We start from the raw sequence: 54,896 nt of genomic DNA, 5'->3' as shown, positions 1-54,896 counted from the left end.
GGGCTCAAAACCTCCATCCGAACCAAACCGCGGGTTCAGTTTGTAGACCCAAAGCCGTCCATTTTTTGCTTCGGTTTCTTTCGGTGTCGGATCTGTCGGTTTACGGTTTCATCGGTGCGGTTTTCTCGGTTCATGTTTCACATGTTTTTTATTCGAAAAATAAGTGAATAATAAATCCAAGCAAGAGAAATGAAGATGGATAGAAAAAGTTTAAAGTATGGTGTAGACAACAGCGATCTCTAACAAGAAAGTTGATAGAATAGAGAAAAAGAAATTGACGAAAGATGAAGATTTTGATGTGTAGATCTCGTTTTTTGTCTTGAACTCGTTGGTGCAACAAAAATGGCATCTGAAAGTGGCTAACAATGGCATGGAGCGGTGACTTTCTTTGAGTTTGTTTAACCCACTGTTAGTGAAGCTCGTAAGAGATGAATGGTGAGAGAAGCATTTGATAAAAAGAATTATCTTATATCTTGTATATTAGCTGTATCCTGTAAAGCATTTGATAGAAAATATAATAATTAAGATTTAAGAGAGAGAAATAACATTAGTAGCTATCTAGTAGTACTCTAGACTTTTAATTTTCCAGGTCTCTGCTCTGCACTGCAGTTTGTTTTTACCAATAAAGTAGAACACGTATGTACTATGTACTGAATAAACAGGTTTGGGTACGGACGGTTCAATTATTTGCACCCGTATCCGTCCGTTTTTACCCGTGAAAACCGATTTTTTAACTATATTTAAACCCGTTGACCAAACCGGCCCGCCCGTTTGCATCTCGGTTTCTACGGATTGTTCGGTTTCCGGGCGGGTCGGGAAATCTTGTCCAGCCCTAAAAAAATCAAAGAAATGGGATTTATACTTTTATTAGATGCTAGAAAGAGTAGCTTCTAACAAAAAGCTCTATAATGTTGGGTCCAGCCAACAGTAGCACACAATGCTACACTATGTAGAGATGCTGAATTTTCTTATCCTACATGCACATAGGATCATAGCATGCGATGCTTAATTTCTACATGTGTCAGGATAAATGGAAAATGGGTGCAACAATGTTTGAAAGTGAGAACCAAGCATTTAATGCTTGTGGTTCATATCTCTCTATAAATAGAGAAGAACTTCAGCTAAGCAAACACACCACAACACAACAACAATCCTCACTCACAAGCAGTGGCGGAGCCACGTTAGGACATGGGAAGGCCATGGACACCCCATTATTTCTGGGAAATTACCAAAATACCCCTGTGTTAATATGAGATTTACAACCATGCCATCCCACCTTTTTCTGAAACGCTTTCCTCTCTTGTCTGTGGTGACAGATTGTAGAACAAAGTTGGTCAGCTTTAGCCAATCAACACTGTAATATCCCCGCATGTTAATATTTGGAATATTATCGGATTAACGTGTTAAGAGGACTAATGTTCATGGAAAAATAAATATGACTGGAAAAGTTTGTTTAATTAATTTTTGGACAAGCCCAAGTTACGTTTAAGAGATAGAATAAACACGTTTAAGACAAAGAAGAAACTGGATAGCAGTCACGGGCTGTAACGAAGCAATAATTATTTTATGTTACTATGCAAGGCACTTTTACTGTTTGGACATAATTATATTCTGCTCTTTCCTTTCTATCTCTCGCGTCCTCTTTCTTTTCTTTTTTCTCTTCTTTTTCTCAATCTTCTTCTCCTTAGTCCTTCCTCCTCTAGTCTCTCACGCCTCTTCCCATATCCATTCCACCAAGCTTTCCCTCAAACCTTCACAATTCGTTCAAGAGGTAAGCAAAAAAAAAAATTTAGCGGCCACCCCAAAAAAATTTGTCTGGCTCCGCCGCTGCTCACAAGAGAGTTGAGAGAAAAATAGAGAGTTCTTCGTCAGAGTGTGAGACAAAAATATAGAGAGCCTCGGTTAGTGTTCTGAGAGAAAAATATAGTAAGCTAATTTGTGAGAGTTGTATCTACAAATTGAGATACATAGTTAGGTCCACTTGAGGGTGAAGATTTAACTTGTATTCCTATTATTATTATTATTATTATTATTATTATTATTATTATTATTATTATTATTATTACAGTGGAGATTTAAGAGGCTTACAGGTCCCGTGATTTTTCCTTACACACATTGAGAAGGTTTTCCATGCTAAAATTTTGTTGTGTGTCATTTTACGTTTCCGCTAAAGTGCCTATTTTGAGTTCACGGAGAAGGGAAATTATGCAAGCATTTCCGAACATATAAAACCTTAATCATAAAAGTGCTCTTTTTCAAAGCTTGTCCAAAGTGCAGTAGTGTCAACAGTTAGGAGCCAGCTATCTTAGATACTTAGGAGTATATATCTCCCAAAACCAATTAGGAGCAATATCACAAACCGTGCAATCATGCATTTTAAAATTATTGTTTACTTAATATTTAATTTTTCAAATAAGATGATAGGATATAATTGAGAGAAAAATCATAAGATATATGCTTTAAACTAAAAGCTATTAAAAATAAGCTATAAACTTGTGGGGGAAAAATGATATCAAAAAAATTTGTCATGTTAGGTACTTGTGATAAAATCACACTGCATAGAAATTAACATATCAATGCAATTTACTCCAACCTCTGAATGCTTGTATTTAACATTAAGATGAAGATAAGGTATTACTGAAGATGATAATACTGCTACTGAAGATGCAGTTTGATGACAGTCAGTCATACATTATTTTTAGAGTCTTTTTAATTAAGTTTTAATTCTATTTTTATTAGTTTAGTATTTTAATTTAGAGTCATTTTAAATAAATTGTCGTTTCTGATTTATTGAGTCAAATAGTAACATTATTAGTGGTAGTATTATTGAGTTCTGGTATGCTCCATTTAGGCAATGCTCCATTTAGTCCATTTAAGTTATGGATGCATGACATGTGGCAAAATAATATTCAAGGGTTAAGATTTAAAATAAAATAAAAATTCAATTCACAAATCATGTACCATATTCATATCTTTCAGTCTACGTCTTCACACATCTTCCTCTCATCACGGTCCCTTCAACCTTCACCCCATCGTTGCCCCGCTCTCCCTTCTCTGTTCCTTTCATCACTTATTGATAACAATTAAATTCAATATTTATGATTTTATTTTATTCATCAAATCAATTCAATACAATTAAGTTGGGGATTTTATCAATCAATCTATAAATGATGTATTGTCTCGAGTTTACGTTCAGTCTTTTTAAATTGCATCGACATGCCATTAACATCAATTAATTGCCATAACCTAGAAAAGGAAGAAGCCAATGGGGAAGAGAAACGTGAATTGGGATGAAAGGTAGATGGGGTGTAATCTGGGAGAAAACAATAGTTATTTTTTATTTTAAATCGTAACCCTTGAATATTATTTTGCCACATGTCATGTATCATGATTTAAATGGACTAAATGGAGCATTGCTTAAATGGAGCATACCCGAACTCAGTATTATTAGTGTGAATTGTCATATGAATAAAAAAGCAACATGTATGGCCATGAGAAGAATTTGAATGTGCCATAGAAAGAACAAGCTGAGGCACGTGATTGGCTGAAAAGAAAAAAAATCAATTTGATTTACAATATTATAAAAAAAAAAAAAGGAACATGTGGCACTCTACAAGTGGTGGAAGACAAAGCCATGACACACACAAGGTTTTTAAGATCACTTTTGGAAAGAGAAAGAATTCATTCACGATTTGGCAGAACAGGAGCTAGGTTTTGGATTCACGTTTTTTTGGAGAGAGAGCACGGAATAGAAGGAAAGCCAGAAGCAAAAACGCACGCACGCATATAGAAGAGTAGCGTCACGGATTGAAGAAATTTGATGAGTAAAACATCTCTCTTTGTAATTTCTTTTAACCTTGTTGTTTAAATTCTTTTATCATGAGTGGCTAATTTCCATTGATTAGATTTGTTCTAGCTCATAACTATGTAATCTGTAACTCTGAATTACCATGAATGTTGTTCCAGTTTATTCAGTATAAATTGTGCGTAATGCTTTTATGATTCTGACCCAATATAGTTGATCTTAGAGATTATATGACTGCGGACACCAGCTTATAACTCAGACATATTTATGCTGTTCAATTTAACAGACAATCTGGGGATGGAAAGTTGTTAGGTTGTGATTCTAAAATTAACGCATTTAAAACATTTGATGATTATAGGTTCACCTAAGGAATTAGGGAATTATAATTAGAAAAGAGGGCTCTGGGTCAAGGGATTGACCTGAACTATTTTGTTAATTGTCGTAAACTGAATAGCAATCATATGATTTAGATGCAGATTACTAATGAGTGATGGATAGATGTATCGAAAGACTTAATCCTTTCTCTAAACATATTTCAAAACCGATTTTATTCTTCAGTCATTTATTTACTTTTTATGCAAACAAACCAATTGCCTAGGGCAACCCCCCATTTTACAAACATCCTTAATAATAATGACATTCCTGAGTAGAAGATGAAACAGTCCCTGTGGATACGAATCTTATAAATTTTATTACTTCGATATAAGTTAGTACACTTTCTAATTATGTATCACAGTTTCTTTACATATTTATCTGAGACCAATAATGCTTGCAAAGACTTGCACTATCCGCAAATCAAAGTATATACCTAAGCATTTTCAGGTCGGATATATACTTAATTAATAAATAGTATTCTTAATATTCAAATTTTTAAAGGATATTTTTTTTATTATAAAACATTTTATAAAAGGATATTTCTAAATTATTTCAAGAGTAATGCTATATATATAGCGAACCACTTTCTAACAAACAATAAATTAGGGTTGAACATGGGTTGGGTTGAGTCTACTTTGACATAACCCCTTATCCAATCCGATGAGAATACTATGGGTTGAGTTTAACATGAAACCCGTGTTTACATAGACAAAACCGTGTGTGTGTGTTGAAATCTCGGTATCTTGTTCAAATATCCACTAAATTTACAATTTCTTTAATAAATATATATTATTAATATCTGCCACCAAAATATAATCAATGGTAAAAATAAGAAGAAGAAAAAAACACAGTCAAACTATTGGTGAAAAAATGTGAGCAAATAAAAAAAGGGATGCAATATCTGTCATTTTCTTGTTACAAAAACACAGTCAAATAGTACTTTCTTAAAAAACAAAAAACTGAGAAGCAGTGCTGATATAAAAGAAGGGATACAATATCTGTCATTTTCTTGTTACAACAACACAGCCAAATAGTAGTTTCTTGGAAACAGAAACCTGACATACAATAATGATATAATTGTTATTCAACTATCTCATGTGAGTCTGACAAAAGAAAGTGACGTTGCAGCTTAACTGTATCAAACTTATCTCATGTGAGTCACACAAATGAAAGTGACCTTGCAAACCTTCAAAACCAAAACAATGGCGAACAACAACCGCAACAGAGAGCAAAACAACAACAACAACAACAAATCACATGAAGGATTTCACAACCAAAGAAACCCAATCATCAATCAGTTTAGAATCGAAGATAAGAGCCAACAATTTGAACAAAATCAAAAGTCACGATCTGAAAAACGAGCAAACCACACCTAGAAATTGCGATCTGGAACCAGATTGCGAGCCAATAAAATGGCAACAGAGACGGTCGTGAGACAGAACAGTGCAAGCACGGAACAGGGACAATTCAAAAGCTCATATTGGAACCCATATCATTTTTGGAATTTTAATAATTTATTTTAAAGTTGTTATTAACACTGGCGTCCAGACGAACACTCACGGTATAACTATAGGTTTAAAATGCACATCGGTACAACGAGTGACCAACCTGAAGGCATCTATGTGGTAGAGCCGGCCGTAAAAAGTTAAACTAAAAATTAGAAATTTTCTCTCTTAATTTAATGATCAAGAGCCGGTTGATTAGTAATGTCATGAATTTAGATAAATTTGTGTAAGGTCAAATTTAATGATCAAGATCCGGCTGATTAGTAATATCATAAATTTAGATAAATTTGTGTAAGGTCAAATTCAATTAAATACAAATTTAAGTAATTTATTAAAAGGAAAATCTTATTTAGAATTCTAGAAGGTCACAACCCAATTGTCCATAACAACTTTTTTTTAAAAGAATTGTCCATAATAACATGAAGCAAAGAGAAAGACGAGTCATTCTTTCCCTTTTTATATACAAAAAGGTTGGACTAAATCGAGTTTTAATCATGTCTAGAAACTTCGATTCTAATTAGTCGGCTCTTGATCATTAGATTAAAAGAGAAATTTTTTAATTTTAAGTTTAATTTTCTTCGGTCGTCCATTTGTTGTACCAAGGTGCGTTTTAAACATGTAGTTATATCGAGAGTGTCCGTCTGGACGCTAGTAATAATAACAACTTTGAAATAAATTATTAAAATTCCAACAATGATGAGTTCCAATTTGAGCTTTTGAATCATCCTTGTTTCGCGCTTGCTATGTTCTGTCTCACTACAGTCTCTGTTGCCATTTTGGTGGTTCACAATCTGGTTTCAGATCGCAATTTCTAGGTGTGGTTCGCTCATTCACCAGATCGTGGCTTTTAATTCTGTTCAAATCGTAGGCTCTTATCTTCAATTTTAAACTGATTGTTGATTGGGTTTCTTTTGGTTGTGAAATCATTCATGTGGTTTGTTGTTATTGTTGTTGTTTTGCTCTCTGTTGTGGTTGTTGTTCGTCGTTGTTTTGATTTTGAAGGTTTGCAAGGTCACTTTCATTTGTTGACTCACATGGGATAAAATTTGGTACAATTAAGCTGCAAGGTCACTTTCTTTTTTGTCGAACTCACATGGGATAGTTGAATAACAATTATATCACTATTGTATGTCAGGTTTCCAAGAAACTACTATTTGGCTGTGTTGTTGTATTACGAAAATGGCAGATATTTTATCTCTTCTTTTATTTGCTCATATTTTTTCACCAATAGTTTGTCTGCGTTATTAATTTTTTTTTTGTTTTTTCTCATTATTGTCATTAATTATATTTTTTTGGAAGATATTTTTTGGTGTACATATTTTTTTTTGGAAGATATTAATAATATATATTTATTAAAGAAATTGTGAATTTGTGTTAAAAAAAAATTGTGAATTTAGTGAATATTTGAAAAGGATACCGCGCTTTCAACACACACACGTATGTTTGTCAGTATGAGTTAGTAGTGTCAACCTAATTGAGAAATCCGATCCGCTACTTACTTTTCTTTTGCCAAAAAAAAATCGTGGAAACTACATGTTATTAAAATAAAAATTCAATTTGGCAACATCTTATGAAAGACTATAAGTAAAAAAAAACATACTAGTATGGTTTAAGCAATAAATTAAGCAGAGAGTATTATAGCGGATAACTAATAAGTTTGGTTAACAGAAAACTGAATGGAAAACGTTTATAAACTTAAAAGGATTATGTGTGATCAAAATAACTTAAATTATCAATTTATTACAAACCTCATTCATAAAGGACCCTGGTGTAATTTAGCCTAAATATAACTTGTAACTTGTGTCCCTCTTAATTTGTTAATCCTCTGGCACACAAGTTATTTACTCTGGTGTACATGATAACCTTTAAAAACCACATTACTCTATTTGTTGAATACGCACGTTTTTAAAGGGACAAACATGTGTCTGTTTCACATGTTCACATTTTTTGTTACAACACTGTCAAATAGTACTGACATAATTGTTGTTGTTTGGCTTAACTGTACCAAACTCATGAATTTTGATAAATTTGTGTAAGGTCAAATTCAATTAAATACAAATTTAAGTAATTTATTAAAAGAAAAATCTTATTTAGAATTCCAGAAGGCCACGACCCAATTGTCCATAATAACTTTTTTTTTGTTGTTGTTGAAGAATTGTCCATGATAACATGAAACAAAGAGAAAGGCGAGTCATTCTTTTCCTTCGGACTAAATTGAATTTTAAATCATGTCTAGGAACTTTGATTATAATCATCCTGCTATTGATCGTTAAACTAAGAGAGAAATTTTTTAATTTTTAGCTTAACTGTCTACGATCGACTCTAATTTTTAGTTTAATATATGTTGTAAAATTTAGGCATAAATTATCTCTATAAATAATAATCAATATAATATAAATAAAAGAATCAATAAAATATAAATAAAAAGAGAGATCAATAAACTTATCTCTTTTGAGATTGTTGTTGAAGTAGATCACCGGCCACAACTCTATCAACGTCTCTGACAATCAAATCATACCTGCTACCGAATCAACTATCAAGATCTGTCGAACAAACAAGCAGTGGGGCAGTGTGAGACGTGCTGATCGAACTGTCCTTAAGGATTTTCCGCGTAATTATACACTAATCCCCCAGAATTTAACAGACCCTTCTTGATTTAAAACCAAGTATGCATAACTGGTAAGAAGAAATATTTTCAAGATGTAACCCAAGATTTTGTATTAGACTCGTAAAAGAGAGGATTTTGTATAGGTTGTGCATGAGTTTTCATGTAAAAGAAAAATGGTGTTATTGATATTGAAAGGAAAAGGAACGTAACCATAGATGAAAATAGGCGGTTAGTTTATTAGAAAAAGTAGGTACTAGCTCCTCAAATATAATACTTACTCAAAACATAACATTATGTGCCTTTTAATTTTGTCTCGGTTACAAAATAAAAAAAATCAATGCATAAATTACCGTTTTAAATGATAGCAAAAATGCTTAAACTTAATCACGTCAAAATGATGTGGCCTAAAGAATTAGACCAAGTTAAATATTAATATTGATCATAAATAAAATAATAATAATTTTTTATTAATATATTATAGAACTTTTTAAATATATTTAAAATTTACAACAATATGTAGCAAAAATTATAAGAAATTTTAAAGATTTAAACAAGTCACTTTTAGTGTGATAAGACTAAAGAAGATTTTTGAATAATAAAGAAAGAAAACATGAATGAAAAAAAAATGTAAAGGTAAGCGGATAAACTCAAGATAAAATCACGAGCACTAAACCATTGGTGTGAGAGTGAGTAAATAACACTACATGCAATAAATAACTTTTTTTGAGTGAAATTGCAACAAAGAATCATAAATTGATATTCGTTAAGGATTAATATCTTTTGTCAATTGCAAACAAACCTTAATTTACGTTTCATTGTTATATATGCAATAATAGTTAGTGTAATTAAGTTTAGAAACTTGAGTGTTCAAGGCTAAATAAATTGAGCCAAAAAAAAATTCATACCATATAAAGTTTACAGAAAATAATTATAGTGACAAAAAATACCCTCAATTTTCAATACAAATAATACATGATAAAAATTCATTCAAATGATTATACATAATTTTGATAAATTACAAAACTGTATGTTCATATATTGGTTCGCTAAGATGAGTATTCTTAAGACTCACTTTCCTAAGATGAGTGTAATATCCTCTTATACTCAGCGAAGGTGCCATGGAATGGTGCCACTCTACCCTCGGATACAATCCATAGCTCCTCCACACTTCCAGAGATGAGATGCTCATCGTGACTCACCTGACAAAAAGCATAGGTCAATTTAGACATAAAATTGTTACGAGCATTCCAATCAAATAGTAATTAAAAAATAAATAAACATGGTGTCATCAGAACTGAGAATTCAGCATACCATGAGAATGCCTCCTTGGAATAACACAAGACCTTGAATCAGCGCCTCAACAGCATCCAAGTCCTACAACATAAAGATATCAATCAATGTTGCTTTTATATTTTAGCCACTTGATCTATATGTTACAATATTACATGCTACATGTATTGCAACCACTAAAACTAAAATGATCAACTTTGATCATCAAATGAGAAAAATTCACTTTAACCAGAAGGATTTTACTGTGCCGCTGCCATTAGCTGAGTTATGATACCATCACAAATCACAATGAATGCTATATAATACAAGTTCATGGGTTAAGTATGTTACCAGTACCAAACCAAAACTCATATATTACAAGGACAAAAGCATATTTAACATTATGTTCTTATATATATACATGTTCAGTCTAAACTCAACAGATCATGCATTAAGCAGTGCCTGCCTTGCATTCAGGAGGGGGATCACACCCCTACCCCATTGGGTCCATGTCCTTGATATAATTACAATAAAACTCTCATAAAAGTGTTTGTGTGTGTGTGTGTTAAAAGTCTATTAAGTATTTTCAAATGAGAAATGCTACCGTCACACTCTCTAACACACTCCTATAACACACTCCAATAGCATATAGCCACGTCATCCACTTTCTTCACTCTTTTACCTGGCAACGGTTCTACAGGTGGAAGAAAGATAACATTATTTTTTTTTCTTTTTTATGAATTCTGCTGGTTCGTCATCTCCAAGGGGAAGCTGCAACCACAACCCATTTCTCTGGCCAACATGTTTCTTTGGCGTAAGCTTTCCAGTCGACGGGGGATTTAAATTGATTTTTATATATGGGTACCATTCCTTTCATAAAATAGATCTGGGTTATGGGTTATGATTACATGAGAGTTTAATTCATCTCATAAAATAGAAGTGTGAAGGATCCATATCAAGACATAGGTTTAATTTCTTCTTCAAGCTTTCCTGTGAATGAATCGATTTCATATTCAAGCCAATCTGCAAATTTATAATTTATTTTCTTTTGGTCTAAGGGCAAATATTAAATTGGCTAGTCGTGTTTATGGTTTTTTTATTGTTTCATGTCTTGTGGTTGAACACTTTGATTTGTTGTGCCAAGGGAGTTAAGCAGAAGAGTGCCGTGAATCTGCAGAGATGAATTTATTGAGGGTGGGTGTGGAGAAGATGAGTGGTTTAAGTCCAGATAAATAATAAATAAAAAAATAAATAAAAAATAATGTCTCTCAAATTGTATCCAGTAACCAAGTTAAGGAATTAAGTAAAAGGGTGAGAAGGCTTGATGTCATTGGAGTATGTTATAGGAGTGTGTTAGAGGGTGTGTCCCTAGCATTTCTCTTTTCAAATATGTATTATTTTATTAAGTCCAAAAAATAACAATATTTATGAATGGAAACTTAAAGTCGTGATTTTTAATATCATTTTTTTCAGTTTATTAAATTTTAGTTTTACTATTTTCTACTTTTTTATGAATTACGAACTCTTCACATGGATAAAGACTGGGGAGAGAAACTCCCCATGGGGGGTCGAAGAGGAGCAGGGGAGTGCTACTCACCCCCATCCAGTCAACATCCCTACTCGCATGCACGGCTCTAGAACTAGGTAGAATTCAAAAAATCCTCCTAAAGTTAAATTTTCTACCTACACCTAATTTGTTTGCAAAAAGTTTAGTTTAAGACAAATAGTATGAATAGTTTACATGGCCCCCCAAAACGGAACAGTTATCAAGCTTTGTACGGGGCACGGAGTCTATCTCCTCAAAATAACTAAGGCCAGGTTAGAAGCTTATGACTTATGAGAAGTTCCAAATCCCTAAAAGGAAATCCAACTATTTTCTCAACATGGAAGTTGTTCAAATACCATATTCAGAAGAGAAGAGATAATAATAAACATGACGCAGAAAACACAAAAGGAAAAGAAAAAAAAAAACTCAACAGATTCAGCATACTTCTCCGCAACAAAATAAGATAGTAAACAACCAATAAGAAGTAATAAACAATGTTGGAGAGACTGGAAAACTTACAAGATGATTGGATGGCTCATCAAGCAATATTATATGTGGCTTCTTAAAAGTTATCTTCGCAAAGGCAACTCTACTTTTCTGACCACCTAGTAAAGCATTTATCAAAGTCAATATATTACAATGCAAAACGATTAAGTAGACACACACGCACGAATTCACAACATGGACTACAAATACTATACCTGACAAAGTGTACATGGGTTGAAGTGCAAGATTTCCAGTTACACCAAAAGAACCCAAGTGACCTCGAAGTTTTTGTTCGGGAACTCCCTGCAGAAAATTCAAATAAGTAAATATAATTGCATGTTATGGCCTAACATCCACAGTTTTGATCTTATTCCTCCTATCAGAAAAAGTAAACTATCTCTTTGGAAACAAATAATTAAAATATGCAACAAAAACAAGAAATCGTGCATTTTTCAATGAAAAGAGAAAGAAAGGAGAGAGAAATCATCAATTTTCACGTATGCACAATTTTAACTAATATTCAGTTCATCTTTGCATTCTTTCCGAAGTTTCTAATCTCAGTCTGCATCACAACATGCAAACGCGATATGTAGGTTGTGTCAGTCAGACATAACTGCCTTAACAGTCAATTGCAAATACCATTGGTTCACATCATGATTGTAAGTCAGCAAACACAGTAACCATATTTTTTTATAAAGGCAAACAGTGATTATGAAGGAAATTCCGGTTATAGTCGGCCAAGAATATGTCAATTAAAGAAAACTCCTCAGAAAAACGGTTAATTATCTCTAAGCACAAGGAACTTACAGGATAGCAACGCATCATATAAAGAAGAGGATTTGAGGATAAGTCAAGTCCATCAACATGGTGCTGACTGAATACTGCTATACGAACCTGTAAACAATGAGAATGTATGAACAATTATTGAAAATAACATGAAAGCATGAAAAGACATCATTAAGACGAAATAAGTCTTCATTCTGAACTTGCAAAAAAAGATAAAAATAATCCATTCTGATCATTTCTTACTCCTAAATGTCATGTAGTAAAATAAAGCACTACCATTTACATATAAATCGTTTTAAACATATATCTGATTGGCAAAAAGCAAAACAAAGACTAAGATTGAGGCTTCACCTGTTGACCTTGTCATGGATTAGAAGAAAAATAAGCACATTCAAAAAATTAAATACGAAGTCATCAAGGAAGCAGAAAATGAAGTACAAAACATTAAAAAGTATGTGATGGGCAAGAAGTGAAAAGAAGTAGCTAGTAGTAGTAAAGTTTTAGGACAATATTACCGATGTAATATAAATTACCTTGGCAGAACGGAAGACAGTCCCAGAACTTGGCTGTAGTTCCCCAGCAATTAACTTAAGTATAGTAGATTTACCGATACCATTTGGTCCAACCACTGCAAACATATAGCATATAATCTTAATCACATCAATATGGCAGGGTCATGTCATAATTTAACAGTCTCCGACGTGCATAGGCTTATATAATAACTAGGTTGCCAATAATTGCAAACCTAGGAATGACATACCCACCACATGTTGAAAAACAAGGCCATGACATCATAAAAATGAATACTAGAAAATGCTAATAAAATTTGAAACAAAAGGTAAGAGAGAAAAATCATTCTTAGGACTAGGATAAGCATTCTTACTTGCAATACGACTGTCAAGATCAATCCCAAAGTTCAAATTCCTAAATAGAATGGGCCCTCCAGGATAACCAAATGATGCATCACTGCACAGACGATCAAACATTTCCAAATTAGATAAGGGATAAGGTCTAAACTGTGTGCATGACAAACTTTATATTTTTGTATTCATTAGTATTTATAAACCTATTTTGTTTCCAAAGCAAACCAAAGAAGAGAGAAGTGTTCTACCTGAAACTTATAATTGGTGCGCCTGGTCTATCATCTGGAGTGGGGAACTCAAACTTGTAGCTACATCCCACCATAAAAACAGAGTTAAACACTTGAACATAAATAAACACATTTTGAACTTCTGATGCAATAAATGACAGAGAAAAATAACAGTTCATACTCAGGATCATTAATAATTGCATCAACATGGCCCAGTCGATCCAGAGCCTGAAACATTTTTCAACGAAATAAAAAGGTTTTAGACGTACTTCAATGATTAAAACAAAAGATGCAAAAAAATTAAACCAGCGAGCAAATATACAACACAAAAAAAGCATGCTATAACTTGCAGGCGAAATTTTGAGCCTTTAATTTATAAGGTAAAGTGGCAATAACAAGTACCTTGATTCTAGATTGAACAAGGGACGCCCTCTTGGCATTATATCGGAACTTGTCAATGAAGGACTGGTAGAAAAGAAAAACATCACATGTCAGAATTCAAAGAGAATCTTGAATACAATACTACCACAAGTTCTATGAATTGCAGCACATAGAAATTTTCTGATGGTAGCATAAACGGAAAACTGTTATAATATCTTGCTATAGTAGCATACTAGCATATCTTATGACAGAGGGCATGTTTGTTAACACATTTTTATTAAAATAAGCAGTTAAATTAAAAATGTCCAAAAATTATGGTAATTGGATCAGTTATTGAAAAAAGCAAAGAAATGGGATTTATACTTTTATTGGATGCTAGAAAGAGTAGCTTCTAACAAAAAGCTCTATAAAACCTTAATCATAAAAGTGCTCATTTTCAAAGCTTAGGAGCCAGCTATCTTAGGTACTTAGGAGTATATATCTATAGTTAGGATTTGATCATTGAAACTAATACTTTTTCAAAGTTAAACCAAGTTCTCCCAAAACCAATTAGGAGCAATATCACAAACCAATCATGCATTTTGAAAAGAAAAAAAAACTAAGCATGTTGAATTTTTTTGCTATTTTGGTCAAGAAAAACTTCAATCTGTGGTCACAAAAGCATTTGTGAACTTTAATGACCGGTTGCAAAAAAAAAAAAAATAATAATAACCAAGGCTCTTAACGGTGCGTGTGATACACACAGACCAACTTGAAGGGAAAAGTTATAATATCCTAGATATTTGAGGCAACATATCATATTTATATTATGGAATCAATTAGAAGGTATATTATGGAATCAATTAGAAGCAGTCTTCGGAACAAGTTTAGGAGTGTACATGCACGTAGGTAGGACTGCATGTTTGCCATTAATACTAAACTAATAGTAATACACATAAAGACCTTGTGTGGACTGTCTAGTCATGTCCATGAGGTGTCGATTCAGTAGTAAGAGCTTAATTTATAACCTCAAGGGGCGGGGTTCAAATCTTGTATGGGAAAGTTGTAAAATGATCAATAGTGTCGCCTTTACTAATAATAATTTCCTCTTTCCCAATTTATTTAACAAAAAAAATGTCCAGATACAGTTCAGTCTTAACCAGGTCGTTCATAGTATTCTTGAGTCAAATAAAATTCTTGTTTCTCTAATGCTGCATTGGTACAAACTCGAGTATTTAATATATTATGATATACAATTACAAAATATTTTCGTTTAAAATAAAAGATATGGGTATAACAGCATATATTCAATCAATATGTATTTTTATAACTTTATATTTGTAAAATAAACAAAATTTATCTTTTATCTATATGTGATGATCTCATCTCATCCAATTTCCAAGTGTCCTCCCTCTCCTAACTCCTTGTGTAATAATTTTAGGTTGGCAAGTACTTTGAAGGTAGCAATATCCGAAAAAAGAAAGATATACCAAACATATGAAATGATTAATGAATGCAGACAGTGATATGACCATATAGGTATCGTATCAAACCCCCCCTTAGTGAGATAATTTGGTGGTTCTCGTTGAGTAGATTCACAAGTTAATGAAAAATGTTCTAAATAGAAAGCCAGTAAGCTAATCTTACTGACCCATAGCTCCTACAAGCACAATAACCTAAAGAAAAATAAGTCGAATGCAATGGGCTAAACTCAATAATTATGATAAAACCAAGAGTTAAAGCCCCGGCCACTATTGAAGTGACCATACTGCCTTAGTAATATAGCACAATGGGAAAACAAACTTCAGAATTAGGTAGAAAAAAATATAAAAAATATCGATATAAAAAAGGATATTTTTTAAAGTGAAAAGTATACCTGCATATGAGCTCTTGAACGCTCGTGTGCCTCTACTGCTTTTTGTTGGTTTTTAATTTGTTCTTCCCTAGTCCTCTCAAAAGTATCATAATTCCCTTTATATGTAGTTAGTTTTTGGTTTTGTAAGTGAATTATATCAGTAACCACCTGGAGATACAGTTGAAAAGAATGATTAAAAAAATGTGTCGGGAACCCATTTAAACAATGCAGTTGATCAGCAAAACACCTGGTCAAGCAAGAACAGCCAATATATTACCGTGTTTAAAAATTCTCTAGCATGAGAAACAACAATAAATGTTTTCGGCCATTTAACCAAGTATGATTCAAGCCATAAGACGGCATGGAGATCAAGATGGTTCTGCAACAAAATAAAACAAAATAATGTTCCATAATTCTATAAATTAAGGGATAAATGAATCATGCAAGAAACTTATAATGATGACGAGTTACCGTAGGCTCATCAAGAAGCAACATATCAGGTTCTATGAACAATGCACGAGCAAGAGCTATTCGCATCCTCCACCCTCCAGAAAATGTTTTTGTTGCCTTCTTCTGCATCTCAGGAGAGAAACTCAGACCCTGAAAACACCAATGATCAGTACGATAATGATTTGGAAAACTGTTTATCTAATGAATAATAAGAATTCAACTAACTCCAAGTAGATAATATAAAATAATAAGACCTTTCCATTAGCAGATCTAATAAACTTGATGCAACAAACACTAAAAAACCCACCGCAAGTATGGACGCTGCTCGTGACTCTGCAGAATCAGCGTCAATCAACTCAAGCCTCTTGTATATTTGCTCAAGCCTTTGTGAAATAGCATCTCCTTTCACTGCCCCGTTCGCATCAGTGCCCTTGTCAGTACTGTCCTCAGATTCCCTCTAACAGACAACCACAACAACATTGTTAGTAATTAACAACTTCATAATTTGTTATACATATAAATTCATGTATTTTATGCACAATCCAAAACATTGATCTCCTACTGCAACCCCACACTTCATCCATAATAGTGCCACCCCACTCCACACTTTTAAAGAACAGCACACGAACCTGTTTGGCTATTAAATGAGCTTCTTCCTCCAGAAGCTGGGCTCTCTCAATGTCAGTATTAAGAACACACTGCAAGGCAGATGTATCATCACCAACGACTTCTTGCTCAACGTGTAATATTTGACAATTCCTGGGAATGCCGTCTATGGCATGCATGGCCATGTGCCTCAAGAAGGTTGTTTTTCCCGTCCCGTTTCTACCAACAAGCCCTGCGTTGAGATTAATTCAAACTAATTTAGTTTTGTTAGTCTTGTTGTAAATCAAGTGAAGCACTACAAAGTGTGCTTATTTACAAGTAAATTCAATAAAAAAATTCTCTGATTGAATATCATAGTGCTCTCCTTTTCTCTCTTATTAACCAAGTGTGTGAGTGTACTAATTGTATCCCCAACACACTGCACACCCATTACACACAACAAACATGACAAAGATTCATTTTTTATTGTTTCAAGTCCAAGTACACACTGCAAAGGCTCTGTTTGGATGGACAACTTAATTAAGTTCTGCTCTCAGCATAAGCGCGTATCATACAAGTGTTGATGTATAAGCTATTTCTATGACAAAAGATAAAATAAAGTATAATTGTTTTCATATAAGTTATAACTTGTTTTCATAAGCTATCCTGGAGAGTTTATAGAAATAAGATGAAAACAGCTGATGGACATTCCATAAGTGGTTTCCATAAGCTCTCCCAAATAGTCTTACAAATGCCTATATCAATAGATATGTTTAAATAAGCCAATCCAAACAAGCCCAAAGAAAATAGAGAAAGAAGACGAGAAACTTCACCATAGTGTCTTCCAAAAGAGAGCGTAACAGAACCATCAAGAATGAGATCATGACCACCAACAGAGATAGTGAAATTATCCATATGGATATCCTTCACAGTGTGACCACCACCAGCCTCGTGCTTCACACACGCAACAGGCATCCCTGCTCTCACCGCTTCCATCTCCGCCAAATGCAATTGGTACTTCGCCTGTTCATAATCACTTTCAAATCAATACTACCCTGCTTGGATAAACAACTTAATTTGCAGCTCATAGCATAAGCGTCTATCATGATAATTGCTTATATATAAGTTATTTCTATAACAAAAGATAAGTTAAATTGTTTTGGCTAAAATGCACTTTTGGCCCCCTATGTTTTGCCCCGTAGCAATTTTGGCCCCCTATTAAAAAAAACCACTTTTCAGCCCCCCAACTTTACCCCCTTTTGCAACTCATAGGCCCCCTCTGATTTTGACTTGGTCAAAGCACAGGTGGCCAATAGATGGACGCCACGCGGAAATTGTTTGAATTAAAAATTAAAAAAATGCCACATATTTTTTATTGAATTTAAATAATTAAAATAAATTTTAAAAAAAAAAAAACCAAAAATTAAACGAAAAAAGCAAAAATTAAAAGAAAAAACCCAGTTTCTCCCTAACCTTCAATCTCTCTCTCTAACCTTCAACCACCACCACCATAATCTACACTCTTCTCTCTCCCGCCGCGACGAACCACCCTATCTCGTTCCTCCTCCGCCTCTGTCCAATACCACCAACACCAACAACCATTTGAGCAAACTGTTCATCAATCCCCAAAACCTTCTGATCTTGTTGCGCCGCCAACGAAGGAGAAGCGGCGGCACCGGCTATGATTACAGGAAGATGTATCATGAATGGCGGTTGTTGACGGGACAATGAGTGTAAGCCGACGGTGACTGTGGTTGGAAGTAGACGCAGCCGTCGGAGGAGATCGAGAGGGATGAATCGCGGCGGTTGTTTATGGAGAGAGGGATGAAAGAGATCAGACCACACCCAAGATGGTATACAAGCACCCCAACACACACTTAAACCTCAAAAGCAGCCACCAAAAACACCACAGCTGTTTCCCCCGCCTCACTCCCAAGCCGCTAAAACAGGCGAAGCTGCTGCCAACAACTAGCAGAACACGCAAACAGCAGGAGAACAAACAGCAGAAGCACACCAGCACACCATCACCCGCTCATGTTATTTCCTTTTTTCTATTTTTTTTTCTGATAATAATTTAGCATCTTTTTTTATCTTTGTTAGGTTTTTCAGAGACTATGCTTCTGAGTTTATATTTCTTGATTTGAAGCTCTTGGTGAATGAATAGTTTGAAATAATTGCTGCACAATTTGGAATTCTGGGTTCTATTTAGAATTTAATTTTTTTCAATAAAGTTTGAATTTTTAATAACAATTTCTGTGGTTTTATGATGATGGATAATGAATATGAAATTGAAAGAATATGAACATATGAACAATGATGAATATGATGGTGAACATATGAACAATTCCTTTTTAATTCTTTTTTTTTGACCAAAATTCCTTTTTAATTCTTTTTAAATTCTTTTTTGTTTTTTTATTTTTTTAATTAATTAATTTCCACGTGGCGTCCATCTATTGGCCACCTGTGCTTTGACCAAGTCAAAATCAGAGGGGGCCTATGAGTTGCAAAAGGGGGTGAAGTTGGGGGGCTGGAAAGTGGTTTTTTTTAATAGGGGGCCAAAATTGCTACGGGGCAAAACATAGGGGGTCAAAAGTGCATTTTAGCCAATTGTTTTATATATGCTGTGAACCGTTTCCATTAGCTATCTTGGAGATCTTATGAAAATAAGTTATGCATATGCTATAAGGCATTTTCATAAGTTTCAATTTCAAACAATCTCACAACCTATGAAGCACATACAGATACGAACACCAGACACAATACTGATGCGTCGAAATCGATAATAATGTGAGAAAATGACAGAGTTCAATGTAATCACATGTGTCGGAGTCAGACGCTGCCACGTATCAGACACTGGGACAAGCCTTTGATTAAAAGTGTCAATGCTACATAGCTCACATATGCTTATGGCAATAGATAACCTCAAATAAACCAGCGTATAAAAATACACTAAAAAACAGCTTATGAAAATAAGCTATAAAAAACAGCTTATGAACATGTGATAAGCCATTTTCATAAGTTCTTTCAAACAGTGTCGCAGGTGCTTATAACGATAGATATGCTCAAATAAACCAATTTAAACAGAACCTAATACTAATAAAAAAATAAAAAAAAAAATAAAAAACTGTGAATGGAGTTGAATTGAATTGAGATTTAGAACCTCTCTTTGGCGTTCATCTTTCCTCTTCCTCCTTTCAATCTTCAACTTATCGCGTTCAGACAAAAGCGGACCATCCACCGGCTCCGGTTTCTTCTTCGGAGCTTCACCGTCATCCAAACCCTCATTCATCCGAAACGGTGCTGCAAGGCTTCTTACCGTTGGTTTCGCCTTCACCAAACCATGCTTCCCAAACTTATCCGAAAGTTTGCTGCAAACGGAGCGGCATTCAGGGAAATCGGGAACGCATCCGGCGGCGACGAGGAGATCTCCGAGGGCATCGAAAGCACCTTCGCCGTCGAGGCCGAAGTCGAAATCCTCGTCGGCGAGGACGTTAACGATGTAACTTACTATTGGTTCATCGACGTCGATGATTTTATCGCCTATAACCTCGTGAACTACTGATCTCGCCACCTCTGTCATCTTCAGCTTCAACTCTAGTGCAACCTACTGGTTTTGCTTTATTTTCGAAGGGTTAGATGTTTCAGCATAATTGCTGAGATAGAGGGACCAAAATTATCAAACTTTAAAACAAGGGATTAAATCTGCAAAATTGTAAAAATAAAGGGATAGAATTGCAATTTAGTCTTAAAAATGCGTTTAATATTTTTTTATTTTTTTGAAGGAAAAAAAATGCGTTTAATTCTAAATATGATGAACTAGCGAGCTACGTAGTAAAAGACACGACAAAATAATACAACACTAAATTGGAGAAAGATATTTCCCAAAAAAAAAAAAATTAGAGAAAGATATCATTCTTTTCAAAAGCTAAAGAGTATTTGATATTTTTTTTAGGGAAGTATTTGGTATATTTGATGGTATGTACTTTGAATAAAAATTTGTCTTATGATTTAAAGAGAACAAAAATCCATGTGTTTGTTCGGGCTTTTGGTACATGTTTTATCCGGTCTCATTAAAAGTTTTTATATCAAATGGAATAAAAAAAAGTTGTCAAGTTCAATCTCATATTTTTTATCTGTCAAAAAAAATCTCATATTTTTTTTGTAAATCAAACGCATCCAAAGTATCACTCTCTTTTCAATTTAATCACTAAACTATAAAAATATAATAAGCAATCCCTTTTTTAGATAATATAATAAGTAATCCTTAAACTATATGAAATATGTCAATTGAATCCCTAAGTATATGAAAATCTATCAATTTAGTCCCTATTCCTTAATATCTTAATCGGGAACGCATCAGGGAAATCCCTTTTCTTTTCAATTGTTTTTTTTAATTACCTTTTTAAAACAAAATATTCATTATTTATTTTATATTTTTTAAAACTAATTTGTCTTTTGGACTAAATTGAGTATTCATAAATAATCCAAAAAATTATTTTTTATTATATTTTTTAAATCTCTAAATTATTGAATATAAAACCTTTTTTTTATAATCCGTAAAAAAACATCTCATAATAAATAATCACTAAACGAGTAGTTATTAAAATGAAAAGAAAATAAATCAAGTGTTGATATTGTTATCACCTTTTTTTATAGAAACGCTTTTTTTTGCCATACTTGCATATAATATCAACGACAAATTTGTTTATGAATTGTTAGTATTTCTCATTTTACTTTCTAAAGTGCAACAACTCTTTGTTGAGCATTAGGAGTTGTGGTTTCATGTAATATCAACCATCGATTTAGGGATTGAGTTAGAAGGGGACAAACAAAGGCTACGGTTTCCTCTAAATTTTTATAAAGTTTTTTCATATTAATATGTTATTATATTTCTTTGTCACTATATTTATTTTCTGTAAGCTTTATATAGTAGTGTATAATGAATTTTTTTACTCAATTTATTCAACCTTGAACACTCAAGTTTCTAAGCTTAATTCCATTAACTATTGTTTAGAATGTATATATAACAATGAAAAATAAATTAAATTTTGTTTGCAATTGACAAAAGACATTAATCCTTAACGAATATCGCATTATGATTCCTTGTTGCAATTTCACTCAAAAAAATTATTTATTGCATGTGGTATTATTTACACATTCTCACACCAATGATTTAGTGCTCGTGATTTTATTGAGTTTATCCTCTTACCTTTACATTTTTATATTCATGTTTTCTTTCTTTATTATTCAAAAATCTTCTTTAGTTTTGTCACACTAAAGGTGACTTTTTTAAATCTTTAAAATTACTTACTATAATTTTGGATACATTTACTACGTAATTTCTGGCTCCATCTCTGCATCAACCGATATGCATATTGTTCGACATGAGGAGCAGTGGTTTCAGCAGCTCTTCTTGTGTGCAACTTGTCCCTAAACATCGGTTCAGTTGTTCCACTTGCTGGAGGAGTGAGTTGTGAAGTGGATGGTGCAACCTATTGTTATGTCATATTTGCTTGCACATTCTACACGTGACCTAGAACCCCTTCTTCTTCATTTCAACTCATTCAATTTCACCTTGTTCTAAATTTATTTGCTTTGTTTGGCCTTCATGGCATCTGATTAATAGGGCGTTATACAATAGCATATAATTGTATCCCATCCCATAAGCTTGAGTCATCTCATGGATACCCCAGAGGTAGGCTAACTGATTCATAGCATGCCTTCTTGTAGTATATATGTTGGTGTAAAATCTTCAATTTTTCTTTTCCTGCTTTTGATAACATGCATTGTGTGGCAACAAGGTAGTTCAATCAATTAACAAGATATGCTTGCCAAGTCTTTTCCACTCAGTAGGTTCGAATTTTAAGGAAAAAGCTAGGGATTTACAGCCTCTACGGCAAGGAGGAGTGTTGAAACTTGAAACCTATTTTGGGTATTTTCATGAGATTTATCTATTTTTTAATTAATAATTTATAATTTAAATATTATTGTAAAAATGATAAAATAGTGAATAAAATACTTAAAATAAAGGGTAAAATTGGAAAGGAAAAAGTCAGCACAAACTCATGTGTTTTCTTTATATATGTAAGGTAAGATATAATATTTATACTATATATAAAGAGAATACATGATTTTGAGCTGATTTTTTCACTTTCAGTTATACCCCTTAAACAAATATAACTATAAAAATGTTATTTTGCTGATGTCATTCAAAAAGATAAAGATTTATATTATATTTGTTATATTATTGATATCATTAAAAAAGATAAACATATTTGTTACAATACAAAAGTGCAAAATATATATTATTTACACCTATAATTTCTATAAAAATTAAAATTATTTTAATCAAAATTTTATAAGAAACTAGCAACAGACTCGTGCTACGCACGGGCTGAGCGTTGAAGTGCAAGTTATGCGTCGAAGCACATTTGCAATGTTATATGCATTGAGAAATAAGAAACAAATTAACGATAAATTTGACGTTAGTGATAAAAACATTGAAATAATTTTTATTAAATATTATAGCGTAGTAGAATAAAAATATGTCAAAATATTAAATATAGTAAAGATCTCATGTTTTTTATTATATCACTACCAACTAACCCGTGTTAAGCACGGGCCCGTGCTCCACACGGGCTAATTCGAAGCGGAGGTGTGCATCAAAGCACATTGCAATGTTATATGAATTGAGAGGATAAGAAAAAATTAATGATAAAGCCGACGTTAATGATAAAAGGGAAAATTATGTTGACTTCCCTTAAAATTTTCTTAAATAACACAGACACCCCTCCTAATTTTTGAAACACATCAATCTCCCTTCATTTTATCCATTTCAATCACTTTGTAAACAATTTAATCAGTCATTTTGGTTTGTTTGTATCAGCTTTCTCTTTTCACAAATAAGTTAAATGAAGTGTTTTTCTCGCAATGGAGAAACAATAACAACATTTGTTTTTACCACCAAATAGAATCTAACATCGACAATTACAGAAGAGATCAAAAGAGAATATAGAAATGAGAAATGTTTTGGTGGATGGACATTGTGGTTGATCAATAAAAAGGAAATAATCTTCGATATATCCGTTTTATTACATTAGAGTTTAAAAATTAAACCACCTTGACCCAGGAACAATAAGTTGGGGAAAATTACCTACATGAAAAATGGAAAGAAAAATGGTCGAAAATTAAATGATTTTCATACTTGTATGAAGAAGTTAATTGCTCAAAATAACTGAAGATTAGTATTTAGTTAAAAAATAGTGCGGGTGTTTGTGTTATTTAAGAAGATCTTAAGGGATGTTAGTATAATTATATGTAAAAATATTTAAAATAGTAAAGATTTCATTATTGATAAAGATGTCGTTATGAGTCCTGTTTATAAATTGTAAAATTGTATTATTTACTGCGTTTATGGTTGATCCATTAATTGTTTTTTGTAGAGGTTCACTTTTCATATTTTTTTGTAAGCTGGTTTCGCGCCCGTATATGGGTTTGCTAGGTTGCGCCCGTGATTAGTGAATTTTTGTTAGGATAGATTTGGGTCTATCAACTTGGTCTGATTTATTATGTTGTATCCCCATTTTGGGTTGTACCTGAGTCAGGTCTAATGTCCTCAGACTCTTTATCTATTTCTTTTTATTTAATATCATTTTTCTTTTGACTAAGTATTTTTGGAAAAGAAGCAATCTTGAAAATGTCTAGTTTTTTGAAAAATAGATATATGCCTTGTAATAAATATTTTGTAACTTTCTTGAAGTTATGTTATTTTTTTTTTTTAAGAATGAAGTTCTGTTATTTTGTGATTATCAATCAGAAATTATTGAATGTTTTTTTTTTATTTTCTTAATGAAAATATTTTTCCAATGTTTTGTTAGTATCGAAGTTAACTGTCTCAACCATATTTTGTTATTTTATTGATAAGTGAAATGTATTTATTAATATTTTTTATTAAAATTTATATTTATGAATATTTTTTTAGTCTAAATATGTAAACAATTGTTATTTTTTCATTGGATTACCTACAAAAGAAAAACTCATAGGAAGGCAGTCCTATTGCATCCTAAAAACTATAAAATCATAGGAAGTTAGTTATGTTGCATCGAATAAACTCAATGCCAGATAAAAGCACATGAACATCATAAAAAAAATTGGTACAGTCACAAAACTTATTTTTAGTAAATGTAAATTGAATATACGTTTCGTGTTTAATAAAATAAAAATATATTTTGATATTGAATAAAAAGTTATATTTATATATATATATATATATATATTGATAATCAATCATTTAGAGGTTATTTTTGAAAAAGTGGAATCAGTTTTGTGTTTGTTTATCATAATAACAATCACTTCTTTGAAAAAAAAAATTGTTTAGATACAACTATATAAAATGGATTTTGTGTTACAAAATTATCTTCTTGTTTAAAGTTTTTTTTAAGATTCATAACAAACCCCTTAGGGCTTATTTGTTACGAATTAAAATAAAAATAATATTGACATTCAATAATTTGGTAATTTTTTTAAATTTTAATAAAAATATCATAATTTATTTTGTGTTTGTTTATGGTAATATAAAATCATTTAAAAAAAATAATATACTGTAGTTTGTTTAGATACATCAATATAAGTCCTCGTGAACTTAGCTTGTAGGGACAATGCATAATATATGCAAGGTGTGAGGTTCAAACCCCGGCCACCACCAAAAAAAGATTCAATATAAAAGAAATTTTTTGTTGTAAAATCACATCAATTTTTTGAAATTTATGTTCTCTCTCAGCTAAATAGGTTCTTTTGTTACAAAAGACACAAAAAGATAAATATAAGTTGAGATGTCAAAATATTAAGATGTGGCAAAATTGTGTTTTTACTGATCATTAACTTTCATAATTAAAGACAGATAATAGATTGTATCTGTTTTTTTAACTCTTTAGATATTTAAAAGTTGAATTATAAGAAAATTTGTTTTGATTGGGATTAAGATTAAGTTTGTTTGTTGATTAAGTTAGTGTGTTTTATTGAGTTGTTTTAATTTGTTTTTAAAAGAGAAAAAATAGGGGGAAGTTGAAGTAAAAGACACAAAAAGATATAATTTTGATGACGTGTCAAAAAATTAAGAAGGGGTAAGATTGTATTTTTGGTAGACATTAAGTTTTATAATTAGAGAATAGAATAGATAAAAAAATCAAAATTTTATAAAAAGTATTATTCGTAATTTATACGAATTAATACAATAAAAAGAACGGACAGACGAGCATCCAATGCCCGTCTAGATGTTGGTATAATATAAAAAGAATCAAATAATAAGGAGAAGAATTCAAGAGGAAATAAATTGTCTCTTTTTTTTGTAAAATATAGAGAAATAGTTTTAGGCTTGGAAGTGATAAACAAAACAAAAAAATAACATAAGGAATTAGTTAGGTTTGGAAGTGATAAACCTACGAATTGACTATATAAGAAATTAGTTAGGCTGGTAATTAATAAATCTGCAAAATGACGACATGTAGGAAATTAGTTAGGGTTGGAAGATAAACTAAAAAATATAAATTTCAAAAGTTGGATAAATTAGTTTTTATTTTATTTTGTAATATGACGATTAAGCCCGTAAAATTAATAAGATTATGAGTTTTCATAAACTGTGTGTGTTTAATTTATTAAAAAAATTAAAGGAAATTTATTTAGTAAAAACATAAAAAATTAAATTCAACAAAAAGATTGTAACAGAATATTTTCATAATTAATTCATTAATTTTTGCCTTGACGACATAATTTAATATTTACAGTTTATAACTAACAGTTATATTAATGAAGATTTATCTCCCTTTATGACAAATGTGACATTATTAAAGGAATGAATTCAATAATCAATCATTGTCCGCAACGTCGTTTACGGCGTCGGCATTGTCGATGGCACCGTTGATCGAAGCACATTAACTGCGGTCAAACTAGGATGAACTATATGTGGTCGCTTATGCCATGTCAAAAAATGTTGTTGGTGGATGGTGTTCAGATTACCACATGTGGTAGTTTGAGATTGTTCCATTCAACATTATGAATATTGTGTATTTTACGTTCTCAATTTTTCTTTTCTTGCTTGCTCCCACCCAAAACTACAACTATAAAATATCGAGCATTCTCTTTTGTGTTTAATTGAGTTCAGTTTCGATCTATATATCTATCATTTTCAATTCAGTGTCGAAACCCTATAGTGAGTCTCTTTCTTTATCTAATTATTAGTTATCGTAAAGTGAAACGAGGTCGAGCATGTTTTGGTGTTTGTTTGTTTTTGTTTGATTTGTTTTCAGGGTAATTTTTTTATATTATTAGTAAAAGATAAACATGGTTTGCTACTAGTTAAAAGTCACAAACATTTATACATATGATTTTAATCAAAAAAATGCTTTAATCAAAAAAATTCATAAAAAAATGCTTAGTATTTATATAGGAAGAACAACTTTTTTTACTCGCGTGTTCGTAAAAACATCTTTTTTATTTTATACGTTTGTGCAAAAAGAATAAAGAAAGGAAAAAGAAGAACATACAGGTACACGAAAACAAATGAAATATAACTTTGTTGATGTTCCTCGTGTAATTTGAAAATGTTTAATGAAATAATTTATAATTAGTCCATAAAATTATAGAATGTCACAAAGTTATATTCATATACTTATAAACAGTGGCGGAGCCAGGATTATTCCAAAGTCCGGGCAAAAAAAATTTGCAACACATTTATAGGTGTTTACATAAGAAATTGCAAGCAAATAATCAAAAGTTCTAAAGAAATTGTCCAATTTATAGGAGTTCATATATGAAATTCAAAGGAATTTACATAAGAAATTGCAAAAAATTTGGGCCGGAGCACTGGCGTGTGCCCGGGGTCGCCGGGCGGTGAAACCGCCACTGCTTATAAAAGATAAGCTATTTGATAAATAATAAATACATAATACATAAATGCAATAGGCGTTAAAATTTACGATCGCTTTGTATTTCTCTTGTATATAATATTTATTCTCATATGACATTTATGACGCAAATAATCATATTTAATAGGTGAAAAATGAAGAAAATAAGTATTTCATGCAAAATATATTGGTGATTCATGCATGTTGTTGGCGGTTGTGTTAGATATTGAAATTCATGACTCCGTGAGTCATATTTGCAAGATATATTATTGGTCTGTGCATATAGTTGACAATGTTTTTTGTGATTAAAACGTATAACTCATGAATTGCGTTAAATCCGTGAGAACTAGAGAAAATCAATTGCGTATAATTTATCTAATATTCAAAATAATTTTTATATTTAAAAATAATTAATAATTATTCATCAATTGTTTCATTATCTTTTATTTGATGAATAAATCATGCGTTTGTCAAGGTTTGGTAGACTTCTAAAAGACTTCATTTTGTTAATTTATACAAGGGTATGTTTGGATTATGTTTATTTTGAGCTTATGCAAATAAATAAACTTTTATTTATTTGTAAACTTGTCAATGTAGTTTGTGAAAAAACAATTTATAAATATATAATTTTCGTCATTGAAAACTTATAAATTAACCTAAAAACTCATTTATTTGCATAAACTATTTTTCACAAGCTAAAAAATAAGTTAATCCAAACATACTTTAAGTTGTAAATTCATTCACAACAACATTAAATATCGTAGGCAAAATTACTCTAAGGGGGGTGTATTGGATTAGAATTTTAAAGGACAATTTTTGCTTAAAAAAGTCTCAAAGATTCTAAAAGATTTTGTAGGATTTTAATGACTTTCATGATAAAGACTATCGGGATTTTCAATTTGGATTTCAATGTATTTGCATCATAAGATTTTAAATGATTTTATGGATTTATAAGATTTCAAAATTTTTTATAAATTTTAAGGACTCATTGAAAAGAAATGATTACTACATACTCTCTATCATAATATTTTCAATTCATACTCTTACTTTTTTATTTTATTTTTATGAGAGATAGAGGGGGGGGGGGGGGGGGGGGGAAGAGAGGAGGGAGAGAAGGGGGAAAAGAGAGGAGAGAGAGAGGGAGAAGAGAGAGAGACGAAGAGTGAAGGGGGGGAGAGAGAGAGAGAGGAATAGAGAAGGGAGAAGAGAGAAGGAAGAAACGATAAGAAAGAGATAGTAAATTTTTAAAGAAAAACAATCCCAAAAAATCTTATGTCTTCATGAAAGACTTTTTCTTGTTAAAATATCACAAGAAAATCTCACAAAATCCATCAAAATCTAATTTATTAAACAATCCTTTGAAATTTGAATGATTTTGAATACCATGAGACTTTTTTTAAGTGATGAAAAATCTTAATTGAATATCTCAAGACTTTTTTAAAATGACAAAATTTTTTGATTGAATACCACAAGACTTTTTTTAAATTGCAAAAAGTCTTGATTGAATACGAGAAGACAATTTCATAATTAAAAAGTCTTTTAAAATATCTTAGAATCCTAATCCAATACACCCCCTAAGGCTTTGTTTGAGAGTCTGGAGGGAACGAGAAGGAATAGGTTTGGGAGGAGAGAAATATAAGGGAAAGTTGACAAATCTTTCACATTTTTTGAAAGAGTATTTATTTAGAGAGTGATAAATTAATGTTTATGATTAATATATTTTTAATTGAGTCATGCTAATCGATGACCCCGGGGTACTAATTAAGTATACCAAAAAAGAAGTTATTACCGTAAAAAGATTTTTTTTTACTTTTTATAAATTAATTATACAATTTTAATGTATTAAATACTATATTTTTTTCCATATTATTTTTTAGAGTCTAACAGCGATAAGTCGACGGTTCAAAATAATTTTGCTCATACAATCAATTAAAAATAGTTGTATGTGCAAAGTTATTTTGAACTCTTTATCTTTATTTTAAAGAAACTTAATTAACTTTTTTTAATTTAAAATTTAAAAAATAAATTGCGGATAAATTTGGAAGAGTGAAAACTTAATTTTATAAAAAGATTCGGTCGTTCTCATAGCATAGCACAGTATAAAAAGATAAAATGAAACTACCAGGCTATTAATCAGCGTAACAACCCCTTAACCCCAATATAAAAGAGATCAAACACCTCTTAATAATAATCCACTTCTTTTCATTTCAAACTAACACCCAGAGAGAGAACTATTTTGAACCTTTCTCTATCGCTTTCGTTTTCAATTAGGGTTAGGGTTAGGGTTTGTGTCATCGTTGTTTCAAATTCGTTGAAGAAGATGCAGATAAGTGAGATATGGAATTACGTTCGATTCAATTCTCCTTAACCAATCCAATTCAATCGCGTCGTTCTTTTCAAAACCCTAATTTCACCATGCAATCTTCCAGTATGTCTTCCGTCGGATGTCGATTCCGTCTCCGATTTCGTTCGGCATTCGATCCTTATTCAGCTGCTTCCGAAGCTTTTTCTGAAAACCACCTCGCTCTTCGTATTCTCACTCTATAGTGTTAACCTCAATAATCGTTCGATTCCTCTCTTTGGTTTTTGTGAGGGGGATTTTCTTGTTTTTCGCGTTCATATGGATTCTGAAATTGATGATGTTGGTGTTGTAGAGAAAGATCCAACTTTGCGTTACGCACGGGTATGATATTGTTAATTAGTTAATATTTCTTCATTAATTTCTAATTTTTGTTTATGGATTATGATCGATTTTCGTTTTTTTTCTTTCTACAGTATGATGAAATGTTAGGGAAAGGAGCTTTCAAGACTGTGTATGTTTCTCTCTTTATCAACTTTATTATAATTTTATTTGAATAAACCAACATCAATTTAGTACCTAAACTATGTAATTTTAATAATTAGTTCCCAAATATAAGAAATCCGTCAAATTAGTTCATAAAGTATATGAAAATCTGTCAGTTTTGCATCTGATATCTTAATGGAGGGGACGAATTTGATGAATTTTATATAATTTAGGGATTCGTATTATATTTATATAGTTTAGCGACCAAGGAAGTGTTTGGATAAACAACTTATTTGTAGATAATAGCACAAGTGCTTATTATGATAAGCTTATCATGATAAGCGCTATTGCTTATGTATAAACTTTCGTAAGCTAGTTCTATAGCAAAGGATAAAATAAAATTAACTTGTATTTGTAAATGCTGTATGTTGTTTTCGTAAGCTATATTGGAGAACTTATGAAAATAAGCAGAAAAAATCTTTTGAAAATTGTCATAAGCTGGTTTCATAAGTTCCCCCAAATAGTCTCACAAAACTTATGCCAGTTATAAGCTCAAATAAGTCAATCCAAACAGGCCATAAATTGAGAATGGCATGATAGTTTAGGAACTAAATTATTATTATTTTTGTATTTTGTTTATTTATTTGGTTTATTTATTACATTATTGTAGATATAAAGCTTTTGATGAAGTAGATGGAATAGAAGTTGCTTGGAATCAAATTAGCATAGAGGATGTTATGCAGTCACCACAGAATTTGGAAAAGTTGTATTCTGAGGTTCACTTGCTCAAGTCACTGAAACACGAAAATATCATTAAGATGTATAGCTCTTGGGTGGACGAAAAGAGCAGCAATATCAACATGATAACTGAATTGTTCACCTCTGGGAGTTTGAGGCAGTATGTTTTGTTGAATTGAGTTTGCTCTGTGATTTCTACTTTTATTTTGAGTGATCGATCATTTATTTTGTTTTTGCTCTGTATTGTAGGTATCGTAAGAAGCATAAGAATGTGGATATGAAGGCTATCAAGAACTGGGCTAGGCAGATTCTTCGTGGGTTGTGCTTTCTGCACAGTCACAACCCACCTGTTATTCACAGGGATCTAAAATGTGATAATATTTTCGTTAACGGGAACAATGGACAAGTTAAGATTGGAGATCTAGGATTGGCAATTGTCATGCAGCAACCTACTGCCCGGAGTGTCATTGGTATGATGCTTTAGCCTCTCTAGAGCTTTCCACTTGATTAAATTTTTCAAGTTAACTAAGTGTTTTTTTTATTTTTTTTATTTTAACTTTTGATGGGTACAGGTACTCCAGAATTCATGGCCCCGGAGCTTTATGAGGAAGAATACAATGAACTTGTTGACGTATATTCCTTTGGCATGTGTATCTTGGAAATGATCACCTGCGAGTACCCGTATAGTGAATGCAAAAATCCGGCGCAGATATATAAGAAAGTTACCTCTGTAAGTTTGCAGGCTCTGGAGTTCATTGAATTTTTCATATTGTTTCTGTTTTCCTCCTCTATAAAAATACTTGTTTGTGCTGATTTTATGTTCTTAGATTTTGCTCATCAGCTTTTTGCTTCATTCAGGGTATAAAGCCGGCTTCTCTTGCTAAAGTGAATGATCCTGAAGTGAAGCAATTTATAGAGAAGTGTTTAGTTCCAGCATCTATGAGATTACCTGCATCTGAACTGCTGAAAGATCCATTCCTTGCCACTGGAAATACGAAGGAGATCTATCATGGTAACCTGCTGCTGCCAAATCCCCTCAGCAAATCAATGAATCCACCAACTTGTGAGCCCCATCCCATGGAGATAGATTCAAACGTCAAGCATACATCACCTAGCTCCTCTGTGGAAAATAAAGAAACCTCTCAAGTTTCATCAAATCATGATATCCTGAGGAAGACGGAGAACAATGAATTTAGGTTAAGAGGGGAGAAGAATGCTGATAGGACAATTTCACTGACACTGCGAATTGCTGATGCTAATGGTGAGTATGATTCAGGTTTTTTTAAAATTTTACTTTGTGCTAAATTTTTTATTAATTTATGTTTCTGTAGGTGGAGCGAGGAATATCCATTTTCCATTCTATATCGATTCCGACACAACAATTTCAATTGCGGAGGAGATGGTGGAACATCTGGAACTCAAGGATGAGGATGTAGCTGTCATTGCTGAGCTAATACACAACATGATTTTTAAGCTTGTGCCTGACTGGAAACCCTTGTGCGAGAACTCATCTGGAACAGATAATTTGTACAGGCCTTTGGAAGCTCAGAATGAACAGTTAAACTGCCATTGGACATTGGGGTCAAATAATTTTGATATGAAGTCAATGTATGAGGATTTAGGTCACTCACAACTTGATGGGGAAGATCAGGACAAACAAGAATCTGTTTCGTCAGATATTTCAGCTGAGTATGGGACTGTAATTGCCACTGATGCTAAAGGTGTAGAGCAAGATTGTTTTATTCTTCATGAATGTTGCAAGGGGAACGGCTTAAACACCAATCCAGATGTCAGAATTTGTGGTCAAGAAGATGGAAACAGTAATCAATCAGAGAACTCAGCAGTCTCATGTTGCAGTCCATCCAAAAACCTTGACATGTCAAGCAAATGTTCTCTTACTGCATTTGACCAAGATCATTTAGACGAGCTTCAGTTGGAGATTGAAGCAATTGAAATCCAGTATCAGCAAAGTTTTCGCGAGCTTATGAAGATGAGGGAGGAAGCCATAGAAAATGTCAAAAAGAGATGGACTTCAAGGAAGAATATATCAGTTATGTAATGCACGAGGGTGATTTTCTGATAGTTTTGGTTGATTTAATTTGTTGATTTTTTTGGTTGATCATTTTGTTATTGGTTCATTTGAATTGATTTCTGTCTGCTTTATACATTGCTTTAGAATTATCTTGATGAGTTATATTGATGATGATGAAGAATTTTTATTTTGACATACTTAAAGTGTGAAACTGTAAATACTTGATCAAATGCATTTTTTTTGGATGACTTTATTCCAAATTTGATGATTACTTTTGGCCAAATAGCAATTGTGGCCCCTTGTTTCTAATTGCATGATTTTGATCCCCATTTAAAAGAACTTCGACCAATGATCTTTTGACCATTCAATTATCACATAATGTGGTAATAAATTATGTGGCCTATTTTTAGTGGCATGCTTTTCACTTGCCCTGTTTATATTGTTAGATCACCTAATTTTTTGCTACGTTATAATCAAAATAATGAATTGGTCAAAGTTTTTAATTGGAGGATCAAATGGAGAGACCAAAACTGTGACTATAGTATATGAATTGGTCAAAATTTTTAACAGTATATGTAATTATGTATGGATTCATATTTAGTTTAGGATTTTTTTTAAGGAATGTTGATTAGGATTTTGGTGTCAAGTTTTTTTTTCCTTTTTTTTGCTGAGATTTAGTGTTAAGTGTTTTTTTTGACAAAAGTGTTACGTGTTAAAACTGAAACACTTGCGCATTATCGTATAATTTCATTCTTATACAGAATAAAATATTCAAAATATCGAGGTTGAAATATTTTTTTCCTTCAAAAAAAAAAAGGTTGAAATATCTTTTTAATCCTTATAAAATATCCTCAATCAAATTTAGTTTTTACTTATTTTTATTTTTATAAAAAGGGATTCCATTAACTAGTTAAACGGGGTGGAGTCCTTGTGAGCTTAGCTCAGTTGGTAAAGACAGTGCATAAAATATGCAAGGTTTGAGGTTCGAAACCCGGCCACCACAAAAAAAAGTTAAACGGGGTGGACTGGCCCCTACAATCCAACAAAAGGAGTCCATGAGAAAATTACAATCAAAATTAAACAAGACAGGATGAAAAGGAGGATCGTGGCCATGCTTAGCTAACATACTAACACAAAGATTAACACTTGGGAAACAGTGATATGTCACAGAATTTAGGAGATTACTTTGGCCAAGTTTTTACATATATTTTCATGAAAAAATTATTAAACATGAAAAGTCTTGTAGAGACTAAATTTCACAATAAAGTTAGAGATTAAACATGAAAAAAATTCACGAAAACCACTAATGATTGTTAAGATGAAATCCATGAAAAGTCTTGTAGAGACTAAATTTGAAAACAAAGAAGTTTTTTTTTGAAGGACATTTAAAAATGAATATACTTTATTATAGAAATAATGATTGCACTTTTTTTAACTAAAAAAATTATATTCATCCATTTAAATTGATAGAGTACATTAGTAATAAAAAAATCATAGAATATATCATATAGAAACACAAATTCTATATCGCTAAAAATGAAAATGATGAATCTGCGAACAACTCACAACATCCAAGTTAATAACATAAAAAAGAAAATACCTACAAATAATGTGTCAAATTTAAAATGATTGAAATATCTATGTCATCGGTTAGGCAATGTTGATGTCCTAATCATTAGTTGAATTACTAATTAATCGAAGTTGATTTGTTAATCTAAACCAAATGACCGCCACAACAAGACATGAAATCAAACGAACACCACACTAAGAGGGGAAATAAAATAAGACTGCATTGAGGCGAAAAAATCACAAGAAACATTTGATCTATGTAAAAACCACTTGTTTAGAATAAAAGAGGGGGAAAAGATATACAAGGTGATTCCAAGTTAAAAAAATAACACAAAAATGAATGTACTATTAAGTGACATTTCTATTAATATATAAATTATTTTTGGACTTTCCCTGGAAAAAAAAAACTATTTGGACTTTTGTTGTAAAAAAACTATTTGGAGTTTTGTATAAACGATCGTCAAGATAATGTAATAAGATTTAAGGGTTAGATTTGTTAAATTCACATTCTACAAATGCATGAAATTTTGGCACATTGTTATAATCCTGAATTAAATTGACTTCTCCGGTTCTCCATTTGGGTGATGTATTTCGTCTCAGAATTAATTTTAAAGTTTTCTGAACATATTCTAAAAAGGAGTTTGCTGACCATTTGCGCATATTGAGTGATAAAACTCTCTGCACGCAACTACATAGATTAATATATTGATCCGAGTAAAATTACATAGATAGTAAAGTTATTTTCAAGAGATTTAACACCGTTGTATTTCGAAAAAAATTCAAACTCAAGTTTTGGTTGTTAAGCCGTAAGAGCTCCCTTAATATATCATTCAAGTGCTCTTGGATTGACATTCATTTCTTGACTTGGCAACCGACTATTGAGATTTTTTTTAAGGAAAAGCGGTTATACGATACCTAAAAACACCAATCGCACGCACGTGTTGAGTGTTTTTCTGCGATTGCTAATTCTTTCTCCAGGGTTCAGGATTATGAATCGCGATTCCTCCATAACCAAATCGATTCAACAACACAACTCATAAATCAATTTCAACTGATGATCTAGCTGCTCCAAGTCAGTGTCTTTGTTTAATCTCTCCTTGTGAGAAATATCCTCTCTTATTCTCTCCTTTCCTTGTGAGATGTTTATTGTTTAAGTCTCTCCTTGTGGGAAGTTATATTTTGTCTCTCCTCTGTGAGAAGTTTTCCGTCCTTTTTCTTCCTTTTTCATGGCAAAGCTCCTCTTTAACTTTTCACAGAAAACCACCACGACCCTTTACCCTTCTGTCATTGTATTTCATCACTTCTGCTGGAACAAGTCCCATAAAGTCCCTCCAACAAGCATATATCAAGCTACATGATGGGTATCAATTTCATCGCTAGCTGTCCGGCCACTTCCTAAACCGCCCCCAAGTCACAAATTAACCAGTGATCTGATCCCGAGACGGCCCCCTCGAAAGCCAACATGGAAAAGTTTTATTTGGGTTTCTCTGCTATCTTCCCGTTTGAGAGTGTGGTTTGGCTCCATGTATTTGATTCTCTGTTATTTTATTTAATGTTTTGTTTGCTTTTTGTTATTGTTGGTTTATTTCAAGTTTGCATGCCATGTGTTTGTTGAAATGCTAGTGAAGGATTCGTCTTATCGGTATTTTGTTATGAGTAAGGAATTCATGGCGACAATCAGCAAACTCAACATCCTCTCAGCCTCACATAGGACTTTTCAACGAATGATTGTATTGGTTATCACAGAGACCAATTATAGTCAATATGCGCAAACAACAACACAATCTTTTTTCCGGAGTTGGATGACATCAAAGACCATGGATCTCAAAAGTTTGGTGATCTTGGACCATAGGTGGAAGGAGTTAGTGTGGTTGTTAGGGTATTGTTTTTGGAGTATTGTTGCCTTTTTGTTTTCTGAACTTTATAGATGTATCGGTAGGATGCATCCTACTATCTTGATTGTTAGGTCTAATCTCAATTTATGGGTGTAGGGAATGTCCCAACTCTTAATCGATTGTATTATTTTTTGCCTTTGAATGAATGAAGTTTTTTGACTGTCAAAAAAAAAAAAGTGCTCTTGGATTGTATTAATTTGGTTTAGTTTTCATCATATTTTATTTCAATCATTTTTTAAATATGTCAAAATATTTTATTTCAATCATATTTTTAATATTATAGCCCAGTTGTATAACATATTCAATGACAAAAAAATATTCAATACAACCAGAAATTTTAAAATTTGAGATTGATTACCATGCACAATGAAAACACACACGTCTAATTATATTTCAATTTTATTTACATGATGTCATGTGATTATTTGTTTTTTTTTTTTACTAAATGATGACATATGATTTGATATTTGCGTATATACTCTCATGTATAATATTTAAATTCTTAAAAAATTCTGTAAAGTAAAACTATCAAGATAAAATAATTTTTGCCAAAAAAATAAATAAAGAATAATGCTGTTGGGTTGCTGACCGTCCAAAAGAAAACAAAAAACACAAACAACTGTAAACCTTTAATACTCGATTTAGAAAATCTTCTTAATAATGCGTATAGCATATAATTGGAATGAAGCCCTTGAATACACATAATTTTTCTCTTGTTTCCTAACAAAAAAAATATTCATATAAATCAATGGAAAATATTTTGTTGACCAATTATTACAACCTTCAAAGGAAAAATAATAATATTTTCGTAAACGAATCAAACATTTTAAAAAGAATGGGTATGAGCACGTCACTTTTTAAAAATTAATTTGATTGAAAATTAACTTCTATGAAAATATCTTATCTCATAAGAAAGAATTTAGGTAATATATTTATATTGAATATATTTGACAAAACCTGCATAATTAAAAAGTAATGAATGCAGGGGTAGGAGTTTGAACCCCGAATTTTTTTATACATCCATGTGAGTTTAGTTCAATTGATAGAAACACTGTATTATATATGTAGACGTTGATATTCGAACCTCGGAGTTTCCACTTATTTATTTTAAAATTATGAATTATAACTACTAGACTACTTAACTAAAAAAAGTAATGAATGCTAGTATATAATCCATAAAATAAAGTAGCGCTAAAACTCTTGAGAGGAGCTTCATTGTCCATTGTAGTTCTAAAGTCTTTATAATTACGGGTAAATGATATCTTATTAATACAAAAGTAAAAGGTTGTGCAAAGCTGCAAAAGTTATTCAAAAGTGTGTCAAAAGTTATTCATATCACTCTAAAGTTGCACTCCATCCCTCTTAACATACGACTTATTTACCTAATTCAATATATCAAGAACTCAATGTGTTTTTTTTTTTTTTTTCTTTCAAGAGGAATTCAATGTGTTGCAATATGGTAGGAGTAAAAATCATTGATTGTACCAAAAAACATTTTATAATGCCAACTAATTCCGTTTCATATCTGAATAGGTATTAAGATCAAAGATTATATAACTTCCTAGTTTTAGACTAATAATAAAAAGTAATAAAAAATATAAAAAGGAAAATTAATTGGGTTAGATGTAAATCAAAGATTTAGCAATATATATACTCATGTTAATTTCCACTCCTGGAACGACAAAAGCAGAAGCACTTCCTTCTCCTCCTTATTTCTTTTTCCATTCTATTTCTTTACACCATGTCAAAGAAAAAGACTAGTTTAGGTCGTCAAAAAATCCCTATTGAGAAAATACCTAAAAAAAGTCATTTACAAGTTACATTTTCTAAGCGTCGTTCCGGACTTTTCAAAAAGGCTAGCGAGCTTTGTACTCTTTGTGGGGTGGAAATTGCAATTGTTGTTTTCTCTCCGGCCAATAAGGCCTTTTCATTTGGCCATCCAGAAGTTGAGTCTATCATTGATCGTTATCTTAGTCGAAATCCTCCACAAGAGTCTAGTTCTCACCAACTTGTTGAGGCTCATAGAAATGCCAATGTCCGCGATCTCAATGTGCAACTAACTCAACTTCTTAGCCATCTTGAGATTGAGAAGAAGCAAGGGGAAGAGATAGATCATGTGAGGAAAGCTAGGCAAATGCAATTTTGGTGGGAAAGCCCTGTTGATGAACTTGGCTTGAATGAATTGCTCCAATTAAAGGTTTCTATTGAGGACCTCAGGAAGAATCTTGGAAAAATTGCTAGCAAATGCATGATGGAACAATCCAATGTTTCTTCTTCAAATATTGGAGCTAATGGATTTTTAGGTGTAGGGATTAATATTGCTTCCCCACTTCCTAATAGCTATTATCTTGGTTTTCGAATTTGACATCTTGAACATTGATTTCTTATGGTTTGGTTTTGGATCCAAATGAGTGAATCATGTACTAGTACCTCACTAGTTATTTGTTCACTTCCAATTTATTGGTTTGAAATTTTGTGTGTTAAAAATAGATGTGGGACAATTTGACATGATTGGAAATAATTTGTTCCCACATCAAGGACTCATTGGCAATAATTTTTTCACATCATCATTGATTGGTTTGTCCTTATTTTTGGATGTGTATATGTGACAGTCGAATGCTTCCTATTGATACACATATACACCAACATCAACAATAGTACATGTAGTTGCATGATTTTGTTTTGATGCACGTAGTTGAATGATTTTTTTTGGGTCAAGAGTTGAATGATTTTTTTAAAACATTATAAGGTAATTAATCAACAAATAGTGAAACATATTTTCATTGTGCCATGAGAGAAACAAACAAACAAAAACAATTATCAAGTCATTGACAAATATTTATAAAAATTATCACCAACAACTTTTTTAGATTATGGATCCATCATTTCCTAAAATGCAGTTTTTTTAGTGAAAGATAAATTACCCATCAAATTGTTAGAAATTGTTCTGTGTATTCATTCATTAGGAGTTCATAAATTAGACCCACTTATGTTGGGTTTCATTCCTCCAACTGAGCTTGTTATAATCACAACCAATATAGAAGTATAAAAGAAAACGAAAAATAGAAAAACAATGAGGTACAATCTTTGTTCAGGTCATGCAATGCGGTTTCGGTCAATGATCTTTGCAACTATAGTTTCATTTATTTTCATAATGAATTAGGATTTTCAGTGTTACAGCCAATATATATAGTACTGCGCTAGCTCAATTCCTTCTCCGCCCTTTACCCCTCTTCTGTGTATATATGAGCCATACTCAACAAAGTTGTCCCATGTTAATTATAACACCTCACAGTTTATTCCACACTTAAGTAAAAATTAGATGTTTTTTTTTTTTAATCATGCTCGCATGTATATACTGCTTCCGAGAGGTTAATCTTTGTTTTGATGTGTAATGTGTTACCTAAGCATGGTCATGATGCTTAGAGGATGCAGACCATAAAAAGTGTGCATTTTGCTATTATCACTCCATTTACTAGCTTAATTTGTTGTCAAACGTTACTCTTACTATAAAGTAACCGCACAAACTAAACTATAAAGTATGAGTAAGTATGTTTTTATTAATGTGAATCCCATGTTTGCTTGTAACCACACAAAATGAACTATAAAATAAAAGTAGGCTTGTTTAAGAACATTTATGAACTGGAAAATTCTCATACCTATGACATAAACAACTCATAGCCTGAATTATTTAAAATCAGAACTGAATTTGCCATTTTCCACTTAGCAATAATACTATGATATAATCGTTTTTCCATTGTCTCGCATATCCTGCCAGTGCCATAAGAACATTCGTACTTTATGATTAAGGTTGAAAAATAATAGCATCTAGTCATAAATTTTCAACCTTAATCTCAAGTATTTCTAAATTAAAGCCATCAAGATAGCCCAACTAAAAACCATCTTTAACCTGCCTAGAGTAATAAAAAAAACACAGATAATACACCCAATTATTAAGACTAACTTTTGTTTAAAAATTCTCTTTAATTAGCTGTAGTGTTAAATAGTCTATCTTTTCTCGTATATAAGAATCCTATGAAACTTTTGTGAAAAAAAGAAAAGAATCCTATGAAACTATTCACTTGCTGAGTCCACTTAACATAAGGATTTCTTGTTAAAAGAAAAATTAACATAAGGATTTCAATATTAATTGCATGTTGATATAAAGAATAATTAAACATCCCACAATCATTAGATTTTACAAAAGTCAAAATCTTCTAATAATGCAAACAAGTTAAAACTGAGTTTCATATAATCATGCATTAAGATTGAAGATTTTATAACTTCACAATCCTCCTGAATTTAATCATGCATTTTCTTTTTTGTTGGACAACATTTTCCCTTGTCTCAAACAAATGAGAATTTTACCTCATACCCTATTATCTTTACCCTTTCCTCCACATTTCTATGAACCCAATTTTGCCTCAACAAATTTGAAAAGTCACATTTTTGTAAGCATTTCGGACTACCTATCACTCCCACCCTCACCAAGGTGTCGCTACATGCCTGTAAAATTCACAATAACGGGGAACAAAAATTCACAATTGATAAAAAGTCGCATTTTAATATCTTAAACATGCCTAAAAAAAATCATGAAAAAATTTAAAATCTAGTTCACTTTTATGGACTTATATATATCACATAGTCAAAAGTAAAAAAAAGATCAAATTACACATAGTTAGAATGTATTTTTATTTTTACAGGATTATTTTTAAAATTTTGCTTATATTACAAGATCATTTTAAAGAATTAATCCAAATCCAAATATTGTGTAAACATCATCGTTGAAGCTTGAGGCTTACCATGGAGAGAGGATCCTTTCTAATGAAAATCTCTCTATGTAGTAATTAAGAGCCTGTTTGTTTTGATTTTTTTTTTTATCTTTTTAGTGTTTGTTTTAGATCTATTTTTTGATCTAAAAAAATCAATTTTTTTTTACCTTTTTAGTGTTTGTTTTAGATTTAAAAAAAATTATTTTGTTAAAAAAAAATCATTTTTAACCTCAAAATGAAAAACTACTTAAAGCAGCTTTTCCAAAATCATTTTTTTTCTAAACATAAGGAATTCAAATCTTAAAAAAAATGATGTTTACGATAGTAAACAAACAGAAATAGCTTTAGATTTTTTAAAAAATCTCTAGATTATTTTAACTCAAAATTTATTCTTTTTAAAACTGAAACAAACACACCATAAATCTCAACCATTAAATACACTTTCTCATCATTTTTTAATATCAAAACGCATTCTTTCAAAGACTATGACCCCACATGATAAAAAACCATAAGAGACCCCTTATAACATCCACTATGAATACATCTTTTTTTAGGTACTTAAATGGTTCTTACGTGTACACATCACTCATTTATCATATTTTTTAATAGTATATATGATAAACATTCAATCCATCCAACCCAACATCTCATACATATTTCAAAGAAATAAGACCAACCAATCAACTATCAATAACTTTATATCTTTACAATTTAATTTTTTAATATTAAAAAAGTATGAATTTTGCTTAAAATTGAGGTCTTAAGTGAGATCCCATATCTTATAAAACCTCTAAATGTTTAAGACGCTCCATCGAAGAGGTGTTAACATAACCCTAGTGAACCTCAATAGCTCAAAGCCATACCATACATATGCTAAGCGGCTAAACCTACGCGATTATTGTTCATGTTTCCCAGCAAGTTCAAAATAACATAACACATATAATCACGTGCGAGAGAGAAAGCAGAAGCTGAAAAACAAAACAAGATATGACAGGAGACAGGAGCAAAGAACTTCTTCGATTGGAGCACAAGAATACCCCCTTTTCTTCCTTAGGTTTCTTTTTTTCTACTATGCATTTTCTTTTCTTTTTTATTAATTTATTTTCTATCTCTGATAATTTGCTGAATTTGTTTCTTTTATCATTGCAGAAACCACTCTTCTTGTTTGTGACAACAACAAAGAATTAAACACTCAAACTAAGAGGCTTCCCATTCATGGAACCTCCCTCACTGCTCCTCTTCCTCCTAGCCAACGTACTCTTTCTAATTCATTCCCTTTTCTTTTTCTTCTGTAATTCTTGATTTTTATATACTCATAGTGTTCTTGTTTCAACTATGATGTTAACTGGTATTTGTTGCAATGATTCCATACTTAACAAAAACACTTAAAATGCTATGTGAGAGAATTGATTGATGTTTGTCTACAATGTCACACTTTTTATTGGATGATGGCTACTAATCTGGTTTGCTTCTGAGCTTTATTCTTTTAACCGTATTGAAATTTGAACAAGTCGCTGTTGTTCTGTGTAGACTATGTTTAGTAAAAAATAGTAGATAGCTAATAAGATAGCTGATTGAATTTGTAGTGTTTGGTAAAATTAGCTAAACTAACTTTGAATATGAAATGACATAAAAAGAACGTGTTTGATTAATATTTAGTTTTTTTTTTTTTTTTTCATTTAAGATGACATGAGTAAAGTTGAGAGAAAAAAATGATAAGATATAAGCTACTTGAATTAGCTTAACAAAAAAAGCTATAAGCTTGTTAGAAATGATGGCTACCAAACGTTTCTTTTAGTCACATGAGCTTATAAGTCATCTATAATTTAGCTTATTGTGCTTGCCATACAGACCCTTGGTACAAAATGTTGTCAATATAGATCTACTTATAGTGGGTTTGAATAAACCTCTTTTTCCGCAATCTGTGTATGACAATGCTGCCCCATACATGTATACTAATACTTGAATCCATACAAATTATTATCAAATCGTGTTTCCTGCTAGTGTAAGAGACCAATATTTGACCAAAGTGCTTTACTGTCAATTTTTCGTTAAGTTTACATCTGCAGCCTTGAATTCAGATTCCAATCTGAACATTTTCTACACAGCCATTAAGTCGTCAAAAAGGATTCTGTGGTCTTAAACTTATTCCTGGTTTGATTCACATAATGTTGTGGTGCTTTATACAACCTTGTCTTGCATGTTGTCCCAATTGTCTGTTTGTTAGAGAAGGCTATTCTTATAAGTCACATAGTTTAAACTGTAAACTCAAAGTTCAAGATTTTGTATCATATTGGTCATCTATTATAAATTTGAATCATTGACTTGTGTGTGATGATTTTTGTAAGGTTTTGTATCATATTGATTGGTAATCTATGATCTACTATCGCACATGCACTGTTTTCGTTCTTGTACGGCTATATATGTATGCGGTTTTAAACTTTTAAAATTATGGTTCTAAGAGAAACAACACAAATGTAATTGATAAGAATGATATAATGTTAGTATATCACCTTTTGCCCTAAGATTCCAGTGTTGAATATCAATATCTGGTTATATGATAGTGGCTTGAAATGATGTAGTCGTCGCTTGAATATAGCAGGTTCTTTAAAGAAAGTTAACAATATAAACTACAATTTTTTTAGACCATACTTTGTGTTATTTATGCAGTTTTAGGGAAGGTTAAAGACTTCCTAGGAGTGATGTCAGAAGCAAATAAGCGGTTGGAGCATGATGCAAAGGTTAAAACTTGATTTGTAATTGAAGATATAATTTTTACTGCTTTGTCGCTATTTTTTCCCCCTATTTCCTTATACATCCAATTCAAAAAACAAATGTAGGATCATCCAGAGAAATATGATTTTGAAGAGTTAACAGGAAATGAATCCGAAGTTATTGAAATGGTCAGTCAATGTTCTATCACTTTTTGTATATCAATAACCCCTTCATATCAGTCTATATTCATATTACTGACTTGCAAATAGTCAATTATTAAATTATTTATTTTCTGTTTTGATTTCTGGCAGGATTTGATGCTTGGCGTTGCTGATCTTCATACACCCGAGGCTGTGGCAGCTGCAGAGTCAGCTGTTTCCAGTTGTCAGCCTGTGATTTCATTGGCAGCTGATGGTAGTGAAATAGATTCAGAAGAAGAAAGTGGCGCTGATGATGACGATGAGGATGCTGAAATTGATAGCAATGTTGATGGATGTGATTATGGAAATGACGGTAAAAAGCCTTCGTCCCTTGACCAAAAACATACTTCTGGTTTAGATTATATCCATGAAAAACAGAAAGGAAATCGTCGTTCGAAAAAGCGTCCGGCGATAGTTGAGCTATCATAAGGCCAATGAGTATGACAATCGATATACTTAGATGAGAGTATAAATATAGTTATGTTACGTGGCCTCGTGAATTTGATATCTCTTTTGGCAGAATTCTTAGATAACCTTTTGACAGCAATTTCTTATTCATCAAATGCCAGCCCTATATATCATGCAGTAGTGTTTTGTGCATGTGAACAAAGCTATATTTACCTTGTAAGCTGGTCCAAATCCACCTTGTCCATGCTTATTTGCATCAGAGAAGTTGTCTGTAGTTATTCTGATGGTGTCAAATTTTGATGATGAGTATTGTTTATTTTCATTGCCTGATTCAGTTTCACCTAGTTGGCGAGGTAGTTAATTATAATAATTGAGCTTTACATGTAAAATATTGACTGTTTGGTTGGCAAAGCAAAAATGTTCCAAAAGTTTCAAAAACAACTCTTCAACTTGAGACCAAGCCGAGACTAAATAGATGCAAAAATAAGAAATCACATGAAAAAATTATTGCCTCCAATCAATAAGCATAAGGACTTACTCTCAATATGGCTTCCTCACTACTAAATAGATGCAAATAAAGATCACCAACCCAACAAAGACAACAGTAGGTACTGTAAAATTATGGTGACGACAATGAGTAATAATCTGTTGTTTCCTGCATAAACCCAATACGCCTTCTAATTTACACAATCCACTGTTGTATATTTAAAATTATTTCAAAAATTATTATTATTATTATTATTATTATTATTATTATTATTATTATTATTATTATTATTATTATTATTATTATTATTATTATTATTATTATTATTATTATTATTATTATTATTATTATTATTATTATTATTATTATTATTATTATTATTATTATTATTATTATTATTATTATTATTATTATTATTATTATTATTATTATTATTATTATTATTATTATTATTATTATTATTATTATTATTATTATTATTATTATTATTATTATTATTATTATTATTATTATTATTATTATTATTATTATTATTATTATTAATGAGAAGAAAAAGAAACGTGGTTGTAGTGTTGAATTTTTATTCCTACTTTGTCTCTAGGCAAGTTACCACTTTGACTACCATTTTTCAATTTAGATTAATTTTGATTAACAGCCAAAATTGTTTGTTACCTATTTACTTGCTATTGAGATATTACTAAGAGTCTTGCCATCTTTTTAGCAACTGCTTTTGGTCAATCTCCACTTACCTAATTAATAGAATCCACTTGCATTTGGATTTGAGTGGAACAAAAAACGTGCTTAACGTTTTCTCTCAGCATAATACCTTTATAAATAAATCAGTTTTTCAGTACGTGAAATGCAGAGTTACATACCATTCTTCTAAATATTGTTTTATTACTTCTTTCAGTCTTATAAAAAAAACTAAGTGTCTGAGTCATCTGAGTTATTATTTCTCGTGTCTTGATAGCATCGGTACGATTACCACCGAGAAGAACCTCTTGTATTATGGGGGAGTTGCGCAATTCTGTGAATAATTTCTTAGTCTAGTGACGTAGTCACGCCTCAGGCCTCAGGTTTTACGTTGCATTTTATTGTTTTGCAGGTTGTGATCCTTCAGTCACCTGCCTTCCACAATCTAAGGAATTATGGCTGGAGATGATTCTAACAATGACAATAAGAAGAATGTCTCGGACTCTACCCTTGTTGTTGCTACTGATCCTCCTCCGACAGTGGTCACCTATGCAAAACAGTTCCCAGACGTTTCCAGAATTGAAGTTTTTGATGGCCATAATTTCCGTCGTTGGCATGAACGCATCTTCACACTGCTAGACATCTAGGTTTGTCGCCATACAATTCTTTCTACGTTATCTGATTTATGTTTGGATCTTTACTGTTCCTACAAGGTTGCCAAAGAAATTTGGGACAACATGAAAGTTTGTTGTTGGAAACTATCTGTGATGACAAATGAAAGAGGACAAAGAAATCAAAGTGCAGATTATCACCACCAACTCCTTTAAGAATTGAAGGCGGAGAACATCATACTTTCACACGTGTTTGTCGCTGGTGCCTTGGTTGAAAAGTTGCCTGACTCATACAAGCAATAATTGAAACATAAGCACAAGCTGATGTCTCTTAATGATCTCATCAGGCACATAATCATTGAAGACACCAGCAGAATGGAATGCAGAGCTGCACGAGCCAAAGCTTTGCACTCAGAGCAAATCTAATCAAAAACAATACACGCAAACAACATTGAAGACACCAGCAAAATGGAATGCAGAGCTGCACGAGCCAAAGCTTTGCACTCGAGAGCAAATCTAATCCAAAACAATACACGCAAACAACAGAGGTATGAAAATAAAACTGATCATACCCTCGGAGTAACTAACCCCAATTTTAAATCAAACTTAAGGTTGTTGTGTGTGTAAAGAAAGGTCATAAAGCATGTCACTGCAGATATCGAAAAGTGAATGGCCTCCTAAGCCAAAATCAAATTTGACTCAGGTTCGAATGTTCGATTCACTTTCCAATATCTGCAGTGATATGCTTTATGACCTTTCTTTCCACACACATAGCAACAATCTAGGTTCGATTTAGAATTGAGGCTAGTTACTCTGAGGGCATAATCATTTTTATTTTCATTCCTCTGTTGTTTGCGTGTATTGTTTTGGATTAGATTTTCTCTCGACTCCAAAGCTTTGGCTCGTGCAGCTCCGCATTCTTTTCTACTGGTGTCTTCAATGATTATGTGTCTGATGAGATCATTAAGAAACATCTGCTTGTGCTTATGTTTCAGCTGTAGCTTGTAATCATTCCATGAGTCGGGCAACTTTTCAACCAAGGCATCAGCGACAAACACGCCTGGAAGTATGATGTTCTTGAAGTAGCAATAAACGTCACAAGAAAGGGGGGGTTTGAATTGTGACCCTTTTTAAATTATTCCTGAAACTTTAAGTTATACTCAAAAAAAACTTCTTGGTGAATATTAGTTTAATAGATAGATAATTAATTGATTTTATATAAGGGACCAGAATGTTCTGGAGAGTGATAATATAAGCAGAATGAGAAAAATGATATTAAGCTGAATTATAAAGTTAATTTAGTTAGGACCAGATTGTTCTGGAGAATGATAAAACAATATAATAGACTGAATTTAAACTTTAGTTAAATATTTAAGCAGTTGTTTTATCTTGGACCAGAATGTTCTGGAGGCAGTTTAATTTGTAAAGTACGAATTAAGTTAGGACCAGAGAACTCTGGATTAATATGATTATAGTTAATTAGGACCAGAATGTTCTGGAGATAGTTAAAAATAAATACGTGTGATAGTGTGTGTATATTGTGTAAATTAAAAGAGATAGAGAGTAGAAGAATAACACAGGAGAGTTATCCTGGTTCACCAAACCCGGCTACTTCCAGTCCCCACACACCTCGTGTGAGATTATCCACTATAGTATACAGTTGGTAGAAACTTCTAACCAACACTATAAGGTCTTGATCACACCAGATCAGTCCAGAACACCTATCTCAAACTATTAAGCCCAATAGACTTGAGATCTAAATTACACTTTTGTAGGATGATGATTTAGAACTAAATGTCTCAAACAAAAGAGACTTTTACAAACACAAACTCAAAATGTTATCTCAAAGAGATAAGGAAAATAAATATAGTGAAAGCTTATGGAGTTTGCTTTGTGATTGTAGAACTAAAGATGTAGAACTAAAGATGATGAAGAGATTGATAGCTTTTCTTGCTTTGAGAAAGTTGTATGCTTTGTATTTCAAACTCTCAGTCTTAAACATCAAGGCCTTCCTCTATTTATAGAAGTGAGATGCTTGCTGCCCACACTTGATAAAATAGCTGTCCTTGCTTTAATTCAAATCCCTTTTGCGCTCCAAACTTTTTGCTCAATGGAAAGGTATGAAAAAATACACTTGCAGAATGCTCTTGAGCCTGTCCAGAACGTTCTTGAAAATCCAGCAAGCTTTGGAAGAGAGTCACGCGTTTTGCCAGCAACTTGTGAGTTTGCAACAGCTACTTGGATGTGACTTGATGATGTCACAATGTGATCTCATGTGTATGTCATGTAAGAAATATCTTTCTTCTTTATGGGTCATTTTCCTTAATGGATCAAAAGCTTTTAAAGCCCATAAATGTATATTTACTCCAAATCAAGTCATATGATCTTTTCCTTAACTTGGTGAGACAAAATATTCCATATTAATTTTCTTGCTCTTAATGATATATAAACCATTACTCATAAAGCTTGCTTTTGTCCAGTAGCGTGAGTTTTCATGTTGGTGGCTTTTGTTATGTGCAAAGATCATTCTTGAGATCATTCTTATAACACTTTTCTTCACAAAGAATCATTAGTAGATAACAATATATAATTTAAATAAATATGTTTGTAATCCTTAAAATAATAAAAAGGATTTTGCTTCAACAGTTCTCCGCCTTCAATTCTTCAAGGAGTTGGTGATACTCATTGATCCGCACTTTGATTTCCTTGTCCTCTTTCATTTGCCATTACAGATAGTTTCCAACAACAAACTTCTGTTTGGTAGCATCCTCAGCAGTGTACTTGACATTCATGTTGTCCCAAATTTCTTTGGCAACCTTGTAGGAACAATAAACATCAAAAAGTACATCAGATAATGTAGAAAGAATTGTATGGCGACAAACCTTGTTAGCATTTGTCCATTTTTCAATTTGTTTGGGATCTGATTTGGCTTCATCTGGTTTGACATCAGTAAGAGCGGAAGCGACACCGTGGACGTCTAGCAGTGTGAAGATGCGTTCATGCCAACGACAGGAATTCTGTCCATCAAAAACTTCAATTCTGGAAACGTCTGGGAACTGTATTGCTTAGGTGACCACTGCCGGATGAGGATCAATAGCAACAACAAGGGTAGAGTCTGAGACATTCTTGTTATTGTCATTGTTAGAATCATCTCAAACAGCCTGAGAATCTCTCAACTAAGTAGAGAGAAAGTTTAAGCAGCAATAAAAGGTTCTGTAATCTTAAGACGCTGCTTATGTGCCAACAGAATGAAAAAGAATAACAAGAAAATCCCAATTTTTAGTTGATAAGTGTTTAAAAGTGATATATTTCATATAGGAGTTTAGGCATTTTAGTGACTTGTTTTGCAAGATTCTCTATGGAAAACTCCAATTATTGTGTAAATATGTCATTTATGCTTTTGAGCCTTAGTCTACCCTTTTTGTGCAGGAAAATACAAGCAAGGAGCAAGAAACGTCAAAGTTCAATGTCCTACGCTATTAGCGTGTCCTACGCTATTAGCGTGATGAAGAAATGGCCAAGGTCAGAGAGATACGCCATTAGCGTACCTGGGGCGTAGGTTTTGGAGAACTCTTGAAGAGTACGCTAATAGCGTATTCTGAGCTATTAGCGTACAAGCTCCTGAGAGCTACGCTATTGGCGCACCTGGAGCGTAGCTAGTCAAGAAGAACTACGCTATTGGCGTAAGATACGCTATTAGCGTAAATACTCCAGAGAGATACGCTATTGGCGTGGCTGGAGCGTAGCAGCAGGGCAAGGCCAACGTGGCACTCTCCTATTGGCCAGATTATAGGCCGCCTTACCACGCTATTAGCGTGAGTTGCGCTATTAGCGCAGGTGTAAAAACACAGGCCATTTAAATAGCATTTTTACCTCTCTTTTAGAGACTCACTGTTTTATTGAGATATTTTCATACATTCTAGAGAGAGGTTAGAGCTATTTCAAAGAGAGAAACACAAAGCAATTGGTTTAGGAGTAGATTCAATTCAAGATCGCTTTGGACACGAAGGATCTTGACATGGAATCTTCATCTTTCTTCATCTCTTGCATAGTTTACATGTCTATGTGTAGCTATCATCTACTTGTAGTATTGAGGTAATCAAACAAGCTATTATGTAATCTTTTGATCTTTTAATGTATAAGGTTCTAGCTTAATGATTCAATATTGTTGTTATTCTTGCTTTTAATGCTTTCAAAGAGATTCAAGATGATTTGGACACGAACTCTTGAATCTAGAACTAGAATAACAAACTATCTTAAGTTATATCACTCTTGACAAGTTTGTAAACCTTCGATAATTGCTTTTAATCAAGAATTTAATGCTTTCGGATACTTAATCAGACTGGACACGGTCGATTAAGTTATCCGATCGACTTTGTTATCGTTTAAGGGATTTGGACACGAATGTTTAAACGATAACTTAGAAATAACGATATCGCTTTGGACACGAAGGATGTTGTAGAAATGATTGTGATAATATTGGTTATAAAGCTAGAGTCTGTTAATCGATCGAGAGATTGCTGCTGTTATGCTTGCTCGTTATCTTATACCGCAAGCGAAATAGTTCGATCTCATCTCGTTTTTACTTTTATGTCGTTTAGGAACATAGTTTTACAAACAAACAAATTATATCCAAACCCTTAATGTGAACTATTGTGAAGACGCTTATGACATACGCAACTCCCTGTGGAGACGATATTAAAATACTTATCTTGTTTTTGATGCAAAATATACTACATCAAAATGGCGCCGTTGCCGGGGAGTAGCGGATAATTTCATAAGTATCGAAACAATTTTGTCATGTTAAGCAATTTTGCACAAAAACTGATTCTTGTAAATTTGTTGTACATATATACACATATACTTTCTTTTATGTTACTAATCACTTGGTCAAGTCGATGTGTCCAATCGAGAATTCAAAGGAATCTTAGAAAAGAAGGTCGTGTTGGCATCACGAATAGATTGGTCATTAAAGCTTGATGAGGCAGGTGAAAGTCGTGCCACTTGCCGGTTGAACTAGAGCACAAAGCGTTTTGTGCGCACAAAGCGTTTTGATTTCTTAATTTTGACCAAGAGTAAGTGGGTGAATAGAGGAAGGTTCAAATACAACAATGCGGAGAAATGCGCGACAAGCGTTGAATCCTCTAAAGTGTACAAGGAGAAGGTAAGCGCTATCATGGCAAGAGGATTGTGAAACAAAAACTTTGAGCCCGGACAAATGGTGTTACTGTGTAACTCATGATCTCGGTTAATCCTGGGAAAGTTCAAGTCTATGTGGTCTAATCCGTTTACAATCAAAGAAAAAAGGCCTTATGGAACGGTAGTGTAGAAGTTCCAATGACAAAGTCCGACTGGACGGGGAATGGGTAAAGATTGAAGCCCTACTTCGGTGGTGAAATTGATCGGTGTTTGACGACGATTTCACTAATCGAGCCATGATTTCTTCAAAATGCGTCAAGCTAAGGACGTAAAACAAGCTCTTGCTGGGAGGCACACCCAGTTTTGTAAGTATTTTTTTTTTTTTTTTTTTTTTTGCATATAGGAGTAGTACATATACATTTACAAGCAGAAATGAAAGACTTTGAAAAACTGATCCTGAAGCCTCACGCCAATAGCGAAATTTGCGCTATTAGCGTGAGAGCTCCAGAGAGCCACGCTATTAGCGTGAGTTTGGCGTGGGAGAAATTTTTTTTGTGGGCCCAGGGGATTAACTCCCCATAACTTCCCACAACCCCTCTTTTTCCCCTTTTACGGTTTCATTCCTTCATTTTCTCACTCTCACACACAAAACAACTTCTCTCTCACATATAACCCTAATTCACAAACAAGGTTTCAATTGGTTTCAAGCATCCATTTTTGCATCTTTTCTTCTTGCATTTGTGTTGCTTCTCTCTTCATTAACAAGGTTTGATCTTCTCTTCCTATCTTTGTTCTTGAATTTTAAAAAATCTATGTTTTTGACATGATTAGAGATGATTAGGTTAGGGTTAGAGTTTTGATTTGTGAATAGAGATTGTTCTTCATTGATAATAGTTGGAAAAGGAACAATAATCATAACCCACATGCAACAAACATTCATCTTTTGATTTTGACCCATTTTGTAAATTTGAAAAATAAGGGTTTTGAATGATTTGTATGCCAATGTTGTGATTTTGATTCCTTTTCATGATTCTATTGTGTTTTAGAGACATAGGATGAAACCTAGGGTTGAAATTTGCTGGTTGGTGTTGTGAAATTGCAGGAACAAAGATTTTGAAAATTTGAAAATTGCAGGTACGAAGAACTACGCTAATAGCGAAATATACGCTAATAGCGCAACTTTTCCAGAAAAATTTCGCTATTAGCGTACCCTACGCTAATAGCGAAAGTTTCCCAGAAAAAAATTTCGCTATTAGCGTGGCAGGCGCTAATAGCGTAGATCTTCCTACTTGCCCAGATTTTCAAAATTTTTGATGTTTTTAACTGACCAATTCTACTTTGTGCTAATATTTTCTATGCAATATGTTGGTGTTTCCTGGTTTTGTTGCAGATGGCACCGAAAAATGTTGAAAAAACTACCGGGACTAAACGTCCTAGAGGCAAGGGTGCCTCTTCCTCTGCTGCACCTGCAATCCCAAACCGTTTCCCTACCCCTGCCCACTCTGCCAGGTTTAAGAAGATGGCACAGTACAAAACCTGGCACGAGAAAACCTTTGACATTCACCCTAGTGGTGAGCATGCTGATATGCTCCACATTTTCACTGGTCGCAAATGGACCAAACTCCTTGTGCCCGCAACCGAGATTAACACCGACCTAATCAGGGAGTTCTATTGTAATGCTGTCCCTGATGCCTCACCCGCTACCTTTGCTGAGACTTTCTCTTGGACTTCTTATGTCCGAGGAAAGCAAATCCCATTTGATAGGGATGCAATCAATGATTTCCTTGAAAATGCCCTAAACCTTGAGCCATCTGAGGACCCCACAATGCCCACCTTGTGTACCTATGCTAAGAGAAACGCTCAAGGAAATTGGAAATTTCAGCAAATTGAGCGTGATATCATGAACAAGGGTAGACACTTTGTCAAGAATGACAAGGGAGAGATTAGGCATGCACTTACCAAGGAGATGACCGCTACTGCCCGCTTAGTTTTCCAATTCCTTGTCCACAATGCCCTTCCTAGAGCCCATACATCCGATGCCCCAAAAGCCGTTCTACCACTCATCTGGTGCATTTTGAAAGAAGTGCCTGTTGATATTGCTCGCATCATAGCCAATGAGATGAAGGCTGTGGCATTGAAAGTTGCCACAGGTGCTAAGAAGGTGGCATTGTTCTACCCGGGTTTGATTATGGGATTGCTTAAGGCTAATGGAGTGCCTATTTCTGGACCCTATGATGAAGATATTGAAGGGGCCATTACTGACACTCATATTCGCACCTGGGAGAAAACAGAGCAGAGGGCAGCCCAATACCATTTCTCTGATGATGAAGGTGGCCCATCTGAGGGTGCTGGTTCTTTTGACTTTTCAGGTTTGCAGACCTTTATGCTGGAGCAGCAGATGCATAACCAGTATGTGAGGAACCAGAACAGCTTCTTAATGGATCAGAATGAGGCAATTTGGAGGAGCAACATGGGCATACACCAGGACCTCTACAATGCTCACATGCATCCGGGAAATGCTGAGTACCCGGTTATGACTCCTGAGCAGTATCAGGCTTATGTTCATTGGCCTGAGGGCAGGCCAAATCCTTATGTGGGGGTGGCTGATGCTGTTGATGATGAGGCGACACCTGATGATGCTGGAGTTGTGGGTGATGATGATGTATACCAGGATCTTGATATGGATGATGCTGGAGAGGATGATTAGTGATCTGGGTTTTTAGTGATGTTTTTCTTTCTGCTTTCTAACTCTATGTTTTTTATTTCATGTTGGAACAGTTGTTTTTTTTTGGTTGTATTTTGTACTCTTCAAGCACTGTGGTTTTAGTGCTTGATTTGTTACTTTGTTACTTTATATTTGGTTTAATAACTTAGCTTTTTGGTTTAATAACTTATGCTTTGGATGAAATTTTTGTTTACATCTTGCTTGTGTCTCTCAAAAGAAAATTGCTCATGAACAATAAATTTTAAAGTGCTCCATGGAGCCATGTTTGAGCAAAAGCAGGTGAGTGATAATGATATTACTTGTGATAAAGCGTAAGGCCAAGGTATTGGTTTCCTGTTATTCTAGGTTTTTAATAAGAATTTGAAACTTGTACTTTGCACAAAATATATATCATGTAAGTCTTTTCATAAACATAAATATCTTTGAACCACTTAGTACTTAACCTAAATGTGAGGTAGCTTCAATCTGTTGTATATATGCTGGAGACCGATAATCATCGTTTAACT

The 54,896-nt window shown here is 32.8% G+C and overlaps 4 protein-coding genes across 6 annotated transcripts; 3 read left to right on the top strand and 1 right to left on the bottom strand.

Annotated features, from left to right (window-relative positions):
- Positions 1–9,175: 9,175 nt before the first annotated feature.
- Positions 9,176–20,368, bottom strand: ABCF3 (general control non-repressible 3). Its single transcript, XM_085754281.1, has 17 exons — positions 19,881–20,368; positions 17,554–17,743; positions 16,765–16,973; positions 16,443–16,592; positions 16,157–16,285; positions 15,963–16,064; positions 15,707–15,853; positions 13,873–13,935; positions 13,652–13,698; positions 13,492–13,551; positions 13,264–13,346; positions 12,914–13,008; positions 12,402–12,488; positions 11,810–11,897; positions 11,628–11,713; positions 9,605–9,667; positions 9,176–9,492 (listed from the first exon to the last, which is right to left on the bottom strand). Exons 1-17 carry the CDS (start codon positions 20,298–20,300, stop codon positions 9,370–9,372), a joined length of 2,142 nt encoding a protein of 713 aa, XP_085610407.1. The 5' UTR covers positions 20,301–20,368; the 3' UTR covers positions 9,176–9,369.
- A 9,443-nt stretch (positions 20,369–29,811) lies between these two features.
- LOC146940581 (serine/threonine-protein kinase WNK8-like) lies at positions 29,812–33,436 on the top strand. Its single transcript, XM_085754260.1, has 7 exons — positions 29,812–30,304; positions 30,397–30,434; positions 31,077–31,304; positions 31,394–31,614; positions 31,717–31,874; positions 32,003–32,405; positions 32,476–33,436. The coding sequence occupies exons 1-7, from the start codon at positions 30,242–30,244 to the stop codon at positions 33,201–33,203; spliced, it is 1,839 nt and encodes a 612-aa protein (XP_085610386.1). The 5' UTR covers positions 29,812–30,241; the 3' UTR covers positions 33,204–33,436.
- A 4,945-nt stretch (positions 33,437–38,381) lies between these two features.
- Positions 38,382–39,132, top strand: LOC146940580 (agamous-like MADS-box protein AGL61). The gene has a single exon (XM_085754280.1). It carries the CDS (start codon positions 38,382–38,384, stop codon positions 39,003–39,005), a length of 624 nt encoding a protein of 207 aa, XP_085610406.1. The 3' UTR covers positions 39,006–39,132.
- Positions 39,133–42,188: 3,056 nt separating this feature from the next.
- Positions 42,189–49,475, top strand: LOC146940579 (uncharacterized). 3 transcript variants are annotated; one of them, XM_085754278.1, is made up of 7 exons: positions 42,228–42,466; positions 42,562–42,666; positions 44,083–44,153; positions 44,253–44,315; positions 44,439–44,640; positions 46,328–46,562; positions 49,350–49,475. In XM_085754278.1, the coding sequence occupies exons 1-6, from the start codon at positions 42,400–42,402 to the stop codon at positions 46,552–46,554; spliced, it is 735 nt and encodes a 244-aa protein (XP_085610404.1). In that variant the 5' UTR covers positions 42,228–42,399; the 3' UTR covers positions 46,555–46,562; positions 49,350–49,475. The 3 variants fall into 3 exon arrangements, with proteins under 3 accessions (XP_085610405.1, XP_085610404.1, XP_085610403.1); XM_085754277.1 differs by lacking the exon at positions 49,350–49,475 and having other exon boundaries at positions 46,328–46,690; XM_085754279.1 differs by lacking the exons at positions 46,328–46,562; positions 49,350–49,475 and having other exon boundaries at positions 42,189–42,466; positions 44,439–45,057.
- Positions 49,476–54,896: the final 5,421 nt, after the last annotated feature.

This window comes from Medicago sativa, chromosome 3, assembly GCF_051527215.1.
Source record: "Medicago sativa cultivar Bolivia chromosome 3, Bolivia_mono, whole genome shotgun sequence".
Classification (NCBI taxonomy): domain Eukaryota; kingdom Viridiplantae; phylum Streptophyta; class Magnoliopsida; order Fabales; family Fabaceae; genus Medicago; species Medicago sativa.
Note: the sequence above shows the minus strand (reverse complement) of the source record. Positions and strands in the feature narration are given on the sequence as shown.

What these genes read in the sequence shown, in the direction of transcription:
- LOC146940579 (XM_085754278.1), top strand. Translation starts at nt 42,400, where the DNA reads ATGACAGGAGACAGGAGCAAAGAACTTCTTCGATTGGAGCACAAGAAT. An exon ending in TACCCCCTTTTCTTCCTTAG is followed by an intron (nt 42,467 to 42,561) that starts GTTTCTTTTTTT and finishes TTATCATTGCAG; the next exon opens with AAACCACTCTTCTTGTTTGT. An exon ending in TCCTCTTCCTCCTAGCCAAC is followed by an intron (nt 42,667 to 44,082) that starts GTACTCTTTCTA and finishes TTATTTATGCAG; the next exon opens with TTTTAGGGAAGGTTAAAGAC.
- ABCF3 (XM_085754281.1), bottom strand. Translation starts at nt 20,300, where the DNA reads ATGACAGAGGTGGCGAGATCAGTAGTTCACGAGGTTATAGGCGATAAA. An exon ending in CTCATTTAATAGCCAAACAG is followed by an intron (nt 16,593 to 16,764) that starts GTTCGTGTGCTG and finishes GTTGTCTGTTAG; the next exon opens with AGGGAATCTGAGGACAGTAC. An exon ending in ATGAGCCATCCAATCATCTT is followed by an intron (nt 9,668 to 11,627) that starts GTAAGTTTTCCA and finishes TTTATGTTGTAG; the next exon opens with GACTTGGATGCTGTTGAGGC.
- LOC146940581 (XM_085754260.1), top strand. Translation starts at nt 30,242, where the DNA reads ATGGATTCTGAAATTGATGATGTTGGTGTTGTAGAGAAAGATCCAACT. An exon ending in ACCTCTGGGAGTTTGAGGCA is followed by an intron (nt 31,305 to 31,393) that starts GTATGTTTTGTT and finishes TCTGTATTGTAG; the next exon opens with GTATCGTAAGAAGCATAAGA. An exon ending in TATATAAGAAAGTTACCTCT is followed by an intron (nt 31,875 to 32,002) that starts GTAAGTTTGCAG and finishes TGCTTCATTCAG; the next exon opens with GGTATAAAGCCGGCTTCTCT.
- LOC146940580 (XM_085754280.1), top strand. Translation starts at nt 38,382, where the DNA reads ATGTCAAAGAAAAAGACTAGTTTAGGTCGTCAAAAAATCCCTATTGAG.